At 37.6% G+C, this 72089-nt stretch overlaps 1 protein-coding gene across 1 annotated transcript; it reads right to left on the bottom strand.

The window, feature by feature from the left end:
- Positions 1 to 50223: 50223 nt before the first annotated feature.
- On the bottom strand, positions 50224 to 50679 carry LOC110291397 (large ribosomal subunit protein eL31). Its single transcript, XM_021158528.3, has one exon. The coding sequence runs from the start codon at positions 50647 to 50649 to the stop codon at positions 50272 to 50274; it is 378 nt and encodes a 125-aa protein (XP_021014187.1). The 5' UTR covers positions 50650 to 50679; the 3' UTR covers positions 50224 to 50271.
- Between the last annotated feature and the right edge of the window lie 21410 nt (positions 50680 to 72089).

Raw genomic sequence — 72089 nt, 5'->3', positions numbered from 1 at the left:
CCTTTATTCTGAAAATGCTAAGAAAAGAATGTGAACTTTATAGATGCTATGTTCTGATTTGGCATAGTAAGTCAACATTGTATATAGCACCAACATTTGAGCAGTAAAATTTTATGCATATATTCAACAGAATTTATTTTCAGTACACATCATTGATCATTTATTTTCCTTCAAAATATTATAACTGGTTTCTTTTTTCTTTCATGTGATATTAGAAGAGTTAGAGAGGGACTAAATGTTTGCATATAATATAATTTTCTTTCAATACTACTTAATGACAATAATAGAATACATATGTTAGTAACTTTTTGTTTTAGAAAAGATTTGGAAATATAAAATTCTTGAAATGACTGTAATCCTTTTGCATAATACAAAACCAGAGTCTTGTATTGCCATTGCCCAGGTTCTCATCTTATGGTATGGATGATAATTTAAGCAATGTTAATTAACCAATTTTAATACAGTACTATTAAGTGTCATATTTTATTCACTTCATATTTAATACAGTACTATTAAGTGTCATATTTTATTCACTTCAGACTTTCCCTAATGTACCTTGGTCTTCCAGAATTCCTTTCAGGATACCACATTGCATTTAATATTCATGTCTTTGCACACCAGTGGCAATTTCTCAGACTTTCCTTTTTTTGATGACCTTGACATCAAGCTTGTGGAACTGATTAAATGTTTTTAGGATGTCCCTCAAATTAGAATTATTATGTATTTTTTCATGTTTTTTCCCTGGGGGGTAATATGCTTAGGGGTTAGGTGACCCTGGTAAAATGGCTTTTGTATTATATCATATTGGCACCTACCACCAATATGACTTACCAATATCAGTATCAATGCTGACTACTAGCATGAGCTCATCTCTGTGAGAATTGTCCACTGTAAAGTCTCTGCGTTTCCTTTCCACAGTGTAGTCTTTAGAAGTATCACTAAGGACAGCCCACACTTAGTAATGGAAAGTTTCATGCTTTCCTTTGGGCAAAGTTGTTTTAAAACTATCTTTCTTTTTTTTGTAATTTGAAATTTTTTTTATTAGGTATTTTCTTTTGAATGAGATATTTCTCTTCTCTCCATTAATGTTGGTTATTTCTTTGGAATAGTAAAGCACAAAAATGCCCATTATTTACTTTGTATTGTAATCAAATATGAGTTAAATGTGCTGCATCATTTATTCGATTTTTGCCTGCAGTTATTGATTCCACTTTTGCCTTTAGAGACTTCTTCTTTTTTTTTTTAGATTTTTTTTTAATTTTTAATAATTTTATTACATATTTTCCTCAATTACATTTCCAATGCTATCCCAAAAGTCCCCCATAGCGCCCCCCACTTCCCTACCCACCCATTCCCATTCTTTTGGCCCTGGCATTCCCCTATATTGGGGCATATAAAGTTTGCAAGTCCAATGGGCCTCTCTTTCCAGTGATGGCCGACTAGGCCATCTTTCGATACATATGCAGCTAGAGACAAGAGCTCCAGGGTTCTGGTTAGTACATCATGTTGTTTCAACAATAGGGTTGCAGATCCCTTTAGCTCCTTGGGTACTTTCTCTAGCTTCTCCATTGGGAGCCCTGTGATACATCCAATAGCTGACTGTGAGCATCCACTCCTGTATTTGCTAGGCCCCTGCATAGACTCACAAGAGACAGCTATATTTGTGTCCTTTCAGCAAAATTTTGCTAGTGTATGCAATGGTGTCAGCGTTTAGCAGCTGATTATGGGATGGATCCCTGGATACGGCAGTCTCTAGATGGTCCATACTTTCACCGTAGCTCCAAACTTTGTCTCTGTAACTCCTTCCATGGGTGTTTTGTTCCCAATTCTAAGAAGAGGCACAGTGTCCACTTTTTGGTCTTCATTCTTCTTGAGTTTCATGCGTTTAGCAAATTGTATCTTATATCTTGGGTATCCTAAGTTTTGGGCTAATATCCACTTAACAGTGAATACATATTGTGTGAGTTCCTTTGTGATTGTGTTACCTCACTCAAGATGATGCACTCCAGGTCCATCCATTTGGCTAGGAATTTCATAAATTCATTCTTTTTAATAGCTGAGTAGTACTCCATTGTGTAAATGTACCATAATTTTTGTATCCATTCCTCTGTTGAGGGACATCTGGGTTCTTTCCAGCTTCTGGCTATTATAAATAGGGCTGCTATGAACATATGGAGCATGTGTCCTTCTTACAGGTTGGGACATCTTCTGGATATATGCCCAGGAGAGGTATTGCTGGATCCTCCGGTAGTACTATGTCCAATTTTCTGAGGAACCGCCAGACTGATTTCCAGAGTGGTTGTACAAGCTTGCAATCCCACCAACAATGGAGGAGTGTTCCTCTTTCTCCACATCCTCGCCAGCATCTGCTGTCACCTGAATTTTTGATCTTAGCCATTCTGACTGGTGTGAGGTGGAATCTCAGGGTTGTTTTGATTTGCATTTCCCTGATGATTAAGGATGTTGAACATTTTTTCAGGTGTTTCTCTGCCATTCGGTATTCCTCAGGTGAGAATTCTTTGTTCAGTTCTGAGCCCCATTTTTTAATGGGGTTATTTGACTTTCTGGAGTCCACCTTCTTGAGTTCTTTATATATATTGGATATTAGTCCCTTATCTGATTTAGGATAGGTGAAGATCCTTTCCCAATCTGTTGGTGGTTTTTTTTTGTCTTATTGATGGTGTCTTTAGCCTTGCAGAAGCTTTGTAGTTTGATGAGGTCCCACTTGTCAATTCTCGATCTTACAACACAAGCCATTACTGTTCTATTCAGGAATTTTTCCCCTGTGCCCATATCTTCAAGGCTTTTCCCCACTTTCTCCTCTATAAGTTTCAGTGTCTCTGGTTTTATGTGAAGTTCCTTGATCCACTTAGACTTGACCTTAGTACAAGGAGATAGGAATGGATCAATTCGCATTCTTCTACATGATAACAACCAGTTGTGCCAGCACCATTTGTTGAAAATGCTGTCTTTCTTCCACTGGATGTTTTTAGCTCCCTTGTCGAAGATCAAGTGACCATAGGTGTGTGGGTTCATTTCTGGGTCTTCAATTCTATTCCATTGGTCTATTTGTCTGTCACTATACCAGTACCATGCAGTTTTTATCACAATTGCTCTGTAGTAGAGCTTTAGGTCCGGCATGGTGATTCCACCAGAGGTTCTTTTATCCTTGAGAAGAGTTTTTGCTATCCTAGGTGTTTTATTATTCCAGATGAATTTGCAGATTTCACTTTCTAATTCGTTGAAGAATTGAGTTGGAATTTTGATGGGGATTGCATTGAATCTGTAGATTGCTTTTGGCTAGATAGCCATTTTTACAATGTTGATCCTGCCAATCCATGAGCATGGGAGATCTTTCCATCTTCTGAGATCTTCTAGAATTTCTTTCTTCAGAGACTTGAATTTTTATTATACAGATCTTTCACTTCCTTAGTTAGAGTCACACCAAGATATTTTATATTATTTGTGACTATTGAGAAGGGTGTTGTTTCCCTAATTTATTTCTCGGCCTGTTTATTCTTTGTGTAGAGTAAGGCCATTGATTTGTTTGAGTTAATTTTATATCCAGCTACTTCACCGAAGCTGTTTATCAGGTTTAGAAGTTCTCTGGTGGAATTTTTAGGGTCACTTATACATACTATCATATCATCTGCAAAAAGTGATATTTTGACTTCATCTTTTCCAATTTGTATCCCTTTGATCTCCTTTTGTTGTCGAATTGCTCTGGCTAGGACTTCAAGTACAATGTTGAATAGGTATGGAGAAAGTGGACAGCCTTGTCTAGTCCCTGATATTAGAGGGATTGCTTCAAGCTTCTGACCATTTACTTTGATGTTGGCTACTGGTTTGCTGTAGATTGCTTTTATCATGTTTAGGTATGGGCCTTGAATTCCTGATCTTTCCAAGACTTTTATCATGAATGGGTGTTGGATCTTGTCAAATGCTTTCTCCACATCTAACGAGATGACCATGTGGTTTTTGTCTTTGAGTTTGTTTATATACTGGATTACGTTGATGGATTTCCGTATATTGAACCATCCCTGCATCCCTGGGATGAAACCTACTTGGTCAGGATGGATGATTGTTTTGATGTGTTCTTGGATTCGGTTAGCAAGAACTTTATTGAGGATTTTTGCATCAATATTCATAGGGGATATTGGTCTGAAGTTTTCTATCTTTGTTGGGTCTTTTTGTGGTTTAGGTATCAGAGTAATTGTGACTTCATAGAATGAGTTGGGTAGAGTACCTTCTGTTTCTATTTTGTGGAATAGTTTGTGAAGAACTGGGATTAGATCTTCTTTGAAGGTCTGATAGAACTCTGCACTAAACCCATCTTGTCCTGGGCTTTTTTTTTTTTTGGTTGGGAGACTATTAATGACTGCTTCTATTTCTTTGGGGGATATAGGGCTGTTTAGATCATTAACCTGATCTTGGTTCAACTTTGGTACCTGGTATCTGTCTAGGAACTTCTCCATTTCATCCAGGTTCTCCAGTCTTGTTGAGTATAGCCTTTGGTAGAAGGATCTGATGGTGTTTTGGATGTCTTCAGGATCTTTTGTTAAGTCTCCTTTTTCATTTCTGATTTTGTTAATTAGAATGCTTTCCCTGTGCCCTCTAGTGAGTCTGGCTAAGGGTTTATCTATCTTGTTGATTTTCTCAAAGAACCAGCTACTTGATTGGTTGATTCTTTGAATAGTTCTTATTGTTTCCACTTGGTTGATTTCGCTCCTGAGTTTGATTATTTCCTGCCATCTACTCCTCTTGGGTGAGTTTGCTTCCTTTTGTTCTAGTGCTTTTAGGTGTGTTGTCAAGTTGCTAATGTGTGCTCTCTCTAGTTTCTTTTTGGAGGCACTCAGAGCTATGAGTTTTCCTCTTAGAAATGCTTTCATTGCGTCCCATAAGTTTGGGTATGTTGTGGCTTCATTTTCATTGAACTCTAAAAAGTCCTTAATTTCTTTCTTTATTCCTTCCTTGACCAAGGTATCATTGAGAAGAGTGTTGTTCAGTTTCCACGTGAATGTTGGCTTTCTATTATTTATTTTGTTATTGAAGATCAGCCTTAGTCCATGGTGATCTGATAGGATGCATGGGACAATTTCAATATTATTGTATCTGTTGAGGCCTGTTTTGTGACCAATTATGTGGTCAATTTTGGAGAAGGTACCATGAGGTGCTGAGAAGAAGGTATATCCTTTTGTTTTAGGATAGAATGTTCTGTAGATATCTGCCAGATCCATTTGATTCATAATTTCTCTTAGTTTCTCTGTGTCCCTGTTTAGTTTCTGTTTCCATGATCTGTCCATTGGTGAAAGTGGTGTGTTGAAGTCTCCCACTATTATTGTATGGGGTGCAATGTGTGCTTTGAGATTTACTAAAGTTTCTTTAATGAATGTGGCTGCCTTTGTATTTGGAGCATAGATATTCAGGATTGATAGTTCCTCTTGGAGGATTTTACCTTTGATGAGTATGAAGTGTCCCTCCCTGTCTTTTTTGATGACTTTGGGTTGGAAGTCAATCTTATCAGATATTAGAATGGCTACTCCAGCTTGTTTCTTCAGACCATTTGCTTGGAAAATTGTTTTCCAGCCTTTCATTCTGAGGCAGTGTCTATCTTTTTCTCTGAGATGAGTTTCCTGTAAGCAGAAAAATGTTGGGTCTTGTTTGTGTAGCCAGTTTGTTAGTCTATGTCTTTTTATCGGGGAGTTGAGTCCATTGATATTAAGAGATATTAAGGAAAAGTAATTGTTGTTTCCTGTTATTTTTGTTGTTAAAGTTGGCATTCTGTTCTTGTGGCTGTCTTCTTTTAGGTTTGTTGAGGGATTACCTTCTTGTTGTTTCTAGTGCGTGGTTCCTGTCCTTGTATTGGTTTTTCCTATTATTATCCTTTGAAGGGCTGGATTCGTGGAGAGATAATGTGTGAATTTGGTTTTGTCGTGGAATACTTTGGTTTCTCCATCTATGTTAATTGAGAGTTTGGCTGGGTATAGTAGCCTGGGCTGGAATTTGTGTTCTTTTAGTGTCTGTATAACATCTGTCCAGGATCTTCTGGCTTTCATAGTCTCTGGTGAAAAATCTGGTGTAATTCTGATAGGCTTGCCTTTATATGTTACTTGGCCTTTTTCTCTTACTGCTTTTAGTATTCTATCTTTACTTAGTGCATTTGTTGTTGTGATTATCATGTGTCGGGAGGTATTTCTTTTCTGGTCCAGTCTATTTGGAGTTCTGTAGGCTTCTTGTAGTTCATGGGCATCTCTTTCTTTAGATTTGGGAAGTTTTCTTCTATAATTTTGTTGAAGATGTTTGCTGGTCCTTTGAGTTGAAAATCTTCATTCTCATCCACTCCTATTATCCGTAGGTTTGGTCTTCTCATTGTGTCCTGTATTTCTTGGATGTTTTGAGTTAGGATCTTTTTGCGTTTTACATTTTCCTTGATTGTTGTGCCAATATTCTCTATGGAATCTTCTGCACCTGAGATTCTCTCTTCCATCTCTTGTATTCTGTTGCTGATGCTCGTATCTATGGTTCCAGATTTCTTTCCTAGGGTTTCTATCTCCAGTGTTGCCTCATTTTGGGTTTTCTTTATTGTTTCTACTTCCCTTTTTAAGTCTAGTATGGTTTTGTTCATTTCCATCATCTGTTTGGATGTGTTTTCCTGTTTTTCTTTAAGGACTTCTACCTGTTTGATTGTGTTATCCTGTTTTTCTTTAAGGACTTCTACCTGTTTGATTGTGTTATCCTGTTTTTCTTTAAGGACTGGTAACTCTTTAGCCATGTTCTCCTGTAATTCTTTAAGTGAGTTATTAAAGTTTTTCTTGATGTCCTCTACCATCATCATGAGATATGCTTTTATATCCGTGTCTAGCTTTTCCGGTGTGTTGGGGTGCCCTAGACTGGGCGAAGTGGGAGTTCTGATGATGGTTAGTGGTCTTGGTTTCTGTTAGTAAGATTATTACGTTTACCTTTCGCCATCTGGTAATCTCTGGGGTTAGTTGTTGTCGTTGTCACTGTTTAAAGATTGGAGCAGAAGCTGTGTTCCACTCACCAGAAGTCTCAAAATCCTGTGGCGGGTGTTGTGGGTAGCTTGCAGGTGTCAGCTGACCCTGCGGTCTAGCTACCCTGGTGCTGGTCCGGTAGGAAGAGGCCTGTGGCCCTACTCAGGCCGGTTTTCTGCTTCCCTAACTAATGCAGTCTCAGGTCCTGTGCGCAATTGGATTGGAGCATAAGCTGTGTTCCACTCACCAGAAGTCTTAAGATCCTGTGGCGGGTGTTGCGGGTAGCTGGAGAGTGTCAGCCGACCCTGCGCCCTAGCTACCCCGATGCTGTTCTGACTGGAAGAGGCTTGTGGCCCTACTCAGGCCGGATTTCTGCCTCCTGAACCAAAGCAGTCTCAGGTCCCGCGTGATTGGACTGGAGCAGAAGCTGTGTTCCACTCACCAGAAGTCTCAAAATCCTGTGGCGGGGGTCGTGGGTAGCTGGCGGGTGTCAGCTGACCCTTCGCTCTAGCTACCCTGGTGCTGGTCCGGCCGGAAGAGGCCTGTGGCTCTACTCAGGCCGGTTTTCTGCTTCCCTAACTAATGCAGTCTCAGGTCCCGCGCGCAATTGGATTGGAGCAGAAGCTGTGTTCCACTCACCAAAAGTCTTAATATCCTGTGGCGGGTGTTGTGGGTAGCTGGTGAGTGTCAGCCGACCCTGCGCCCTAGCTACCCCCTAGAGACTTCTTCAATTTTCTGCCATAACTCATTGACATACTTTCCACTCACTATGGTGATATATCTATATCTACATCTACATCTATATCTATATCTACATAGATATATATTACTGCTTGCTGATATGAGATGCTCTTGGTTTATCTTGCATATATTTTTTTTTAATTTCAGAACCATCCACTTCTTAAAGTATCCCAATTTTCTTGCATGGACGATAATTGTATTGAGATATCCTGTGTGGACCCTAGATATGCTCAATATTGGAAGTGTCACTTTTGTTCCTTTAACCCGACACAGCAGGATGATACATATATGTTTACTTACATACCTGTGACTATTATAGAACTTACCCCATATTTATGCTTTAACTTTGTATGGTTTTATTTATTTATAGATATCTATAGTCTAATACTATTAAGTGGAAAGTTACAGAAATAACTCATGTCTGTTTATTCTGAGCAATGTGATAAAATCTGACAGTCTCTCTTAGGACATGAATCATCTCTTTGTCCAGTGTATCCCTATGGCCTACACTCACATCCTACTGCTTACCTGACAATCTCTGTTATTATATTTTACAATTTCTATCTTCTTGTGTCCATTTATATGCTTGTAATTCAAAAAATATAAAAGTAACAATGCTAGCAATTTACTACAGTATATTTGTATAGCTATTCTATTTTATTATTAAACATTATTACACATCTCTTATTGTATCAATAAACTAAACTTTTTGATAGTATCTGTGTAGGAGACAAAATATAATGCATGTAATATTTGGTAATATCTGAGATTTCAGGGATCTACTGAAGATCTTGGATCATAGTCTTGAAAAGAAAAAAAATATATATATCATTCATAGAGATGTCACCAAATTTATTGTATTGCCATATGAGCCTACAATATAAAATTGCTTATCTATATCTTCATAATATCAAAAGAGAGAAATATGACATCTATACATTATTATTCCATCCATTCTGAAGGAAAAATATAATGATTTCAGTGGCTAAATTGTTTATTGGTCCCCCTTCCCAGTTTCCCCTCTATAAGCCCCCATCCCCTCTTCCTGCTTCCTCCCCTGCCCTTATGAGGGTGCTCCCCCACCCATTCACCCACTCCTGCCTCAGTACCCTAGCATTTCTGCCATCTACTCCTTTGGGGTGTATTTGCTTCTTTTTGTTCTAGAGCTTTCAGGTGTGCTGTCAAGCTGATAGTGTAAGCTTTCTCCAGTTTCTTTTTGGAGGCACTCAGAGCTATGTGTTTTCCTCTTACCACTACTTTCACTGTGTCCCATAAGTTTTGGTATGATGTGTCTTCATTTTCATTAAATTCTAAAAAGTCTTTAATTTCTTTCTTTATTTTTTCCTTGACCAACTTACCATTGAGTAGAGCATTTTTTAGCTTCCATGTGTATGTGTGTTTTCTGTTGTTTTTGTTGGAATTTAAGACCAGTCTTAGTTTGACATGATCTGATAGGGTGCATGGGATTATTTCAATCTTCTTGTATCTGTTGAGGCCCATTTTGTGACCAAGTATACAGTCAATTTTGAAGAAGGTACCATGAGGTGCTGAGAAGAAGGTATATTCTTTTGCTTTAGGATGGAATGTTCTATAAATATCTGTTAGATCCATTGGGTTCATAACTTCTGCTAGTTTCACAGTGTTTCTGTTTAGTTTCTGTTTCCATGATCTGTCCATTGCTGAAAGTTCAGTGTTGAAGTCTCCCACTATTATTGTGTGGGGTGTGATGTGTACTTTCAGCTTTAGTAAAGTTTCTTTTATGAATGTGAGTGCCTTTGTATTTGGTGCACAGATGTTCAGAATTGAGAGTTCATCTTGGTAGGTTTTTCCTTTGACCTGTTTGAAGTGCCCTTCCTTATCATTTTTGATAACTTTAGGTTGAAAGTTGATTTTATTCAATATTAGAATGGTTACTACAGCTTGATTCTTGGTACTGTTTGCTTGAAAATTTGTTTTCCAACCTTTTACTCTGAGGTAATATCTGACTTTGTCACTGAGGTGCATTTCTAGTATGCAGCAAAATGCTGGGTCCTGTTTATGTATCCAGTCTGTTAGTCTATGTCTTTTTATTGGGGATCTGAGTCCATTGATGTTAAGAGATATTAAAGAAAAGTGATTGTTACTCCCTGTTATTTTTGTTGTTAGAGGTGGAATTACGTTTGTGTGGCTATCTTCTTTTGGGTTTGTTGAAAAGTTACTTTCTTGCTTTTTCTAGAGTGTAGTTTCCCCCCTTGTGTTGGTGTTTTCCATCTATTATCTTTTGTAGGGCTGGATTTATGGAAAGATATTGTATAAATTTGGTTTTGTCATGGAGTATTTTATTTTCTCTATCTAAGGTAATTGAGAGTTTTGCTGGGGTATAGTAGCCTGGGCTGGCATTTATGTTCTCTTAGGGTCTGTATGACGGCTGCTCAGGATCTTCTAGCTTTCATAGTCTCTGGTGAGAAGCCTGTGTAATTCAGATAGGTCTGCCTTTATATGTTACTTGACCTTTTTCCCTTACTGCTTTTAATATTCTTTGTTTAATGCATTTGATGTTTTGATTATTATTTGACAGGAGTAATTTCTTTTCTGGTCCAGTCTATTTGGAGTTCTGTAGGCTTCTTGTATGATCATGGGCATCTCTTTCTTTAGGCCAGGGAAGTTTTCGTCTATAATTTTGTTGAAGATATTTACTGGCCCTTTAAGTTGGGAATCTTTGATCTCTTCTATACCTATTATCCTTAGGTTTCCTTTTCTCATTATGTCCTGGATTTCCTGGATGTTTTGGGTTAGGAGCTTTTTCCATATTGCATTTTCTTTGACTGTTGTATCAATGTTTTCTATGGTATCTTCTGCACCTGGGATTCTTTATTCTATCTCTTGTATTCTGTTGGTGATGCTTGCATCTATGACTCCTGATCTCTTTCCTAGGTTTTCTAACTCCAGGGTTGTCTCCCTTTGTGATTTCTTTAATGTTTCTTTTTCCATTCTTTAGATCTTGGATGGTTTTGTTTATTTCCTTTGCCTGTTTGTTTGTGTATTCCTGCAATTCTTTAAGTTATTTTTGTGTTTCCTCTTTAAGGGCTTCTAGCTGTTTACCTGTGTTCTCCTGTATTTCTTTAAGGTAGTTAGTTATTTATGTCCTTGTTAAAGTCTTCTATCATTGTCATGAGAAGTGATTTTAAATCTGAATCTTCTTTCCTGGTGTGATGGTGTATCCAGGACTGGCTATGGTGGAAGAATTCGGTTCTTATGATGCCAAGTAACCTTGGTTTCTGTTGCTTATGTTCTTATGCTTGCATCCCACTATCTGATCATCTCTAGTGCTCCTTGCCCTTGCTATATCTGACTGGACCCTGTCCTTCCTGTGATTCTGGTTGTGTCAGAACTCCTCAGAGTCCAGTTGTCTCTGTGGTCCTGTGATTCTTGGGGTCCTGTGGTTCAGAGATCCTGGGTGTATCAGAGTTCCTGGGAGTCAAGCTGACTCTTGGAATCTTAGATTCTGGTGTGACCAAGCACCTGGGGTCCTGGGCATGTTAGAGCACCTGGAAGTGGAGCCTCCTGTGGATGTTGTGAGACTGGTCAGATGGGGTTTTGTGTCCCTGGATTCTGCTGGTCCCAGTTACTCCCAGTGGTGTTGGAACAGATGTTGTGTCCTCCTCACCTCTGATCCTATGATCCTGAGCGTGTTGGAGTGCCTGCGAGTGGAGTGGAGACTCCTCTGTGTGTTGTGGGACTGACTGTGGAGGCTAACTTTTAATCTCAATAGTGAAGTTCTATATGAACCACAACATAGTGCCTGTATATGTATCTTACTCCTTTAAGACAGAATGTATTCATTTGTATATTTACTTCAAAAAATATTTACAGGTACTGTTTAACATCCTTTTATTAGTTTTTCATTCAGTGGTTTAGTTAATATATTTGACTCATAAATAGATATTTCACAACACTGAACTATTTCTAGTTCCGTACATGACTTTAAAATAATTTGCCAACAAAAGCATGCTTTTTCTCTCTGTAAAATTCATTTATTTAGTATGTACTAATGAATGGATTATAATATACTTACAAAGCTGTTTAACCACCATGACTTGTGGATCACAATAAAGCATCAGTAGTAATAAGGGCATAGTTGACTCAGGTCTATGGCTGCATCATACTTCAAGCTATTCTACTATATATCCCTGTTTTGCTTAATGAAACTGATGAAAATATGATTCATATATACAATAGAGTATTATTCTGCTATAAAGAATAATAAACACATGTGACTTCCTGGAAAATGGATACAAACAGAGATCATCATGTCAAGCAAATTAAATCATATTCAAAATTACAAATATTACATATTTTCTCACATGTGAAATCTAGACTTAATAAAATAACATGTAAGAGTAAAAAGAGGATTATTGGGAGGTTAAAAAGTATTATCAGAAGGAGGAGGATGGATAATATAATGGGTAATGGAGGATAAATATACATACGCATGAAAATGTCAAAATTAAAATAATCATTGCATGAATGGCACATACTACCAATAAAAATATTTAAAATGTTTTTTAAAAGTATCGCTTGCTAATTCTAGGTTTTGTTTCATCTGACAAGACAAACTTAAGATTTATAAGTCCAGGCTGGTGAGATGGCTCAGTGGGTAAGAGCACCCGACTGCTCTTCCGAAGGTCCAGAGTTCAAATCCCAGCAACCACATGGTGGCTCACAACCATCTGTAATGAGATCTGGCACCCTCTTCTGGAGTGTCTGAAGACAGCTACAGTGTACTTACATATAATAAATAAATAAATCTTAAAAAAAAAGATTTATAAGTCAAATCATATTTGAATCCATAGTCCATTATTTTCCATGCCCATATCCTGTCAAACTGAAACTATATCTCACATTACAGTTTTGTGGGACTAACACATGACTATCTTTGTTATTCTACCATATTTTATGTTTATGACAGTTTTTCCTGTATGTCCATCTGGGTACCACAGGCCTGCTTTGGGCCTGAGGTCAGAGGAGCACATCAGAACACCTAGAACTGGATGATTCTGAGCTACTGTATGGGTGCTGGGGATGGAATTCAGGTCTACTGCGAAAGCATCAAGTGCTCTTAACCTTGGAGATACCTCTCTATCCCCAACTTATGATTTTCTTATTCTGAATTTATAAAAGCTCCAATCAGCCAGAAACATTTTGAGTACCTCTGACTTTCTCATCCCAAGAATCTGGTGGTTAAATGATTTGCCCTGCTCCTTGAACAACTCACTCAATGTAATGTATAATGCATTCTAAATGTTTAAAAGAAAAAAAGTTTACTTCTTTAATAATGCTCCACTGTATATATACATACACCTATCATTAGAGAAATGCCACATGCTTGAGTTTGGTGATAAGAGCTATGGGAGGTTAAAAGGAATTTGATGAATATGGTAATATTAGTCACAGTAGCAGTGAAGTGTGATTAAATGTGACTTCAGAGACAGTTAAAAGTCACAGGAGGCTGTGCTGAGACAAAGAATACTATATATAAGATTCCAGTAGAAATAAAAATTCTTTTAGATGGATAAGATGATTCTTCTGAGGGAGTTTCAGAGACAAGTACTTTGAGGTGAAGGTCAGTCAGGAGCTAACAGTGTGGGCACATAACTTTAGTTGTGTTTCTTAGGATTATCAGAGGAGAGCTAGCAAAAAGTCGTTCCCAGCATTCACGAGAAGTCATGATTTTTAGAAGATTTTCCATGACATCAAATTAGTTTCCCTACTAAGTGTCTCCTCCATTTTGGAATTGAAATTCCAAATAATATCACATGCTTACTGCTTGAGAATTTTGTTTGCTATTTGTGAACTTTTTTATTTCTAGGTTAATATCTGATAGCTTTACTTCTCCTGAGAAAGGAGCTCCCTGAATCAACTCATGTTTTCTCAGGTCCTGGAAGGGGTTTTTTTTTTTTTTTTTTAATTCTGTTGAAGTTTCTTTTGTAAAACCATATATGGTATGATAGAAATTTGATGATGAAGTTATAAGCACATAATGTATGTTCTAGATGGCTTCAGGCTATATGGAAGCTGGCAAATATTAAACAGAATTTTTCTTTTGGTGTGGGATTCAAAACCATTTTTGCCAGAGCAAAGATAAAGTATAATTACTTCTTTTTCCACCTTGAGGTTATATCCAATTTTTAAAAATCTTCTATCCAAACTGTTACATAGGCGAATGCTATATTAGCATCTCTGTGCGTGTTCAAAGGGCTCTCTGTTTGTCCTCACTGATGGGAATTTCAGGAATGTCCCTTAGGAAATATATATTTTGCAGGTGGGGCTTCTTGATATTTCTCACATCATGCCACTTGCTCAGATGCCCAGTCTTGGACGCCACTGGAATCTGAGATATGTTTTCCTAGTTCTAACTGGAGTTCAGAGTTAAATGGGGGGAAAAGGAAATTTAAATCCCTGAGAATTTGTCTGTTCTTGTACTTACTATGTTTAAATCAGAGCATGATAGATTTTGGGGAAAAAGGTGAAGTCAAGATCCATGATATAATATAAAACAGTGCTACACTTACCATCATAATTAAACATTAATTTTGTACTTCTTTGAATATTTCTCTAGAAAGGCCTGTCAAATTTAGTATTCATAGTATGTTATATTCAAATAAGTGTACATTTTTTTTATAAGTGTAAATTCTGTCTGAAGCACATTCATATATCTTACCTTATTTGAACTCTATATCCTATTGTTTTTTAAAATAAATGTTAATGTGTATAAATAAATAGTCTCATATTAATATGTTACTTTAAACTGAACATAATAATTTACATATATATTTTGTTTACATTGTGTTAGGCTCACAAATTATTACTGAGCATTATTGTTTTTTTTTTTTTGTAGAGGAGTTGGTGCTCTTACCCCCTGAACCATCTCAACAGCCCTATCCTTTTATTTATTTTTTAAATTAATTAATTTTTTTTTGCTTTGAAATTTAGAAACAAGTTTTAAGATCTGAAATACAATTCCTAACATATCAACTTTTCAGAAAACTGTGGCTACACAATAATGCATTGCCTCTATCATGTTAGAACATGCATTAGACTCAAATACAAAAACTAGGAAACTAATCACCATCCTTCAACAATTTGAGCAAAGATAGAATGAATGCCTAAGGAACAACAAAGATGGACTTGCAGAGGATGGGCTGTTTATGGACGTCAAGCACCATTAAAAAAAAAAAAAACACAAATGCATGGGTTTCCAGGTATATACATTAAGTTGAACCTTTGGCACTAGGAACCAGGGCATCTTGTCATGTAGCATTAACACACATTAGCAAACTGTGTAGTGTCAAAGGGATAGAACCACCAGCATTCAAGCAATGTTGTCAACTAGGCAATAAAATGATCTACTGAATTTCTTCTTTGTCTAATTACTGCATACACTGGAGCAACTTTGAAATGAGGAAAGGAGCTGGGCACTCCTTTTATTTTCTGTCTACAACAGAACAGGAAAACAAACTGAAACATAAGCCCTGTTTTACACTGACAGTTTTAAAGAACATCCTGGCAACGGAGAAGGTGGCAGTACCAGTGAAGTACCCCAGCCCCCTCGGAAGAAAAGGGCACGGGCTGACTCCACTGTGGAGAGCGAGGAGGCCTTCAAGAGTAGGATGGAGGTGAAGGTGAAGATCCCTGAAGAATTAAAACAGTGGCTGGTGGAAGACTGGGACTTGGTTACGAGGCAGAAGCAGTTGTTCCAGCTCCCTGCTAAAAAGAATGTCGATGCCATTCTTGAGGAGTATGCCTTTTGTTTTTTAAATTAACGTATAATTGTACAGTTTCTCTCTCCCCTTTCCTTCTTACACCCCTCTCATGCCCCCCTTTGATCCATCTCAAATTTATGGCATCATTTCCTATAAGTGCTTTCTACAGATATAACATATCTATAACTTACTATAACATATATGTATATACTACACATATACACATATATAGATTAAATATATAAATACAACATGTTGAGTCTTTTAGTGTTGCTAGTATGTATATGATTTCAGGGCTGACTACTTGGAATTGAACAACCAATTAGAAGTTCAACTCTTGGGACAATTAATTCTCACTCTCTCAGATGTCTTTGGTTACCTGTAGGCTTTTTTTTTTTTTAGATTTATTTATTTATTTTATGTATGAATGCTCTATATGTGTGTACATTTGCATGCCAGAAGAGGACATCAGAACTCATTATAGATGGTTTTAAGCCACCATGTGGTTGCTGGGAATTGAACTCAGGACCTCTGAAAGAGCAGCTGGTTCTCTAGACCACAGAACCATCTCTCTAGGCCTGCTTGTAGTTCCACATTGTGTTAGACTCACAAATTATTACTGAGCATTAATTTTCTTTATAGGGAAAAATGTGGGGATTTGTAGAGGGCCATTGAGTTGCTGGATACATGTTAGATAAAGTATTAACTCAGAATATCGGGTTCCTGAAGAGTTTGGTTTCTACCAGACTGTTTTCTAGAAGTCTTTATTAATTGCATCCATCCTGATTAGAAAAGAGTTAGTTTTCAATCCTACAAACCTTTGTAATTGTGACCGAATTAATTGCCAGTCATTGTCATACATGTTTATGAGGTACCATTATCACACTTTGGCATTTTCTCATGGGTGTTACTTAGAGAGACTGAGGAAGGACTTCATAAACACTTCCAGAGAATTAAACATAGCTATTGGCTTTCTAATGAGTAAAATCCCATGAGCTAGAATTATGTGAAATAAAACAAGCTGATATGGATAAGTCTATGCTTTTCTCTAAGAATAAAGATTATATTCCCATCTTCCTAATTTTGGTCAACCTGAATATCAAGAAACACCAAAGAAATAGTCAAATGCAGTCAATTCCCGAAAAAAAAAAAAAAGATTTCTAAGCCAAAATTCCTGTTTATTCGCTTGGGATCTGTTTTCAAAGTCAGCCTACTTATCTCATTGTCTTATTATCATGTTTCTTCTCCCTTTCTGTTTCTTTTTCCAAAGAAATCTATGTGATAAGATCAGAGGAAAACAAGCAACTTCTGCTGTCAATGGATATGAAAGAAGGGCATAGATATCCAATATGCTACTCTGTTAGTACAAACCAGAAGTTGTGCCATCCAGGTCTAATTTGGCAGGATTTTCTGTGCCTAGTAGGCCAAGAGATTCCCATTCTGAATACTGCAGAAAGTTCACCTTCATTGGAACCAGAGACGAGTATGATAATTCTTTTGGGGAAGTCCAACTGGAAAATGTAGTCAAGTGTTCATTTGCCCATCAGGTCTAGTTTTGTTATCGACAACTACCTTCAAAGCTTCTGGCTCTACTCAAAGAGGTAAGTGTGTTTAAAAAACAATACCAAAAAATATAATACCTCCTTCTGAACAGCTTTGGGCTGGCAGACACAGTGGAAGAGCCAGCAGTTTGTGTGAACAAGGATGGTAAAACTACAACCTTTTAGTGTCTGATAATGCCCACAGGAGTGTAAACCTTGAAGGCAAGAATAGACTTAAGCATTCCATTCTAGTCAAAGCAGTGAAACTGGTCACTCACATCCCAAGAAATAAGCCAGTATCAGTAAGAACCCTCAGGTAATTTGCATAAAATGTCTTCCTGGCAGATCAGCATTTTGAGTGAAATGTAATGAACTTTTGTTCTTTTATTTTGTTTCATTTCACTTCTTTTTCTCCTAAAATTTTGGACAAATAAATTCCATTATTTTAATAATAACTAGATTATACTTCATCACTAATAAAATATACCTGTGTCAGAGACAGATAATGTTTCATATATTTAATATGTGAAAGCTAGAAACAGTAGCAACTTTATGTAATACTATCCTTGGCATGCATGTTAGAAAACCTATAAATGTATTTTCTCTTTAATGTGAGTACAACTAAATTCCCTCGAATGTGATCCAAGATAAATTGGCTTTCTACTATTTTTTTGCTCAAGGTGACTAAGGATCATAGAATTGGCACTGGATTCAGGCAGAAAATATGTTCCTTTCTTGGCATGGATGCTAACTACCTGTGCAATTTGCATTCCCTAAGTCTTAGTTTCCTCATTTATTTTTAAATGAACAGGAGTGTACAGTCTTTGCCATAGAATCACAGGCTAATGTAAAGATCGAATACGGTAGTTCTTTGCCAAAAAGTAATATCTGAGGAATTAAGGAATTGTTTTCATTTACATCTTTTTAAACCTGCATTTTCATCTTGTTTGAGAAGGTAGGAAATGTCACTTGCTACCTCAACTATATTATGCTCTGGGACAGTGATGTGTATGCTCCTGAAAGGTGCTTTGTGGCCTGTGGTTATACCACAGGGAAAATATAGAATATATTTATGCAATTCCAATATCACATTAATATTTATGCAGAAGTTATTAGCTTTTTTATTAATCCCTTTCTCACACAATATATCCTTATTATAGTTTACTCTCCCTCCATTCCTTTTAGGTCCTCCCCACTCTACTCTCCTCCAGATCTGTTCCCTTTCCAGCTCTCATTAGAAAAGAACAGGCCTCTATGAGATAACAACCAAAATATGGCAAAATATGACAAGATGAAACAAAAAATTTCATATTGAAGTTAGACTTACCAGTCCAACAGGAGGAAAAAGATTCCAGGAGCAAGCAAAAGAATCAGAGACCCTCACAGTCAGAAGTCCCATACAAAATATCAAGCTAATAGCTATAATATATATGCAGAGGACCTGATATAAGCCAAGTGCTTATGACTTCTGTCTCTGAGAGCTCATATGCGACTTGTTTAGTTGATTAAGGGGGTAATATTTTCCCAGTGTTCTCCCTCCTTTCTGACATTTAAAAATCTTTCTGCCTCCCCTTCTGTGGGATTCCTTGAGCTCTGAGAGGAGGGATTTGATTAAAACCTCCCATTTAGACACTCCTTTTATGAGATATCTGGCTTTGTGACTCTGAATGTGATCTCATCTGCTGCTGGAGAAAGCCTCTTGAATGATGACTTAATAAGTCACTAATCTATGAGTCTAGCAGAATATCATTGGGAATCATTTTGTCAGTTTTATCAATGCTTGGAATCAGACCCAGACCTAGTGAATGTTCAGCAATGCTCTACCACTGAACTATGCCCCTATCCTGGCAAAGGCTTGATATTTTCACAAAGTAATAATAATATTCTATATTAATTTTCTTTTTTATTGGATATTTTATTTATTTAAATTTCAAATATTATGTCCTTTTCCAGTTTCCCTTCTGTAAACACCCTATCCCATCCTCCCTCTCTCTGCTTCTATAAGGATGTGCCCCCACCCTACTATTCCAGCCATCCAGCCCTGGCATTCCCTACACTGGGGCATCGAGCCTTCCCAGGTCTAAAGGCTTGCCCATTGATGTCTGACAGGGCTGTTTTCTGCTAATTATGCAGCTGGAGCCATAGGTCCCTCCTGTGTATTCTTTGCTTGGTGGTTTAGTCCCTGGGGGCTCAGGGAGTCTGGTTGGTTGATACTGTTGTTCTTCCTATGTGTTGCAAACTCCTTCAGCTATTTCAGTCCTTTTTCTAAGTCCTCCATTGGGGACCCCTTGCTCAGTATAATAGTTGGCTGTGAGCATCCACCTCTGTATTTATCAGGCTCTGGCAGTGCCTCTTAGGAGACAGTTATATCAGGCTCCTGACAGCAAACACTTCTTGTCATCAGCCATGTTGGGGTTTAGTGTCTGTACATGGGATGGGTCTCCAGACAAGGCAGACTCTGAATGGCCTCTTTCAGTCTCTGCTCCACACTTTGTCTCTATACTTCCTACCTTGAGTATTTTGTCCCCCCTTCTAAGAAGGACTGAAACATCCACACTTTGGTCTTCCTTCTTCTTGAGCTTCATATGGTCTGTGTATTGTATCTTGGGCATTCTGAGCTTTTGGAATAATATCCACTTATGCCTGTGGGATTTTTTCATGACCGGGTTACCTAACTCAGGGGGATATTTTGTAATTCTATCCATTTGCCTAAGGATTCCATGAAGTCATTGTTTTTAATAGCTGAGTAGTACTCCATGGTCTAAATTTTCTGTATCTATTCCTCTGTTGAAGGACATCTGGGTCCTTTCCAGCTTCTGGCTATTATAAATAAAGCTACTATGAACATAGTGGAGCATATGTTCTTGTTATATGTTGGAGCATCTTATGGGTATATGCCCAAAAGTAGTATAGCTGCATCCTCAGGTAATACTATGTCCAGTTTTCTGAGAAACTGCCAAACTGATTTCCAGAGTGGTTATACAAGATTGCAATGTCACCATAAATGAAGGAGTGTTCCTCTTTCCCCACATCCTCACCAGCATCTGCTGTTACCTGAGTTTTTGATCTTAGCCATTCTGATTGGTGTGAGGTGGAATCTCAGGGTTGTTTTGATTTGCATTTCACTTATGACTAAAGATGTTGAACAATTCTTTAGGTGCTTCTCAGCCATTCGATATTCCTCAGCTGAGAATTCTTTGTTTAGCTCTCTACCCCATTATTAATAGGGTTATTTGATTGTCTGGAGTCTAACTTCTTGAGTTCTTTGTATATATTGGATATTAACCCTCTATCAGATGTAGGATTGTAAAGATCTTCTCCCAATCTATTGGTTGCTATTTTGTCTTAGTTGACAATATCCTTTGTCTTATAGAAGCTTTGCAATTTTATGAGGAATTTGTCATTTCTTGATCTTAAGCTGTTGTTGTTCTGTTCAGGAAATTTTCCCCTGTGCCAATGCGCTTGAGGCTCTTCCCCACTTTCTTTTCTATCAGTTTCAGTGCATCTGGTTTTATATGGAGGTCCTTGATCCACCTGGACTTGAGCTTTGTACAAGGAGATAAGAATGAATTGATTTTCATTCTTCTACATGCTGACCTCCAGTTGAACCAGCACCACTTGTTGAAAATGCTGTCTTTTTTTTTTTTTTTCTACTGGATGGTTTTAGCTCCTTTTGTCAAAGATCAAGTGACCATAGGTGTGTGGGTTCATTTCTGGGTCTTCAGTTCTATTCCATTGATCTACCTGCCTACCAATGTACCAATACCATGCAGTGTTTATCGCTATTGCTCTGTAGTACAGTTTGAGGTCAGGGATGGTGATTTCCCCCAGAAGTTCTTTTATTGTTGAGAATTGTTTTTGCTATCTTGGGTTTTTTGTTATTCCAGATGAATTTGGAAATTGCTTTTTCTAATTCTATGAAGAATTCTATTGGAATTTTGATAGGGACTGCATTGAATCTGTAGGTTGCTTTCAGCAAGATGGCAAATTTTACTATATTAATACTACCAATCCATGAGCATAGGAGATCTTTCCATCTTCTGTGATCTTCTTCAATTTATTTCTTCAGAGATTTGAAGTTCTTGTCATACAGATCTTTGACTTGTTTAGTTAGAGTCACACTAAGGTATTTTATATTATTTGTGACTATTGTAAAGGGTGTTGTTTCCTTAATTTCTTTCTCAGTATGTTTATTCTTTGTGTAGAGGAAGGGCACTGATTTGTTTGAATTAATTTTAGATCCAGTTACTTTACTGAAGTTGTTTATCAGGTTTAGGAATTCTCTGGTGGAATTTTTGGAGTCACTTAAGTATATTATCATATCATCTTCAAATAGTGATATTTTGACTTCTTCCTTTCCAATTTTTATCCCTTTGACTTCCTTTTGTTTTCTAATTGTTCTGGCTAGGACTTCGAGTATTATCTTCAACAGGGAGGGAGGGAGAGAGTGGGCATCAGAGTCTAGTCTCTGATTTTAGTGGGATTGCTTCAAGTTTCTCTACATTTAGTTTGATGTTGTCTAATGGTTTTTCTCTATATTGCTTTACTATGTTTAGGTATGGACCTTGAGTTCCTGATCTTTCCAAGACTTTTATCATGAAGGCACGTTGGACTTTTCAAATGCTTTCTAAGTGTCTAATTAAATTATCATGTCTTTTTTTTCTTTGAATTTGTTTATATAGTAGATTATGTTGATGGATTTATGTATATTGACCATTCCTACATCCCTGGGATGAAGTCTACTTTTTAAAAAATATTTTGAAAATATTTTTTATTAGGTATTTTCCTCAATTACATTTCCAGTGCTATCCCAAAAGTCCCCCATACCCTCCCCCCCACTCCCCTACCCACCCACTCCCACTTTTTGGCCCTGGCATTCCCCTGTACTGGGGCATATAAAGTTTGCATGTCCAATGGCCCTCTCTTTCCAGGGATGGCCGATTAGGCCATCTTTTGATATATATGCAGCTCCGGGGTACTGGTTAGTTGTTGCACCTATAGGGTTGCAGGTCCCTTTAGCTCCTTGGGTACTTTCTCTAGCTCCTCCATTGGGGGCCCTGTGATCCATCCAACAGCTGACTGTGAGCATCCACTTATGTGTTTGCTAGGCCCCAGCATAGTCTCACAAGAGACAGCTATATCAGGGTCCTTTCAGCAAACTCTTGCTAGTGAATGCAATGGTGTCATTGTTTGGAGGCTGATTATGGGATGCATCCCTGGATATGGCAGTCTCTAGATGGTCCATCCTTTTGTCTCAGCTCCAAACTTTGTCTCTGTAACTCCTTCCATGGGTGTTTTGTTCCCAATTCTAAGAAGGGGCACAGTGTCCACACTTTGGTCTGGATTCTTCTTGAGTTTCATGTGTTTTGCAAATTGTATCTTATATCTCGGGTATACTAAGTTTCTGGGCTAATATCCACTTATCAGTGAGTACATATCATTTGAGTTCTTTTGTGATTGTGTTACCTCACTCAGGATGATGTCCTCCAGGTCCAACCATTTGCCTAGAAATTTCACAAATTCATTCTTTTTAATAGCTGAGTATACTCCATTGTGTAAATGTACCACATTTTTTTGTATCCATTCCTCTGTTGAGGGGCATCTGGGTTCTTTCCAGCTTCTGGCTATTATAAATAAGGCTGCTATGAACATAGTGGAGCATGTGTCCTTCTTACCAGTTGGAACATCTTCTGGATATATGCCCAGGAGAGGTATTGTGGGATCTTCCGGTAGTACTATGTCCAATTTTCTGAGGAACCGCCAGACTAATTTCCAGTGTGGTTGTACAAGCTTGCAATCCCACCAACAATGGAGGAGTGTTACTCTTTCTCCACATCCTCGCCAGCATCTGCTGTCACCTGAATTTTTGATCTTAGCCATTCTGACTGGTGTGAGATGGAATCTCAGGGTTGTTTTGATTTGCATTTTTCTGATGATTAAGGATGCTGAACCTTTTTTCAGATGGGGATGAAGCCTACTTCATCATGATAGATGATTGTTTTGATGTCTTCTTGGATTTGGTTTGAGAGGGTTTTTTTTTTGTTTTGTTTTGTTTTTTTTTTTTTTAGTATTTTTGCATTGATATTCATAAGGGAAATTGGTCTGAAGTTCTCTTTCTTTGTTGGGTGTTTGGGTGTTTTGAGCATAATTGTGGCTTCATAAAATAAATTAGGTAGTATTCCTTCTGTTTCTTGTTTGTGGAATAGTTTGAAGAACATTGGTATTAGGTCTTCTTTGAAGGTCTGAAATCTGCACTAAACCCATCTGGGCCTGGGCTATATTAATTTTTTAGCATTTATCTTTTCCCAAAAATTTTAGGATAGTATGACATAGCAGGTAGCTTTCAACAGCAGTTTAAGAACATTAAGTAATTTGTATTTATTTTCCTCTGCTATTAGAGATACTCAGACTTACATGAGAAGGTCTAGACAAAGTATTGAAGTTTGGATTTAGCATATGGCCTTCTACAATATTGGAATAATTGCTTATCGAGGAAAGAAAGTTATTTACATTCTGTTGTTTTATTCATGCTTCATGTTCTTGCATCTTGAATTTTAGGTTTTTTCAAAGAAAGCAGTCTGGATGAGGCTCCCTGTTTAGGAATATGGGCCACAGGTGATCAGTGAGTGTAAATGGAATTAGAAGTGTAGTTTTAGGGTCCCTACCAGAAGAGAAAGATTGTTGCTCGGCAGATAGTAAGGCAGGCATAGCACATGTGTTCCTTGGTGCAGGTGAAAGCATCAGTGTTACTGATGAGGATGAATCAGTCCTCCTCAGAGGTTTTGAATGATGCTGAATGATGTGTACTGAGGAGATACTGGTACTCAAAGCCTCATTTGGATTAATGTCTGTGATCTCTAGTTTTTCCAATAAACACATTACAGCTAATTGGGAAGGAAAGAAAAGCAATTTTTCCAAGGAATTTCTTTTTGCTTTGCTTGTTCATCTGTGTATATAACTTAGATTTTATTCAATAAAATAGAATGGGGAATAATGTATTGCTTATAAATGAAAGTTTCTTAACTAAAACTTAAATACTCATCTTTTTTCCCTTCCTTATTTTTTCTTTCCTTCCTCCCTTCCTTTACTCCTTTCTTTCTACTCTTTTTTTGAACTACAACTCCAATTAGACCCCTTTAAGTCACTTGTATTGTATTTATAATAGAGTTTGGAGAAAGAATCCCAAAACAAACAAATAAACAACAACAACAACAACAACAACAAAACATACTGACAAAGCTATGCAGGATATTGTTATTCTTAATTAATCCCCTCCAAAAGAGCATTTCAATGTCCTGCTGCCCATTGCTATAAGTTGTACAAGGGCATTCACAAGAGAAGACTGCACTTCCGATTCATGTCCATTCACAGCATGGGTTAGAAGTAGCTCTGACCAATGTAATGTGACTAAAAGTAATGTATAACAGAGCTGAAGGGAATCCTTTCCAGTATTGCCTGGCTCTGACATGGCTGTCCTCTTTTGCCTTCAGAAAATGTCTGGGGCTTTGATGTTATGTTGAATTTTGAAATGAAGACAATGTTAAAAAAGCTATAGTTATACTGTGAAGCAGCATGAACAGAATTAACCCTCTGTGAGTAAGATGTCCTACATTGACATCAGTCTTGCTTAATACTGAAAATAATTTAACAAAAAATATTAGCAAAACTATTATAATTTTTAAAAATTACAGTATAAAAATTGGCCTCTTGATATACATCCTAACTCTAATAGTTTCCCTTCAGTTTTCTTTCTTGCATTTGTTCTTTTAATGTGTATGTGTGTATTTATGTATATATGCATAGACATTTGTCATCTATATGTTTGTTGAAGTAGGAAGACCAACTTTATTTATTTGTCTATTTATTTATTTATTTATTTATTTATTTTGTATGAGTACACGGTAGCTGTCTTTAGAAACTCTAGAAGATCAGATCCTATTACAGGTGGCTGTGTGTCACCATGTTGTTGCTGGGAAGTCAACTCAGGACCTCTGGTCTTAACCATTGAGCCCTCTTTCCAGCCCCAAACATGTTTTAATAACTTTAGAACTGACATTTATGAATATTGAGAATAATTAAGCTGAAATAGAAACATAAAAAGAAAAATAAAACACTAACTGCAAAATTAACCTCAAACAATGAAAGAAACCCACTAAAAATGTAAATGGAATTAATTAAATCATTGGAATTGCTATAGCAGGCAAAATCTTCTAATTCTTTTGGTTTTCTGTGTTTTCAGTGTTCTATTTCTCTCTCGTATTCAGTGAAATGAGTGAAAATTAGCATAACCACTATACTTAATCCTTCTCAATACCATACTAGTGGTAGGAATAATAGTAATGAATCTAATCAAAGAATGCAAGCTCATGTCTGGGGAAGGAAAGCAGTAATTTTTTTTCTAGAATCTGATTATCTAGTATTTTCTCCATTATTCAAGATGTCACAAATCATATTTATGGCCACTTAAAAGATGGGACTTGCTGCTTACCTAGGTCCAAATGATGACTTCTGTCTTTGGATTAGGAAGGGTGGTTTTGCTTGACATGATGAGAACTCAGGAGTCATTGTGTGATGGCTATTCTTAACTGTAACTTCACTACATCTAGAATTAACTAAATTCCAAGCATCTGTGTACAGCTGTCAGAGAGTATTCTTAATTAAATCATTTGAAGTAGGAAGACTCAAATTTAATTGGGATCTCTTCGATGGAAAGATGTCCTTTTATACTCTGGGCCTCACTTTCTGGTGGCAGCCTACATAAATGGCATGGAAGAAGGAAGCTTTTGCTCTCTCCCTGCTAGCCTTCACTCTCAATTTAAATATCTAACTCTAATGTTCTACTTATTCAGGAAGTTGAACTAAAGATTAGCTAAGACACCCAGCCTCATGAGCTAAACAATTACATTTGTTCTTGGACTTTTCACTGGAAGATGGCTATTGTTGAACGAGCTATATCACAGTCTGTAAGCCATTCAAATGACTCTAATCTTTTTTTTTAAATTATTTTCTTTTACATTATTTTCTATTTGCATTTCAAATGTTATCTCCTTTCCCGGTTTCCCCTCCAAAATCCTCCTATCCCATATCCTCTCTTCCTGCTCACCAACCTACCCACTCCCGCTTCTCTATCCTGGCATTCCCCTACACTGGGGCATCGAGCTTTCACAGGACCAAGGGCCTCTCCTCCTATTGATGACCAAAAACACCATCCTTTGCTACATATGCATCTGGAGCCATGAGTACCTCCATGTGTATTCTTTGGTTGGTGGTTTAGTCTCTGGGAGCTCTGGAGGTACTGGTTGGTTCATATTTTTTCCTCCTATGGGACTGCAAATCCCTTCAGCTCCTTGGGTCCTTTCTCTAGGTCCCCCATTGGGGACCCTGTGCGCAGTCCAAAGGTTGGCTGAGAACATCCACTTCTGTATTTGTTGGGCACTGGCAGAGCCTCTCAGGAGACAGCTATACCAGACTCCTTTCAGCAAGCACTTCTTGCCATTCACAATAGTGTCTGGATTTGGTGACTGCATATGGGATGGATCCCCAGGTGGGGCAGTCTCTGGATGACCTTTCCTTCAGTCTCTGCTGCACAGTTTGTCTCTGTATCTCCCCCCTTGGGTATCTTTCCCCTTCTAAGAAGGACCAAAGTATCCAACTTTGGTCTTCCTTCTTCTTGATATTCACGTGGTCTGTGAATTATTTCTTGGGTATTCTGAGTGTCTGGGCTAATATCCACTTATCATTAAGTGCATACCATGTGTGTTCTTTTGTAGTTGGGTTACCTCACTCAGGATGATATTTTCTAGTTTCATCCATTTGCCTAAGAATTTCATGAATTCATCGTTTTTCATAGCTGGTAGTACTCCATTGTGTAATTGTACCACATTTTCTGTGTCCGTTCCTTTCTTGAGGGACATCTGGGTTTTTTCCAGCTCTGGCTATTATAAATAAGGCTGCAATGAACATAGTGGAGCACGTGTCCTTATTACATGTTAGAACATCTTCTGGATATATGCCCAGGGGTGGTATAGCTGCATCCTCAGGTAATACTATGTCCAATTTTCGGAGAAACTGCCAAACTGATTTCCAGAGTGGTTGTACCAGCAATGAAGGAGTGTTCCTCTTTCTCCACATCTTCACCAGCATCTTCTGTCACTTGAGTTTTTGATCTTAGCCATTCTGATTGGTGTGAGGTGGAATCTCAGGGTGGTTTTGATTTGCATTTCCCTGATGACTAAGGATGTTGAACATTTCTTTAGGTGCTTCTCAGCCATTTGGTATTCCTCAGTTGAGAATTCTTTGTTTAGCTCTGTACCCAAATATTTAGTAGGGTTGTTTCTCTGAAGTCTAACTACACTAATAGCTTGTGCTCTAAGATCAAGAATTGACAAATGGGACCTCATAAAATTGCAAAGTTTTTTTTAAGGCAATGGACACTGTCAATAGGACAAAATGGCATCCTACAGATTGGGAAAAGATCTTTATCAATCCTACATCCATAGAGGGCTAATATATCATCTTTTTTGTGTATATGCTTTCATTTTATCAGTTTTGCTCCTCTAGATAATCCTCACTTGTACTCATTGTCTTGTTGCCTTTCTGTTAGTGTTGTATTTGGCTAAATCTCGACCAAGCTCACTCCTGAAGTTTTTGTTTGTTTAGAAAGCATCCTAACTTGTGGCCCTGGCTGGCTTGGAACTCTAGGTATATAAGTCTGCCTTCAAGCCTACAGAGATCAATTTGCTTCTACCTTCTGAATATGGGGATTAAAGGATGTACTTTCATGACAGGTGTCATTTTTAAAAGTCTTGTAGATAGAGATGAAACTACATTTCAAACATCTGTATATCTTCCAAAACTAAAGAAGCTGTCTTTTAGTGGTAAGGCAAAAGTTTAAAATCTTTTCCTGAAAGAAATATATTGTTCTAAATAATTATTTTCAAACTTGTATTTATTCAATAGAATATTAAGTTTAATTAATTCTCAAACACAATTATTTAATGAAATATAAAATATTTTATATTTATGTTAATAATATAAAATATTTTATGATTATTTTTCTTGAAGAGAAAATACTCTGAATTTTTCCAAGGGATATCTTTTCTGCATTTCCTGGTCAAGTCTCTACTCAAAAGAAGGATATTTATTTATTTATCTATCTATCTATCTATCTATCATTAATTAATTAATTAATTAATTAATTTTGGTGACCCAGGCTATCTTAATTCACAACCTTACAATCTGAAACAGGATTTCTTCAAGCTTCAGAGGGCTGATATTATCAGAGTGTGCCATGAAGTTTGGTTCAAATAAGGCTATGTTAAAGTCTTATAATGAATTTGGCAACAAATTTTCTTCCTTTAATGTCCTTTCTGTCCTTTCTCCCCCCTCCCCCAAATCTAATACTGTTTTTTTGCTGTTCATGTGGGAGGAGGGGGAAGGAAGAAAAAAATATCTCTCGTCATACAGAGTCTACCCACCCCCCAACTCCCTCTCCAAAAAAACTCATTGCATTTTTTAAACAATCTGAGTTCCCATAAATAAGCCATGCATACAAGAGGGGAAAGAGCAAATTTTTAAAGCTGAATTATTCCAGAGTACTAAACAATGAAAGTGAGTACTCACTGGGTCTGGAAAATGTAGCTAGTGCGGGAAGTTGAATTTGCCTGAGACTTACTAAGATGTTGCAATTTTATCTTTCTGTCTAAACCTGTATCCAACTGATATAAATAGCCAACATTGGAAGTGCATCTAAGAATTGCATTGGGCTGTAAGATGAAAGTCAGTGGAGAGAACTGATTTCTGGGTTTGCTTACACTTTGAGAAGTAGTACTTGACAGCAGTGAACACCACTGCTCTCCTGAGACCGAGTGAAGTGAAAGGGCAATAGTAACAAGGAAACAACAATGAGCAGTTCTTCAACCAGATGAAAGAGAATTCCATTTATGTTCTATCATAGAGTCTCACTCAGTAGTGGCTCTACAATGTTTACTGTTTGTAAGTTACATGGGATCTTAGAGGATAGTGTTTCAGATCAATGAACATGAAATTTCACAGGCTTGAATATTATAAAATAGAATTAATACCAGTTGTATGTAAAATAATTTGAAAGTATCTTTAATTGATTTTTAATTGGATATTTTCTTTATTTACATTTCAAATGTTATCCCCTTTCTTGTTTTCCCCTCCAAAAAACACTCTCCCCATATCCCCTCACCACTTCCCCCTGCTCACCAACCCACCCACTCCTGCTTCCTGTGCTACGCCCCGGTCGAGTCAACTGGACAAGCCGAGAGGCTTAAAAGTCACTCATGAGGCAAAAGAGTTTCAAAGAAGCTCTCCTCCTGGAGTCTAGCGTTCCCTACCCATACAGTAATTTTTCATTCCCTCGTTCCATTCCCACGTTAGTCTAGTGTATGGATCCATGTGCTCTCTTCCAGTATTTTCCTATTATAAGTTCTTTTTAAAATAGAATTCTGACATGGCCTAAGCCTTCCACCAGTGTTCCAACAGTCCTAGAAATGTCCTTGAGCAAGATCATGGGCTTAGAATTTAGCAAGATTGTAAAAGCTAAGTCGCTCCCTTACACAGGAATTTACCATCACTAAGGAAGAAGGAAGTTTCAGACCAAAGGAGAAACCAGAATAGATACTATAGCAGAGTTACACCCATACACTCGTATTTACAATGGCCTAAGGGGAAGGTGGACTATACAAGAGACTAAAATAGGAACTATGGCAAGGACTCGAAGCCCTTGACCCTGGCTTCTAAGATTAGTGGAGCTTCTAATCTTAGGTGGAGCCCTTGTTGATCCCAGCTGTTATCAATGAATTTTATCCCAGGTGGTTCCCGTTAGACCTTTTGTGTTTGCATTCCTCTGTTTTATGTAAGATTCCAGTTACCTCAATTGTACCTTGCGAATATGTCACCCAACTTCTTTATTGTCCTCTGCATAAAAACTCTGATGCTTGATTTGCAAAATGACATTCAGATTCTACACACGAACTCTCCTGTGTGTGTGTGTCTGTCACTCGCTCATCCACGCTTTGCCCACCCACTTCGAGAGACCCCGTTCCACGCAGACACAGGGCATTCCTGGACCTGGCATTCCCCACACTGGGGCATAGAGCCTTGATAGGAAAAAGCGCGTCTCCTTCAGTTAATGTCTGACTAGGCCATCCACTGCTACATATGTGGCTGGAGCTGTGCGTCCCACCATGTGTGCTTTTGATTGGTGGTTTAGTCTCTGGGAGTTCTGAGGGTACTGGCTAGAACTCCTGGCAACATGTACTTGTAAGAAAAATGACTTGATATACATAGAATTATGCGTAATTTTGAGACAATGACTGTTGCTATTGTGGAGAATTAATGGCTAACAGGAACTTTCAAAAGTCTTCATAGATTTGGGGAAATGCAGTAGACTGTTAAATTTAGTATGAAAGATAAAATGTGCTTTATGAACTGTAAACAAATATACAGTGATTCAGAAAAATTTTGACAGCAAAATAGATTCTTAACTTTCCAATTGAATTTCTCTCTTGTTTCTAAGATCATCTAGAAATGCAGAGGCTGCAAAGGAACATTTAAGATCTCTGTCTCAGACTTTGACTTTCCAAAATGCTTTAATCCTTTGTACTGAATAGAAGAACACACTTTTGCCAGTGTTTTGAGTGCGTTTCTTGTTCTCCTTAGGGCCTTGTTAATAAATGACATATTAGTATGAAAATTACATGTACTTTTAAAAGTAGAAATGGAGTATAATACAACAAAGTAAAAGTTAAAATTTTATCATATATATTAAGAACCTATACTGTTTTTATAAATGTATTAGTTGCAGAATACAAATCTGTGTAATATATAACAATGTAGCCCATATTCCTAAAATTCAGTTTATATAAGTTTAAGACATCTACCTATTCTATGAAAACTTTCAGCTGCTTTGGATGTGTAAAGGATTTTTAGATGTGGGCTGAAATTTTATGGCAAACCACAGGGAAGTATGCATTGCTGTAAAAAACATGTGATAAAGTTCCACAAGGTAGATCATCCTGCATCATTTAAACATTTGGAAAGAATTCAATACTCAAACAATGGAAGCTATCTGGGGTCACATAACATTAACATTGGTGAAAATTATTAGTCTTGAGCATACTACTACTAGAGTCTCAAAATTGTTCATTGCTCTGGCTGATTGAGAAATTTAGAATAAGCTTCAGTTCAGGTCAGTTTTTTAAATATCACCCAGAGGCCCAACTGAAATGTTTCACCATTGACTCCAAGGCCTTAGTATTGGCCAGAAGAGCCGCAGACCTAGGGAGCATGACTCATGTCCAGTATGGACAGAAACAGGGAGGAGCCGCACTAAATAAACTATGCCATGTGAACCCAGCCTCTTAGAAATGGAGCCACTCCCTACAACTGTTCCCAACTTGAAAAACTCATTAGGGAAGGAAATGAGAGGAAAATACTTATTCACTCCAGGGTGGAGGAATCCCTCCACTCTGGTGGAGGCATGAAAGAGACCCACCTTTATAGTCTGCCAGCTAGAACACTTACAAACCGAAGGCTTGACTGCTGCTTTGCAACCTTCTATGGGCCAATACCCAGTATCTGAGAAACCTCTTCAGTCAGCTATTTGTTATGTTTTTGGCCATAATACAGAATTGAAGACTCCTCTGAGGAGTCTGATCTTGAGGGAAGACAGAAGACACAGTTCACCTACAGAAACAACAAGAGCATTTCTACACCAGTGGCACAAGATTTAAAAGAAACATTCTTTACTAGTATGAAGGTAGGCATTTCATCCAGGTTGTTCATAATACCATGCAAACAGAAATGAAAGCTTCTAGGTTTGAGCCTGTGACAAAGGAAGAGGCATTTAAGGGACAACTTTTAGTTTGTATGACAGTGCGTCTGCTGCAATGATTTATTTAACAATTTACAGATGAGCCTGCATTTATCATGCACTGAAAATAGATTATTTGTATATTTTACATGCCAGTTTTTTTCTTAATCACCATTAGATTTGTTTTAAAAAATCTTCCTTTAAATATAGAACTGGAGCAAGAGCAGTGTATGTAGAACATCCTATAATCCTTGTATTTAGAGTAAGATTAGAAATGGAGGACTGAGAGGTTGAGGTCAGCCTGGGTTGCATAGGGAAACTCATCTCAAAAATCAGAGTATCTCAATTATAGAACAATTAATTAGGATGTGTGAGTTCCTAGGTTAGAAACCCTTACCAAAGAAATTATAGCAAGAATGGTGAAGTATATGCTTATCTTTATACTGACAATATATTAATTTTATGTTCTAATTTTGATGCACTGAATATATGGTAGTGGATGTAGCAATATAAAAATACAATTTTCAGTTTATTTTCATTCATCCAAATTATTCCTCATAAGAATTAGTGAATGTTCCAGACACATGATAGTCTGACTGCCAGATTGTGTAAAGATATAAAGTATACTAACAGAACAATGTCTTTTTTATTTTCAGTGCAACAGTCAAAAAACTACATGACATATTTGTTTATCATTAAAGAGACTTTATACTAGATAATATTTCTGTTAGATAATAATAAATATATTCAAAGCAATATCCAGAGACTAGTGCTCTGCTATGTTTAACAGGTTAAGTGCGTTAGAAAAACTTCTGAATCATGATAGATTTATCATGACATGGACGTCATAGTTCAACAAGGGGTTCTTTACTGATTTCTACATTCATTGACTTCTATAATATAAATATTTGCACACAATTGTTTCATTTATCATGCTTTCTAAGATTTTATTATTAATCTATATTGTTAATTATGATTTTCTCAATTGTATGCATATATTAAAATTATCACTTTATTTCATTTTTGAATATTCAATCTTTCATGGAAACTAATAGAAAGCATGACTTCTGTATTTGTTTGTTGTCATCGAATTGAATTAACTACTCTCTTAAATCCTAGGTGGTGACAAATATCCTACTCCCTTCTTTAAAATGTTTATGCTTGATCAATTGATTGATTTTGTTTTTGCCCGTATGCTTGTCTGTGTACCACATTCATGGGTGGTACTCAGAGTCCAGAAGAAGGCAACAGATACTTTAGAACTGGAGTCACGGATGGTTCTGAGCCTTCATATGAATACTGAATGGCAATCAAACGCTAGTCCTCTGCAAGAGCGTCAAGTGCTCTTAACTGCTGAGCCATCTCTCCAGCCCCCTACACAAAATTTTAATACAAATGTTTGCCAGGTTACATATTTAAATATAGTTTTCTGACTCAAAATTTACAAGTGACTGCTTAATTTTTAGTGCTTTTATTGTGCTGTAAGATTCTTATTTATTCTCAGAATACATAATTTGTAATTAATAGAGCAGTGAGCATTTTTAGTTTTGTCATATCTGGGATAAGTCCTCTTGAGTTTAACTGTTTTTTTATTTTAATATTCACTTATGACTTTTTCACTAATAGTATTGAGAAAATATAGCCTTTTGTATTTTAATGCTGAAGGCTTGTAACATAATTTGGAGACATTTTTCTTTATTACATAGACTAATAAACATGTATAATGTGAAAGTGACTGTGTAACTGGAACTCCTCCTTAGGATAACTTAATTGTGACAAATTGTTCCTTCCAATATTTCATAAAAATACATAGTAAAGATTTTTCTCCATTCTATTAGACAATTAAAATTATTCTTATTTACATGCAAACTTTAAGAACCTAAGGAGCTTGCTGTAAAATTCAACTGTAATATAAACATATATAAATGTAACAATGATTTGTTTGAGATTAATAACTGTTTAGATAATGAATTCTGATCTTCAAAAACTGATGTGGTGATTAAACATGAGTCTCTTTGTATTATACTTAAAGAACTTTTTTTTTTTACTGAAATTGATGAATTCTTTGTAATTTTCATAAACTTAAAAATTTTAATACATTTTAAGATGCTTATATAACAATAAGTAGAAAATAAAACTGCATAAAAAGGGTAAAGAACCATATATAATATGTTTGAATGTATGTTTGTACACTTGTGTGTGATTGTGAACACACAACTCATGTGTGGAGGTCAGAGACAATTTTAAGACAATGTCTCTTTGTTGTTGATTGGTGTGTTCCAAAGGCTCAGAGCGTTTGTGGATTCTCCTATCTTCATTTCCTGTATCGTTAGGTATACTGGAACTACAGATGCTATGCTACATGTCTGGCTTTTTACACGTGTTGTCAGAATTTGAAGCTGGTTCTTCATGCTTACTTATAAACCACTTTACCCATTGAGCTATCTTTTTGACCCATAAAATGGTGTCACTGCAAACACAGTTAAAATATTATTATATTTGTTAGTTTAAGGTCTATTTCATCTGATTTTGGTGTATCCACTCTGGCTTTTGTCTGTTTTATTGATGTTTTATCTGTTACAACCTGTCTTTAAGGGGGACTTTTGGGATAACATTGGAAATGTAATTGAGGAACATATGTAATAAAAATATTAAAAATTAAAAAAAAAGAAACTATCACATTTTAGACATTAAAATCTTTATAATGAACTATCCCGAGTTATAACTATCCCAAGAGGCAATCAAATATTTTTGTTTTCAACTTTTCTCCATAGAGTTAAATCAAGAAAATAATCACAATATAAAGAATGGAGAAGCACACATGAAATTTGGTTACAGGTAAAGTTCTGTCCTAAATCTCTAGCCTGTTTTTATATGTCCATAAGACTAATGCATTTTTCATTTTAAATAAGCTATAATTATGACAAATCAAGCCAATACCAACACAAAGACAAGGTAAATAAAACAAACTAAACCCATAAACAACTGTAATGCCTCCTACTTATATCTAAGATATTTAAAGCAGTTTATCAACCTTTTCAATTCTTTTTTAGTATCTCTTCCATCAGCTTAGCATCTTTTTCTTGAATTTTGCTTCTTTTGAACTTAATTCCTTAATATTTTCATTTCTTAAGTTCTCTGCTATTTTTAATAAAGTATATTCTAACTAAAAAAAAAAAAAGGTAAAGAACCAGAATCAATGATGATGTCATGTTTTTTCACTTGATACCCTTCTTAGCATCGGCCATAATAAAAAACCACCACATTTGAAATACAGCAGAAATATTTCCTTACACTTTTAAAACAATATTTTTCTTTATTTCTCATAATCAAAAAAAATAAATATTTTCTTTGAGAGCAAACTGCTAGAAATCAAGACAGTTTCTATTGATAAATTAGTTTGATTGAGAATATATTGAAGCATTCTTTTAAAAATTATTTTATTTATTTACATTCCAAATGTAGCCCCACTTTTGGTGCCCCCTGACAAAGTTCTTCACCCCAAATCCCTTGCCTTTGCTACTGAGAGGGTGCTTCAGTCCATTGGTTGGGTTTAAGTATCTGTGTCTGTCTTAGTGAGCTGCTTATTGGGCCTCTCAGAAGACAGCCATGTGAGGCAGATACCACATACTAAAGTTAAATCAAGACCAGGTATACAATTTAAACAGGCCCATACCCCCTAAGGAAATAGAAGTCATTAAAAACCTCCCAACCACAAAAAGCCCAGAGACAGATGGTTTTAGTGCAGAACTCTACCAGACCTTCAAAGAAGAGCTAATACCAACACTTCTCAAATTATTCCAAGAAACAGAAACTGAAGGAAAACCACCTAATTCATTCTATGAAGTCAGAGTTACTCTGATACCTAAACTACACCATGACCCAAGAAAGAAAGAGAATCCCAGGACCATTTTCGCTTATAAATATTGATACAAAAATATTCAATAAAATTCTCACAACCTGAATCCAAGAACACATCAAAACCATCATTCACCTCAATCAAGTAGGCTGATTGGGATTCAGGGATGATTTAATATGCGAAAATCTGTCAACATAACCCACTATATAAACAAACAAAGAAAAAAAATCACAGATCATCTCATATATAAACATGCTATTTCTGGTCAGATGTATATAAAAATGTCACACATTTATAAAGGATTTATTACAAAGTTTTATAATAATATTTACTGTTTGATTTTCCTAGAGTGTTATCATTTCTACTAATCTAAACAGTGCACAAAATTTTTCAAGTTAAAAATATTTAAGACATTTTATACAATTTATGTATTAATACATAACATTTTAAAATATCACAGTGATTATAAGAATTTTAATAACTTAAAAATCTGACTTAATGCTACACCAGTATTAAAATGTGAGGGCTAAAGGGCCAATGGAAATATAAAATCTGTACACTTCAGGTAACTGTACCACAAGTCCAAGAGTAAAGTAGAATTTATTGAGAGAATATTGGTGACTAGTGTGAAGAATTTAAGACCCATCAACACCAGACAAGTTCTAGAAACCTCAGCAATAGGGAGACTAATCTTTCTTTTGAAGTCAGAATCCGTTGGAGTCAACTGACCCATTTCAAAATAATTCTCTGTCTTTCAAAGTTCTTTAGTTCCAGGATGGTGAGAATCAGGCTAGAAGCATGATTCTTTTGTCAATATTTTGATACTTAGGGGCTACCTGAGACAATCATGTTGGGCCTGTTCTTAATTATCCTTCATTGATGATTGTGAGAGTAGAGGGCATTTCAGTTGTGTTGATTTTGCATGCTTCAGTAGTATCATTTTAAAACTTAGAGTGGTGTTTTCAATAGTCTTTGATGCGAACACTGCTCTCAATAAGCAATTTTTCTTAAGATTTATATTTAATTATTTTCTTTAGAAACACCTTATCCTGGAGATTCTGTGTTACTTTAGAAGAACAAGTAATATATCACTGGCCCTAAAAGTGGTTAGTTCTCTACATAATTAATCATTATATATATTCAAATAAGTTTTTAAGACTGAATTTAAAATTAATTTGGAAAGTTATTTTTTTTTCAAGCAATGCACAGAAGTTTAGTCTGTGCTATTTCATCCTGAAGCTGCAACATTACCAGGAAATACGATTGTGATGGGCCATGCAGGGGGAACAACAGATGACTGACTTTAGAACTCATGGAATCTAGCTCACTGGTCAGCACAACCATCTAGCTGGGTCTGATTAGGAGAGGCAGAGCCCTAGGGACTGAATACCCTGAGGACTATGTATCCTGAGGACTTCGTACTGTTGTGGGTTTTACTTTGCTTGTTGCCTTCACATCCCTTTTAATCTAAGAATTGTATGAAAACTCACAATAGTAGCACTCAGTCTTTCTCAAGCATTGCTGCTCCAGAAGATTGATGATATAATCACGGCCCTTGGAAAGAACTTAGAAATGTAGATTGTTAGCAATGGCCACCACCCCTAGAACGCATTTGGAAGAATAGATTCTTAGTGAGATTAGGTTAAGATGTTTTTGTTAGTGGCTCTGATGTACAAAATCTAAAGGAATGATTTGAAGCTAGGAAAGGCACACTCTTAATACTTGAACTAGGGATTTTTTTTTTTAAGGTCAAGGATCAAGAACAGTAGCAGCCCAAATAAGCACTGGCTGACGGGACTCTTGCTGAAGCTAGTGCTGTACATGACAAATTTCTTGTACCCAGTTTTACCCTCGGATTCATGATGTGACTTAATAAAATATTGTTAATGAGTAGATGTTCACCCTGAGGATTTAAAGTAGAAATGACTGAATGTTTCTAATAGAAAAGTTTAGATTTGAGATTCTTTTAAGATATTTTATAACATTGATTTTAAAAATTGTTTCATTTGTTTACATTCCAAATGTTGCTCTCCCTTCCAGGTCCCCCCTCCCAGAATTCTTCACCCCATTTGCCCTCCCCTTTGCTTCTGAGAGGGTGTTCCCCCTAAAGCCCCACTTGTCCACTCTGTTTACCTACCTACCCTTAGCTTGCCCCCACACATCCCAATTTTCTGGGGGCATCAATTCTCTACAGGATTAGGGACATCTTCTTCCATTGAGTCCAGACAAGTCAGTCCTCTGCTATGTATGTGCCAGGGGCCACAGGCAAGTCTGTGTATGTTCTTTGGTCGGTGGCTTAGTCTGTAGGAACTTCCAGGGGTCCTGATTAGTTGATACTGTTGTTCTTCCTATGGGGTTGCCATCCCCTTCAGCTTCTTCAATCCTTCTCATAACTCTTCCATAGGAGCCTCTGGTCTCAGTCCAGTGGTTGGCTGTAAGTATTTGCATCTGTCTCAATCAGTGGCTGGTTAAGATCAATAATAAAACAATCAATCCATTATTTGTAACATCAAATTGCTGCCTGCCAGTAAAAGAAACTGGCTGAGAAAACCACCTTGCTTGCTCATGCTCTGTTAATATCTGACACGGTGCTTAGTTTCCAGTGTATGTGGGTTCTTGGGAATACTTTGTTGTCTTTACCTGTGCTATGTTTTCTTTTTTTTTCTTTTTTCTTCATGTGACAGTATCAGGGAACACACTCTTTTGTCATAGTCATTCACTAGAAGAAAAATAGAATGTAGTCAAGTTTTAATTCTATATCACTTGAAAGATTTTGCTGGAATATATAAACTATGGGAGAAAAAATAAAGTTGAAGGCTGCTCATTGGACTTTGTTCCATCCAAAAATATGGGTGCATGCGTATATATGTAAAGTGTGTGGAGCTTTGCTACATGTACTGAATGTGTCTGTCTGACTGTCTGGCTGGTTGTTGGAGTTTGTCTTGCTTCATTTATTCTCTCTCTCTCTCTCTCTCTCTCTCTGTGTGTGTGTGTCTTTCCCATTTCTTTTTTCTCTTTTTCTTTTTACTGCCCTCTAAAGAGTTCAGAGTCACAGGGAGTGCCAGCTCCAATGAATCCAACTTTATTTCCTCAGAAAAGAGTCTGCTGAATGATTAATAGCCCACTTTACACCCTCACCTCTGTTTCCCCTGACCTGTCGAAACTGGCCTTTGACATAAGATGTTCATTTCTGGGAAATGGAAAGTGTATACTTCATTTCACCAACCTGTGATTATTCAAGAGAAATAAAAAGTTTATGACTGTTACACTTGTGTTATCTGACATATCTTCTATGTATATCAACAGGTATATGTGCCTTTGGAAGGGCAAGCGAGACATGATCTTGCTCCTTGAACTCACATTTTTAACTTGAGTTTCTATTTAGCATAGCTGATGTCCCATAACAGGAATAATTTGTCACTACAATATCAAGATTTAAAACTTTTTTTTTCTAATTTTTTTATTATGTATTTTCCTCAATTACATTTCCAATGCTATCCCAAAAGTCCCCCATACCCTCCCCCCCACTTCCCTACCCACCCATTCCCATTTTTTGGCCCTGGCGTTCCCCTGCACTGGGGCATATAAAGTTTGCATGTACAATGGGCATCTCTTTCCAGTGATGGCCGATTAGGCCATCGTTTGATACATATGCAGCTAGAGTCAAGAGCTCTGGGGTACTGGTTAGTTCATATTGTTGTTCCACCTATAGGGTTGCAGATCCCTTTAGCTCCTTGGGTCCTTTCTCTAGCTCCTCCATTGGGGGCCCTGTGATCCATCCAATAGCTGACAGTGAGCATCCACTTATGTGTTTGCTAGGCCCCGGTCTAGTCTCACAAGAGACAGCTATATCAGGGTCCTTTCAGCAAACTCTTGCTAGAGTATGCAATGGTGTCATCGTTTGGAGGCTAAGTATGGGATGGGTCCCTGGATATGGCAGTCTCTAGATGGTCCATCCTTTTGTCTCCCACCCCATCTCATAAGATTTAAAATTTTATCTTGTGTGTAATAATAAATTTCTAATAAAATTGGGTTAGTATAAGTTATTTTTTTCTCCTAGAAATCCATTCCGTGATGATGACATTTAACTTGGGAACACTGGCTCTTGTTTAGTGTTGATTTTAACACTCAATGACTCAAAAGTTGAAAAAAAATGTTTTGAGTATTCTGTGTTATAGATAAAATTGTTATAAATGGTGGTTACAGCCAAAGTACAAATGACTGGAATATTTTCTGGAAAATAATAGTGTTTCCTTGAGAGAAGATTTTCTTGACTCAAGCATGTTCAGGATATGCATTGACTTATTTTTTTTGTTGTTGTTGTGGTTTGAGGATTCTCTTTAAAATCTTTCTTTCTTTCTTTCTTTCTTTCTTTCTTTCTTCCCTTCTTTCTTTCTTTTTTTCACTCCAGATTTTATTCTACCCTGCCCCTGTCCACCCTCCGACTGGTCCACACCCCATACCTCCTCCCCAATTCTGTGTCTACATGAGGATGCCCCCACCCCTCATTCTCCACCCCACCTGACCTCTAAACTCCTTGAGGCCTCCAGTCTCTTTAGGGTTAGGTGCATCTTCTGTGATTAAACTCAGACCCAACAGTCCTCTGCTGTATATGTATTAGGGACCTCATATCAGATGGTGTATGCTGCCTGTTTGGTGGTCCAGTGTTTGAGAGATCTTAGAGATCCAGCTTAATTGAAACTGCTTAGATGCTGTTGAAATGATAGAAGGGAAATGACAGAATGTCTCCTTCCACAGGAAGGGAGAAAGGCATTAGCTCCTGTTTCTAGGTTCCTGACTTGTTCCTTCCTATCATCACTTCATTTGGTGATGAACAGCAATGTGAAAGTGTGAGCTGAATAAGCCCTTTCCTCCCCAGCTTGCTTTTTCGTCATGGTATGTTCTTGAAGCAGTAGAAACCATTTCAAGACAGTGACTCAGATTCATATAGTAGTAATTTATGTCCATTCTAGATTTATATTTATATATTATTGAATATTATTATATTATGTACTTATAATTTAAATGACTCCATAGGCCTTTAGTATTTTACTGATTTCTCTAACAGACCTGGAATCTCTTTTTGAACAAGAAAAATGGTTTCTGTGTTTTAAAACACAAACACAGCAAGGTACTTTTATTCTAGTTGAATACTGTTGAGTATAAAGCTGAAATGAATAATTTTCTAATTTAACAGATGCTTAATATTTAGAAATCAGATCCAATCTTTGTAAATCTAAATATTTGTAGATCCTTGTATATTTAATTTGGATAATAAAATTGTTACTTTCTTATGTTTCATTATTGTATGTTATAAAGTCTGAGGATTTGAAAGTGAATTATTAATTGTTCCAAGACTATAAACGTATAGAATTCACAGATAATTTCCATCAGTCATTTATTTGTTTATAATTGAGTTATTCAGATTATTACAGCATGAACTTCAAGACCTCGGTATTCAAACTATTTTATTCATACTTGGCTTCACCACAAGATGTGAACAAAAGATTGCTAGGCATGTATTCCTCCTGAGTATTTGAATAATATCTGACTTCTACGTAATCCTAAGTTGAATACACTTTAGTTTATGAATAATTTCTTCAGTTAATGTATTTTGTGTCTTGTTTTCATTTTAGTGCTTTCAATAATCTATTTTTTACATAATTTACTGAAGAGATATAAGACGTTCATAATCATTAATTCATAGTCATATTAAGTGGCAGTAATGGATATAAATTTAGATGCTTAGTTTTTATTTGAATGGTGTATTGCTTTCTTAAAATATTTTTCTGATATTATGAATATTTTGCAGTTAAAAATTGAATGGCATGTTTATAAATGGAAATCAGAATCTTTGGAGGAAAGCTGTTGGCAGAGCAATTATTTTACACAAACAAGTGAATCTGTGGGAGGGGACCACACGAAGCTTGCATCCCCTTTTGAACCTTCAGGAGCATCCTCCAGGGAATGTCTGTGACTGCAGATTGTTTGAATGGCAGCAGTGGGGTGCACAGTAACACTGCCCCTCCAAGGAAGCACCACCTCATCTGACCTCGTCTGGGAGTTAATCAGGCGCCTGGTCCAGCCAGTCCACAGTGCAGTCTCCAACCATTTCCATTTTTTAGCATTTGGGGGCCGTGTGAGGACATCTTTTGTTTATTTAGTAGATCTTCACAGAAAACACTTTGTTGAAAACTTAAGTTAGACCTGATCTCACTGTGGGCTTTAGCTTATGAAAAGATGTAACTCTAAGAATTCTTGTGCTCTATGATATGTCAACTCTTGAGACATGTACCAGCTACTTTATGATGTTATCTAACAGCAGGCTATCATCTTCTGAGACATTTGGTAGGGTAAAGGGTATTACTCTTGGCTTTAAAGTGAGTACTTAAAGGATTATCTTTTCCATTCAATCATCTGTGGGATGTTAAATTTATGCATAGTTTTCTCTTTTAGTTTCTTACTTTCCATGACCACGAAATAATGCTTCTGAAAACGGAATTATATATAGCTTAAAACCTGAGCAGTTATTATTTTATGAGAAATGATGAACACTTTCAGTGAAGTATCCCAAATGTAAAGCTCTCTTAGGCACTATGGATGAGTCTGTGCTGTACCGCATGTTTAGCTGTGACCCTGCCCATAATTTCTCTGAAGGTTTAGTGGTTAAGCAAATGCTGGCAGCTGCCAGAGTCAACACACATATTCAAGAGCTTCAAGTGTTACTATTCATAGGGGCAGCATTAACTACAGCCTGCTTGTCTTGACTAAGAACTCAGCTTAGTGTATGTACCATTCAGACTTCCAATTCAGAAGGCTGAGCTTTTAGGTGTATCATGGTATTTATGAAGGTTTTGCTCATTTACTTAGCATTGCAGAGAAATAGGTATCTATTTCATAAGGTAAGCTGAGGTTTTGTAATATTAATTACCAAGACAATACCATTAAGATTTAACCATTTGAGTATATTTCTTCATGTTATCTTACTCATATAACTATATATAAATTGATCAAATATTCACTTCTCACCTTTCATTATATTTTTACTCAGAACATTTGTTTGTATGGATAGGAACTTCCTAGTCAATAAATAAAACTTAGGAATGAAATCTTAAATCCCAGACAGATTTATAAAGGTGTCCGTACAATGTCATATTTAGACTATAGAAAGAAATACTATAGAAATGGATTAATAATGTAAAAAACAAAATTAATTAGAAACACTTGCATGTTTGGAGGCTGAAATGTTATTTTTTCTTATTTTACTTTGTAATCATGAATTTTAAAAGGGTAATGATTATGGGAAAATAGTGCATAGTCACAATATTCCGTTGCAGCTACCAGAGAAGTCTGAGGGATACAAAATATCCTTCACTTGTTGCAATAAGTGACAAGTTAAGGCATTTTAAAAAATGGTTTTTGCTTTAATTCATTTTTAATGAAAGGCGTTTTATTTTGGCCCACATTTTCACAATTTTTAGTATATGGCAGGTTGGTTCCATGTTTCTGTGCCTGTGGAGAGTCAGAGAGTCATGACAGAGTGATAAGTTGAAGCAGAACCCTTATCCTTATAGCAGTCAAGAAATAGGATGAAGGCAAAAGAACCAGGGCAAGGTACGCCCTACAGAGATCTGCCTCCAATACACATGTTCTCCTTCCTGTGCAAGGCCCCCCTTTCTATACTTTCACCAGCTTCTAGCAGATCTCTTCTATCCTTTTACCAGTCTACTTTAATTAAAGAATTAAACCATTCAGTAAGTTAAAGACCCATGACCAAATCCTCTAGAATTACCACCCCATGTACAAGCCTTCTAATACAAGATTAACATAATTAACTTATAATACAAGATTAACTTTGTTAATCCAGGAACCTCTGAATCCAATCAAAATCACCATCTATATTAAGCATTTCAGTCCCAGCTCTTGTCAATTTTACACCAAAGCACACTTCTTAAGCCAAATCCAGTCTTCACATAAAGGCTACCAAGGACAGCATCAGGTTGAGAGAGGGTCCTGGAGGAAGGGGTGAATGAGAGCAGTGGAAGAATGACTCACAGTCAGTGATGGATGCAAGCTGACAGCTCTGTGATCTGCTCTAGATAGCTCTCTCCTGCAGACTAAAGCTATTTTTTATTTGTGAGCTACTTCCTCAGAAATTACATATCAGTTTAATCATTTATCCCTGGCTCCATTTTGATCATTCCACCATTCCACATTTTCTGACCAATCTATCATACTTCTGTATAGTTAGTATAGTTCTTAGAGTTTAACTATAAGAAACTTGCAGGGTAGAAAGGGAACAAAGGACACTTCTATTAAAATGCCCCAGTGTTCAGAGAGACGAAGGTCAATAACCTAAGTCCTTGTCCTCTTGTAGTGAGTCAGAGTATCTCTGATAACATGGAACTGTTCTCTCAACATTGTCTCAGGGTTGACCTCCAGGCTCAGGCTGTGGTCATTCACAAATAGTAGTAATCTGAGAGGATGAGGTTGCCTCTGACATCTCAATGAATACCTCTGTTTAGACTATATAGACAGACATATGTGCATTGCTACTTGTGTTTTTCTCAGAAGTTCAGGTTTATGTGACCATGTCAGTGCTTCAGGAAGAGCATATACTAACTGTTTATTAGATGTGCAGTTTCCTTGTTCCAGTTTTCATTTTCCTAGATTTTCTTACTTTATTTTTTCTTTGACAAGGTCTTATGTCAAGCTGCCCTTGAACTCAGTAGCAGGCGATGGTGCTGAGCTTCTGATCCTGCAGCAGCAACCTTACAGTTCTAAGGACTACACATATTCACTGCTCCAGCTCGTTTATCTTATGCTGGGAACTGAGCTCCAGTCTCCATGTTTTAGACACACTCCAGAAACTGAGTTACATCCTCAGCCCATTTCTGTATTTTTTTTAAACCTGATACTGTAATACTTATAAAGGCTTCACTTTACAGTTGACATAAAAAGGAGTGTTAAGGAAAAAAGCTTTTTCAACTAACAAAATAAACCCAGAAAATACACATTTAAAGCATAAGTTGACATAGTAAGGTAGATATCAAAAACAAAGTTCAAGCCACAAAGTGTTAAAACACACACACACACACACACACACACACACACACACACACACACACACACACCCTGTATGGTAAAGGCATCTGTTTACATTGGAAATTCATATTCATGAATAACATATAACAACACTTACTGATAGTGCTCTACTGACATTTAGAGATACATTTTTTTTTCTTTTTTACTGGTGATGCCTCCAGTATTTTCCATTAAAGCGTAATGTTAAATTTTAAAGAGCTATGTGTAGTTTTCATTTATAGAACATTCCTTTAAGAACAATTTCATGTGATTAGCAAAAACAAATACTTGTTAGATTCTATCAAATGCCTCAGTAACATCTATGAGGTGGCCAACTGGATTTTTGTCCTTTGAGTTATCACCATGATTATTATTTATCTGTTCATGTATTCCTGTAATTAAACCCACTGGGTCATATAATCTTATAATGGTTGTCATTTTATTATCAAATACTCATCGACATTCATAAATTTAGTTTGTCTGTATTGTTCTTGGAATTTCAATTAAGTACTGAACTCAATTTTACATTTCATTCCTATGGAATAGAAGTCTCTAGAAACAAAAATAAATTGTATTAAGTAGTCTTTAAAATTAAATATTGACATAAGCTTGTGTTTTGGAAAGATAAAGGAAAATTTCCATTTATAAAAACAAGTCATTTAATACTCTATTTTTATTGTAAGTGATTTAGCTATTTTTTATTTTCCAAGAAAATGACCAATTTCATCTATAATTTCAAAGATGTACTGGAACTGTAAAAACAACATTGGAGTAATTAAATTGACTCATCTGTAGCTCGGGTATGTCATTGTGTACTGAAGAGGCACAGATATCAAATAAGTGTGATTTTTCTATAGCAATTTCTATTCACAAAGTAGAAGTTTAGAGAAAGGTGATTAAATGGATATAAGATTTCCAAGTTTTGTTGTTTGAATATTTTGAGTTTTGAAGACAAGATCTTGCTAACTCTGAACTCTATCTTCTCCTAGCCTTGTCTTCAGACGCTAGGACTGCATGTAGGTCACATGGCCCTGGGCTAAGATTTCAATTTTTTAACTGAGGTTGTGCACATAGAAATTAAGGAATATTATATGATTTTGAATACTTCTTTACAATTTCAAAGTGCAATAGGAGTGACAGAAGACAAATTACTGTTATTCTCCTTAAGACATTTTCCCTCATTGCAAGCTTCTGTAGAAATCCATATCCTCAAAGGAAATATTAAACATTAAAGAGATTAATTCATTCTATAACCTATAAAAGATTTGAGAGGCCATTTAGAGAGTATTTAGGACTAGGATATGCAAACAGTTAGATGGAAGACAAACATTACAAACCCTACATGAAATACAGGATTAAAATTTACAGGACTCTTAGTTTAGGGACAGGACAAAGAATATATATTTTGAGATGTAATAAACATATCATATAAACACTTCACTACTTACATGTACATGCTATTATGTAGGAAGGGAAGGAAAGACTGAGAGAGTAAGAATGAGGTGAGATGGTCCAAATGTCAAACATCATAAATAGATCTAATTGCCTTTTGAATATCCCAGGTGGGATTTTTTTTTTTTTTTTACTATAGAGAGTACAATCTGTGTGGATGCAATGAGGTTTTGTTGAGAATGCTGAGAAAGTGTGCAGTAAAGAGAAACAAATAAAAAGCAGTGTTTTGCTGCACTTGTTAAGATGGGAGAAAAGAAACACATCTATGCATTGTAAGGAAGGAATAATGTAAGAGAAAGACTTAATAACACAGTATGTCCTGCTCAAGACCAGAGGGAAGAAGTTCAACTTCCCACAGGAACATTGAGGCACACTTTGAGCATGAGTTTAGACTAGTGTACATTGCTCAGTCGTCTTCAGAGACAAGCATCTTGATAGAGCATCTAATCCCACTGGTTATCCCTAAGCATATGTGCATGAGGGCAGCACTGACAGGTGAATGAGGGCAGCTCTAGCAGGTTCATAGACGACAGGCAGGTGCATTATTTTATTTTCAGCACTGGAAGTTTAAGGTAAGTCACCAAGGTCTCCTCAGGGACTCACAGACAAATAATGGCTACATAATGATACTCTGTTTCAAAACAGAACTACAAAACAAAAATTGGCTATGTGAGTTGTATGTGTATATATGTGTATCAATAATAATCATAGAAGATGTCAAACTCTTAACTAAGCATAGGAGGGCACCGGAAGAGTTGAAGAGGGAGGCGTGGAAATTATATATATATGGTATTCATGTATGAAATTCTCAAACTTATGCAATTAAAACTGGCAAAGGACTATAGAAAAGTGTGAACTTTTCTTTGTTATTTGTTTTGTTTTGTTTTAATTTTTCATTTCATTTCTTTTTCTTTTTATCATTTCATTTCCTTCCTTCTTTCTTTTAACAAAATGAGAATTCTGGATGCAGCAAAGGGGTAAGAGAGTTCCTTCTACAGTGAGTTTGGAAATAAAAATATTTGTCCTGGATTACAATGAAGTTGGATGTGAGTATATTGCTTTAGTTCTAGCTCAAGTTGAAAAACTTAAATGCTGTGCATAGCATAATATTCAATGTTTTATTTTATTCTACTTTATTTATTTATTTATTTATTTATTTTACTGCTTTGGGTTTTTATTTATTTGATAGTATCTTCATATACTCAGGTGGAATGTAGAAAGGAATTAGATAATTTTATGAGGACATAGAAGAGGATTAAAGTTTGAAGTAATCAATTCCACTATCTGTATTAAAAACAAAAACAAAACTGGATGTGATAAATTAGAATGAAATCAATGGTTGGAAAAAATGTTTCAAAGAAATTGGAGAGGATTTTGTCTATAAAATTTAATTTACTAAAAGGTTTAAAGAAAATAAAAGACATAGAAAAAGGATGTGGGAAGGTATGAACTGTTAAAGATTGCAGAACTTGTGTCTTTAGAAGGCAAAGGTTTGTAAACATGAAGGTAACTTAGATAGGCAAACAAACTGAATATAAAGGTCACATTACAGGAGAAACAAGCACAGGTAGTGACATCTGTCTCTTAAGCTGCATGGTTGGGAATATTATTTGAATCCTGTAACTTTCAACAACATTATTAGTGACAGTAAAAGATTGAGATAAGCATTGGCTGATAAGCAAATGGGTATTGGAAAGTGTGGGTGAAAAATGGAATCTCATGTCCAGTCCAGGGATTGGGCTGCTGGGGTGCGGGAGAGAACCCCCACGCCACCGGGTAGGCATTGGACTGTGAGAAGCCGCGGGATCCTGCTCTGGGTGTTGAGAAGTCGCAGTCTGAGGTTCCCGTGGAACTTGCTGGAATTGGCTTAGAGTCACTAGGCCTGCAAGGAGTGTGATTCTGGCCTGGGGCTGAAGAGACAAGGCCAGGGAGGAGAGTCTTTGGCTTGCTCAGCAGCTTGGGTTGTCTGGTGGCCTTGTCTGGAGCGCAAAGGGGCCTCTGGAGACACGTGGCTCTTTAGAGGAAGTCCTGCTCCATTGCTCCAGCATGGTGGATCCTAATGAGAAGAGGCAGCCTATTGTTTTAAGGTGTTTATTGTAGAAAGGCAGAGAGAGGGAGAAGAGTAGAGAAGTAGGGGCCGGCCATGACCACGTGGAGAGAGGGGGGAACAGAAGACAGGGAGAACAGAAGCAAGAGGGCAAGACAGTAAGAGCAAGAGGGTAAGAGAGGGAGGAGGGGGCAAACAGCCCCTTTTATAGTGGGCTGGGGCTACCTGGCTGTTGCCAGGTAACTGTGGGGCAGAGCATACCTGACTGTTGCCAGGTACCTGTGGGGGTGAAGTCCAGACAGAATACCTGGAGTTTGGGGCACTGCCTATATGACTGATGGTCACACACCTCATTGCGAGGGGCTGTGGGGGGTTGGCTGTAGCTGCAAAAGGAGCCAGGGGCCCAGGAGGTGTGGCTGAATACCTGCTGTCCCTTAGGATCACTGGAGTTCAAGGCCTGTGCTCCACTGGGGACCAGGCTGTATGTGCATAGCTCACTGCCCCACAGGAAAGCTTGTGACAGTTATTTCTATCATTTCTGTTGATTAGACCCTACACATTGAGGGTGTTTTGTCAAGTGTACCATAGTCACCTGTAAAATTGTTAGTGGATGTGAGTTAAGAGCCAGAAATATGTCAGGAAATAATAGCAATGATTTCTAGAGACGATTAAGTTAGATAATCTTGTAGCAAAATGAATTTTGTTTTTATGTCCCAAGTGTACTAAAAATAAGTCTAATTATTAATTCGTGGTTAAATAGAGCTTCATTTCAACTGATATACATTTGTTCCTGGAAAAGAGTAAGGTAGAACTGAATGTAAAATCTTTAGCATAGAAATTCCAGGTTAGAAAAAAAGAAGAAAGAGGAAAAGGAGGGAGAGGAGGAGAAAGAGGAGGAGGAGGAGGACATTCCAGTGTCCCTGTATAGAAGAGGCTCCCAAGAATTAATGAGATGATCTTAGCTAAGATTCACAACACTGGGGCTATGGAACCTAAAGAAGCCACCTTCTGTAGCCAGGTAGGAGCTCCAATGTAGTGATAGGAACATCAATATGCCCACAAAACTTTCAACACCAAATTTAAATTGTCTACAAGAAATGAAGGAACAAAGGATGGAGCAGAGACTGAGGGAGTTACCAAGCAATAACTTTCCCAACTAGAAACCTATCCCATGGGCAAGCGCCAGTCCTTAACAGTATTAATGATACTCTGTTATGTTTGCAGACAGGAGTCTAGCGTGACTGTCCTCTGAGAGGCTCTACACAGCAGCTGACTTAGACAGATGCAGAGACCCATAGCCAAACATTGGATGGAGCTTAGGGACTCTTATAAAAGAGTTGGAAGAGGAATTGAGGGCCCCCAAAGGGAATAGGAACTCCACAGGAAGCCTATCAGAGTTAACTAACCTGGACCCTTGCGGATCTCAGAGACTGAACCACCAAACAAAGTGCATATATAGGCTGGACCTAGGCTCCCTTGGAAATATGAAGCAAATATCCACCTTGGTCTTCATGTGGGTGCCCCCACAACTAGAGCTAAAGCTGTGGAATACCTTCTCCTAACTGGGCTGCCTTGATTGGCCTCAATGGGAGAGGATATGTCTCGCCCTGCAGAGACTTGATATGCTAGGGTAGAGGGATCTTTAGTGGGAAGTTCTTTATCCTCTCAGAGGAGAAGGGGCTAGGGGAATGGGGAGAGGGATTGTGGTTGTTGGAACCAAGAAAAAGGACATCAGTTGGGAGGTAATGTGAATAAATATATGTAAAAACCAACCAACCAACCAACCAAACAAACAAACAAACAAACTAAAATCAAATATTCCTCTAAACTGTAAAGACATATTTGCCCAAGGAGAGAGAACTTCCTGGAATACTGGGAGCTGTTCATCTAAGGTAACAAGCCACATGTTTTTGTTTCTTTTTTTTTTTTTTTTTTTTTTGCAGTTGTGCAACTTTATTTGACATGAGCAGGTTAGTTCTCATCCACATTGACCGTCTGTAGATTTTTGAATGTGGTAACAGGCACGTAAGTCACCAGCGTATAGAGCTTGTTTGGGGAATCTTCATCCTCATTACGTTTTCTGGACAAGCGCACTCGGATGCGATATGGAACGTTCCTTATTCCCTTGGCCCAGACGGCCTTATTGAGCCTGGTGTCAATGCGCACATCTGGTGTCCCCATTTCCTTCATGGCAAACTTCCGAATTTCTTTGAGTGCCCGAGGAGCACGCTTCTTGAAGCCCACTCCATGGATGCGCTTGTGAATGTTGATGGTGTATTCTCGGGTCACCACCTCGTTGATGGCAGAACGGCCCTTCTTCTTCTCGCCACCCTTCTTTGCGGGAGCCATTCTGCAGGGCCCAAGTAGGAAAGGAAGGGCGCGAGGGTTTGTGGGAAGGAAAGTCGCGTAGCCGTACAACTTCCGGGTCACGGGGAGGCCATGTTTTTGTTTCTGTAAAAAAGAAGCTTGGTGGCCGCAACTGCACTTATACACCTATATGTGCTTGATCACATGTAGGTGTATAAGCAGAAAGTACTTCAGCATGTATTTTTGTACCTGATTTGACAAAGGTGGGAAGTACAGAGCCTTTTCATTTTGCCTTTTTGGGGGGTGGTGGTTGAAGAGGATTAGAGACAGGGTTTCTCTGTGTAGCCATGGCTGTCTTGGAACTCACTCTGTAGACCAGTCTGGAAATCCTGGGTGTAGCCTTGGCCACAGTCCAGCATCCTGGTTAATATTTAATAATGCTTGCTTCTAATTTTCCTCAAAAATTGTGGTAGTGGCTTACTCTCTTCAGGTGGGATTAATATTTAAGACAATAGTGTATGGAATCAGTTGCTTGATAGCCAATGATCATTAAAGTAATAACTGCCATGCATATTGGTGCTGTTAAATGCAAGAAAGAAAAGATATGTTCCAAATGTAAATAGGAACGGTTTGAAGTGCACTGTTTGAACCTAGCTATCCCACAGTACCATAGAACCAAATTAATATCACTAATTCAGGCTAATATAACTAAAATTTAAAATTGAAGTTAATAAAATCTATAATATAAAAAGAAAGGAAATAGGAGGTAACATTTAAATATGACATAAAATAAAATAACCTTAACTAAATCTGTTGAAAATTTAAGTGTGAATGACTCAAACTATAGTCTTATTCCATTTCAATAATATTGTAAAACAATCACTAACATGTTCAAAAGTTTCATTTTTATTTTTTTATTATTTTTAAAAATTATTCATTTATTTTATGTATGGGAGTACACTGTAGCTGTCTTCCAACATACCAGAGGAAGGCATCGGATCCCATTACAGATGGTTGTGAGCCACCATGTGGCTGCTGGGAATTGAACTCAGGACTTCTGGAAGAGCAGTCAGTGCTCTTAACCTCTGAGCCATCTCTCCAGCCCCAAGTTTCATTTTTAAAGGAGCAAATTATTTCCCGAGGTTATATATTAACGAACTAAAATTCCTCATAAAATGTATTTATTGATCATTTACTGGTATTTATCTCAGACAGGTAAATTTTCATTTTAGTAGTAGAATACTGTTTATATGAGACTAGACACAATATATTACTTAGATACATGAATTTTAGCTCGTTATGTCTATTAAAACTGTGATTAGAAACCTAATCCAGGGCAGACATCTCATTTGTTGGCCTTGGGCAGCATGTGGGTAGCAGGCTGATGGGAATCACAAGCCCACTGTGGGAGTCATGATTAGCAGCTCCTCGGGCAGCTGACAGGAACAATTGCCCATCATCTGGATATGATAGTCGCTTATTCAAATCTTAGCCGTCTGAATTCCTCTTAAAATGCCAACTCTGAGATATTCTGCAATAATTGGAACAACATTTTTAAGCTTCTAAAAAAACACAAAATAAACCTTAATCATTGTTTAGTAAATTGCTCATTTAGAAATTGTTTTGTAATTAAGGGGTTAGTGGTATAAGCCAAACCAGATGATAGTATTATTCACAATGCGTATTATACCATATGTTTAGTGCATTCAGTGAAAAAATTTAAAAGATGACTGTGTTTTGTTCTAAGTCATCCAGCAGGGAGTTGATATGGGTTTCACAGATGATGACATTTTATAGAAGCTGCCTTGTCTTGAAGACACTGCTGGGTTTTTGTTTGTTTGTTGTTTTTGTTTTTGTTTTGTTTTGTTTTTTATGGATGCATTGGGGAATCAAGAGGGCGGGAGGGAAGCAGACAGAGAATTGATCTCTGGCTCAAAAGTAGCAACTCCCAAACACTTACAAAATTTTCCTTAGGCCTTTTCAGAAGTTGTGAGACTATTTGGTCAGTAGAATGCACTTTTAGCCAACAAGGGATCATTTTCTCCATTTTATAGAGGCCCTATAACTTTTTCCAAGTAGCCAACCTCATAAAAGCACACAAATAGTGCTGGATATCTTGTTAGATACAGATGAGTACATTAAAAAAAGAAAGAAGGAAAGAAAGAAAGAAAGAAAGAAAGAAAGAAAGAAAGAAAGAAAGAAAGAAAGAAAGAAAGAGAGAGAGATTAAAAAAATAAAGAGGAAAAGACCAAAAAGAGTATTGTTAGAAAACCTCATTTAGTTCTTAAACTAAATTTCAAAACCTTATTTTGTTCTTTTTTTTTTTGTACATGTTTTTCTTCATGGCTCATGGAAAAACTTTCCAAACCTCTATAAACATTTAATTAAGGAAGAAGGTTGCTGCTTGTTTGTCATTCAGCCCTTTTGTGGCCAAACCATTAATATGCAAACTCATATACCTACAGCAATAACATTAAAATTTGCACATGCCAGAATCATGTGTGTCTCTGTTAGGGTGCCCCTTTTATTTCATTTGCCTCATGTTGCTTCAAAAACAAATATAGGGCGGGCTTTAACTTTCCACAGTTCCCAGGACTATTAACACATTAACAGAAAGTACTTCCAAATGCTAATTTGCCAGGACTGTAGGGCACCATCATCTGCTAGATCACTACAAGAGCTTTCCATTTATATGTCTGAACTCTTTCTTTCTTTACTGGAACTTCATGAAAGCCAGAGTACATCTTTTACAACTGTCAGATCATATCAAAAAAATTCTCAGAAGGGTTCACATCTAATTCATAAAAATATATGGACCCTTGAACCTTCTCTAAGGCTCTGCATAGTTCCTGCACCCATCTCCTTCCTCTTCTTCCTCTTTTCCCATTTCCAGTCCACTGACAAGGATATCATTTGAGGCCTCTGCTGTGCTCTCCATCAGCTGTGTGTCAAACACAGAGGTGCCCATGTCCGCATTAATGCTTGTCTCAAATCTTTAATATGAAAGTACTTTTATAATGCATTAGGGCTTGTGTTTGATTTGTTTTATTTAAATTGCAACTTAGCCTGAAACTCTTCTTGGATTTTCTTCATAGCCAGTGCCATTTCTATCAGACTTATACTAATCTAGTTTATTTATCTTTCCCCATTGCCATGGAATATCCACCAGGAAGTATCCTACTACTACTGTCTGTTCCCTGATGTCCTTCAACATGTAGACTGTTTCCTGGCTGATAATTGTAAAAACTTTCTGGGACTTAGAAGTCTATTTTCAAAATTATAAGTGAGCATGTTTTATGTCAGAAAAAGGCAGGGGATATATTGGGCATTTACTTCTTATTTACATTTCCTTGCTGTCCACAAAACAAAAAACTGTTTTTTCAATAGGAATCATGAGAAACATGTGTTTTAATCACAAAATAGAATCAAATAATTTCAATTATCAAAAAGTAAACATGTCTATTTCATTTAAAAATTTCATAAAACAAAGCTTCTCTTAAAATCTTTACTCATGTTGTTTTCTTTCATCATATCTTTAAGTAATGAATTCTTTTGAATTCAATGTTTTGCATTTTCATAGGTTTTCAAATGATGTTTTCATGAATTTTGTATATTAATTTACTTATTTATTTAATTCTTTGACAATTTCAAGCCTTTTTAGATGACCAAGGAGTCTCATAATAAACTATAGCCTCAAGCAGAGTTGATATTTCCTTTTCTACTTTATATGTAAGCTAAAAAAAAGTTATTAAATTATTAGGCCACATTGCCTCTTTTGCATTTGAAGACCATTGTACCTATCCTTTTTTCCAAAGTTTTCCTTTTTGTTTCTATTTTACATAGATCTTTTAAAGTATAATTTGTATTATTCTTTAAGAGTTTCAAACCATTTTGATCATATGTATCCCAATCTCTCCCTTACATTCACCTTCCATTGGGATCCTTGTTTGTGGGTGTTGCTGTTGCTGTATAGGTGGAGTAGAAGTGGTATAACTAATAATACACTCAATATGGCCACCAAATTACTCATTAAATATTATAATTCACAGTGGCCTACAAAAATACATCAAGGGAAAAAAGACAATATTATATTTTCACTCACAAGAGCTTAGTTATTATGGAATATTCAAGCTAAATTAGCTTCCATGTTGCCTTACTTTTTAATTCCCAAGACAAAGTACCATGGCCAGGGCAACTTATAGAAGAATGTATTTAATAATGGTTTACAGTTTCAAAAGGTTAGAGTTCATGGCCATCATGGAATATGGCAGGAAGACAGGCATGTTGTTGAAAGAGTAGCTGAGAGTTTACATCTGATCTACCCGAAGGAGGCAGAGAACGAGAGTGAGAGTGAGAGTGAGAGAGAGAGAGAGAGAGAGAGAGAGAGAGAGAGAGAGAGAGAGAGAAGGAGAGAGAGAGAATTTGGACTGGCATAGACTTTTTAAAACCTTAAAGCCCAATCCCAAAGATATACCCTTACAATAACGTCATACTTTCAAACCCTTCCTAAACAGGTCCACCAACTGGAGAAGAAACATTCAAATATATAAATCTGCTTGGTCCATTATTATTCACATCACTCTAAATGTGAAGAGATTCATGGATACCTTTTAAAACTATTCCATTATTCTGATAATGATCTATGTTTAAATTTCCCCACCTTTCTTTCTGCAGTCTCCAGATAAAAGTCAGACAGAAGAATTAAGACAGACTTATTAGTAAATAATTTAAAAATATATTTTGTACTTCTTTTCTTGGATGAGGCCTCATGAGCTGGGCTCTATAAATCCTCAAAGCATGTTGCATATTTGTGTAAAATAAAACTGAAGTGTATATTGATTTGTTGGAAAAAATTTGGCCATTTCGTAGGAACATTCCAAATTTCCCACAAGATTTTGCTCTTAGGAAATCAAGCCACTGTGACCATGAGCCATGCTATTGTTGTTTTAACTGACCCAGTTTTTCTGTGGAGGCATGGCTTCATCACATAATAAAAACAGATAACTCTCTTTGTCATTTAAACACACATTTAAAAATAAAATTGTAATATGCAATGGATTAATGCATAGTCAGAACTTAAATGGTAGGATGTGAGACATGTTTTAAATAAAAGTACTTATTGAGACAAGATGATTGTGAAAATCTGGTATAAATTCTACAAGTCTTCAATTAATACAAAATTGTAGTTATAGTTTGAGTTTTCTTTATTGTTGCTCTCTTTCTTTTTATTTTCAGGGTAGTTTGGTTTGCTTGTTTGGTTTTTGTTGTTGTGTGTTTTTTGGCTTGGTAAGCAAGCATTGTATTTCTGAGCTATCCTTAGTCTTACTTTGGAGCGAGGAGCTTGCAATGCCAGGTTCCAGTTAAGCTTGAAGTCACAGTCCACTTCTTTGTACAATGAGTGCTGGAATTAAAGACATATACCACCCATCCCATTAAAGGCACAATTTTCCACTGTCTTCCTTGGTTAGTTACTTTTATACTGTGCATGAATAACTGGCAGGAGGCAAATAAAGGTAGGGATAGTTTATTTTTGGTTACAGTTTGAGGGCCCAGGAAGCTGTTATGAAAATCAGATTTAATATTTTGTTATCTTTCTGATGCTTCTTTCTATTAGTACTTTGTATTTATTCTTTTACTCTTGCTTCACATATACTTAATATATTTCTTCAATCAAAACCCAAAGTATATTTATCATTGTCCACACAGTGCAAGGTGTTTTGTTTCAATGCTATAGTGACAGCTAAATTTCCTTGCAATCGGTGATAATACACTCTACCATGGATGAGCATTTAAAGGCATAGTGTGTTCTAATGGGAAACCCCAGGTTGATATTTTCCTTTATGTATATATGGTGTCATCTTTCTTTGGTGAGAGGAGTCCACTACATGTGTATAGAGTTGTCTCCTCACTGTAGTTGGCTACACCACTTTGGCTCCTAGCAGGTCACAGATGAGCACCCATCCAGGAGCAATCTAGATTTGCAAATGAAACACACACACACACACACACACACACACACACACACAAGATAATTTCAGACATGCTGTGACTAGCTCAAAGACTGTATGCTCCTAATCCTTCCCATTATCCAAGGCCCAATCAAGGAAGTGGACAGTGACTACTTACCCAAATTCTTACATAGTTTCTTGGCCTTTTCTCTTGCAGCTCTTACATCTCATCCTTCTCCCCCTAGTCACAGTGATTATCCATATTCCTTTCTCCTAGTTCCTAGCCTGTGCAAATCTAAAGGTCCTGCCCAAGTCTATCTGACCAGCCAATGGCTTTTGGTTCTTTATTGATTGATCAAAACCCAGTTGAGGACAAGAACCTTCAGCTTGGACATGCAGATTCTTAATTTTGGAAGTCAGATTAATTCAGAACATTGGAACCAATTCCAACAACTGTGGAATAGAAAATATATTAAATACCTGACAGTAAGCAGTCTGTTATGGCAGATGTATAGTCCTTGCTACAGCTATGCTATGGGTAATGAGACTTATATCTGAAGCTCAGCTATTTTCCTGAAAAGAACTCCTCATAGAAAGGACAAATTACAATAAGAAAAAGACATACAGACGATGTCTTCTGCATGTGACTCTGACTAGACAGGAAAGGGGAAGAAAAGAGGAGCCTGAGCTGTTGGTTTGTTTTTTCTTACAGTTGGAACAACACAGAGGAAACAGAGAATACAAGTTAGATTTGTGTTAAAGAACAAACTCTTGGAACCAGTGGGAAATATCAAACAGGGAGGAAGGCATAAACAATGTAGAAATGATAAAACATACTTCTTATTTCTGACCTTTAATACACAGAAAGGAAAGTCCTGTGGCTCAGCATTGCAGACAGACAAGGCCTTAAGCACTGCACAGTAAGGAAAACTATGGTAATTAAGGAATATTGTCTTTCAAACAGCTTGAATTAGAGATTTTAAAACACAGAGTACAAGAACCCCTCAAATCCTGGCTCATGGGGATGTTGGGCAAAGGGGCAAATGAGATCAATTTGCTTGTCAGTAAAGGAAAGAAGCAAATGTAACTCTGCAGTGAAGTCTCCATCATCTAAGAAGACATGAGGAAACCAGTCCCTGTTGAACATATGAGAGCCATGAATGACATTTAGTAACCATAAGTTGACACCCCCATAGATGTTAGAGCCAAGAAGACAACAAAGGAAGTCTTGCGGATACTTAGAGAATTGCATATCTGAGAGGTAGGATTTTGATATGTGGGTCACTGGCTCAGTAAAACTGTGTTTGCAAGAGAGTTAAGAAAGAACGTATTTCTTAAAGTTAAGAAAGTTGATTCAGCAGAGCACTTAGGACTAGTATTGGGCTGTAATGGCTTTGCTAAATTTCATGATGGGAAAACCACTTCTCTCTTCTCTCTCTCTCTCTCTCTCTCTCTCTCTCTCTCTCTCTCTCTCTCTCTCTCTCTCACACACACACACACACACACACAGTTAAAATTAAATCAAGATCAGTAAAGAAATTTAAACAAACCTATAACCCCTAATGAAATAGAGGCAGGAATTAAGATTCTCACAACAAGAAAAATGGCTTTAGCACAAAATTCTACCAATCTTTCAAAGAAGGGTTAACACCAATACTCTTCAAAATGTTTCACAAAGTAGAAATATAAGAAACATTGCCCAATTTATTTATGAGGCCATTATTACCCTGATACCCAAACTACATAAAGACCCAACAATCTTGGAGGATTACAGACCAATTTCCTTTATGAATATAGGTTTAAAAAATATCAATAAAATACTTGTAAACTGAAACTAAGAACACATCAAAGAGATCATCCACCATGATAAAGTAGGCTTCATCTCAGAGAAGCAGGGATGGTTCATATATATAAACCAATAAATGTAACCCGCCACACAGATTAAAGATAAAATGCACATGTTCATCTCATTAGTTCCAGGAAGATCCTGTGAGAAAACCCAATACTTCTTCATAATAAAAGTCCCTGGAGATACAAGGGACATACCTTAGCATAATAAAGTTAACACTTTATGACTTACAGTAAACACATAGCCAATATAAACCTAAGTGGAGAGAAACCCAAAATATTTCGACTAAAATTAGGAACAAGGCAAGGTTGTCCACTCTCTCCATTTCTATTCAATATAGAAGTTGAAGTGTTAGCTAGATCAATATTACAACTGAAGGAGATCAACGTGATAGAAATAGAAAAACGAACTCAAATTATCATTATTTGTAAAAGATATGATCTTATACATCAAAGACTGTAAAAACTTTGCCTTGCAACTTTTACAGCTGAAAAACACCATTACTAAGATAGCAGGATACAAAATAAACACACAAAAATCAGTTACCTTCCTATGTAAAAATAACAAATGGTCTGAGAAAGAAATCAGGGAAACAATACTACTCAGAATATCCTCAAAAATTCTGGGGTATCTCTAACCAATCAAGTAAGGTATGCTCAAGTAAATTAGCTTTAAACCCTCTATACATATGCTGCTATCTGTCTGACAACTGCGGTTATGAATAGAGTAAGGGACTAGTGGGGAGAGAAGGTTTTCATTAGGAAGTAGAAATAGATTAGATGAAAGGGAGGATTAAATGGAGAGGGGAAAAGATGAACACTCAGTGAACACTGAAAGGAACAGCTAAATATAAGGGCCATCTGAGAGGACATAGAATAACCTAAGTTGAAACATCATGATAATTATCTATCTATCTATCTATCTATCTATCTATCTATCTATCTATGAATGAAATCAACAAATAATGGACAGACAAGGCCCCAATTAGACATCTTTTGCCACAAACAAAACCTCCGGTGCCAGGAATGAGATACCAATTGAGTTATTGGCCACAGAGACCTAATGTAAAACGCCAAGCAACTCAGTCTATTGTCAAAGTCATTGGATGCCTTCCACAAAATGAGAGCAAGGCCCTATTGCTGAAAGTAATATAATACACAGATATATCATTGAATCTGAAGAGGTTGAGCTGGTACCTACCTAGAGCCTGCACCCCCTACTTCCTTGTGCTCATGATAGTGGAAGCTATCCTTCATTCTACCAGAGGAGAAATGCAAACAAGCAAATCCTTTGACCCACAAGTTTGAGTTGCCTACAGGATATGCTGCTACAATAGTGACATAAAATTTGTGGACTTCCCCAGCCGGAGGACAGTGAACTGCCCTGCAGGGAGCACCATCTTGGCTCCGGGACTCCGCCGAACTTAGTCTGTACAGGTTAGAGTGAGGACCACAGAGGCAGACAGCTTCTGGGATCCGGGACTCCGCCGAACTTAGTCTGTACAGGTTAGAGTGAGGACCACAGAGGCAGACAGCTTCTGGGACAGGCGGGAGCCACAGAGCCGCTGAGGCAGCACCCTTTTGGGGCCGCAGACATCCAGCACCCTCCCAGCTGGAAGACAGTGATCTGCCCTGCACAGGAGCCCTCTGCCTCAGGAGCAGGGAGCACACCTTGGATCCAGGACTCCACTGAACTTAGGAAGTTAGTCTGCACAGCTGAGAGTGTGCACCACAGAAGCCTACAGCTTCTGTGACCTGCCAAAGCAACACAGCATCTGGGAAAGGTCCTGTTTTCTGCCTTCTTCTTCGGCCAGGAGGAGGTCCAAACGCCAGATATCTGTACACCTTCCCTTTAAGAGGAAAGCTTGTCAGCAGGGAGTGCTCTAACCACTGAAACTCAGAGGAGAGAGCCTGTCTCCCAGGTCTGCTGACAGACGATACTCAGAATCACCAGAAGAACAACCTCTGAACAGAGACAACTATAACAACTCCAGAGATTACCAGATGGCGAGAGGTAAACGTAAGAATCCTACTAACAGAAACCAAGACCACTCACCATCATCAGGACCCAGCACTCCCACTTCCCCCAGTCCAGGGCACCCCAACACACCTGAAAAGCTAGACCTGGATTTAAAAGCATATCTCATGATGATGGTAGAGGACATCAAGAAGGACTTTAAAGAACTACAGGAGAAAATGGCTAAAGAGTTACAAGTCCTTAAAGAAAAACAGGAAAACACAACCAAACAGGTAGAAGTCCTTAAAGAGAAACAGGAAAACACATCCAATCAGATGATGGAAATGAACAAAACCATACTAGACTTAAAAAGGGAAGTAGACACAATAAAGAAAACCCAAAATGAGGCAACACTGGAGATAGAAACCCTAGGAAAGAAATCTGGAACCATAGATGCAAGCATCAGCAACAGAATACAAGAGATGGAAGAGAGAATCTCAGGTGCAGAAGATTCCATAGAGAACATGGGCACAACAATCAAGGAAAATGTAAAATGCAAAAAGATCCTAACTCAAAACATCCAGGAAATACAGGACACAATGAGAAGACCAAACCTACGGATAATAGGAGTGGATGAGAATGAAGATTTTCAACTCAAAGGACCAGCAAACATCTTCAACAAAATTATAGAAGAAAACTTCCCAAATCTAAAGAAAGAGATGCCCATGAACATACAAGAAGCCTACAGAACTCCAAGTAGGCTGGACCAGAAAAGAAATACCTCCCGACACATAATAATCAGAACAACAAATGCACTAAATAAAGATAGAATACTAAAAGCAGTAAGAGAAAAAGGCCAAGTAACATATAAAGGCAAGCCTATCAGAATTACACCAGATTTTTCACCAGAGACTATGAAAGCCAGAAGATCCTGGACAGATGTTATACAGACACTAAAAGAACACAAATTCCAGCCCAGGCTACTATACCCAGCCAAACTCTCAATTAACATAGATGGAGAAACCAAAGTATTCCACGACAAAACCAAATTCACACATTATCTCTCCACGAATCCAGCCCTTCAAAGGATAATAACAGAAAAAAACCAATACAAGGACGGGAACCACGCCCTAGAAACAACAAGAAGGTAATCCCTCAACAAACCTAAAAGAAGACAGCCACAAGAACAGAATGCCAACTTTAACAACAAAAATAACAGGAAACAACAATTACTTTTCCTTAATATCTCTTAATATCAATGGACTCAACTCCCCGATAAAAAGACATAGACTAACTAACTGGCTACACAAACAAGACCCAACATTTTGCTGCTTGCAGGAAACTCATCTCAGAGAAAAAGATAGACACTACCTCAGAATGAAAGGCTGGAAAACAATTTTCCAAGCAAATGGTATGAAGAAACAAGCTGGAGTAGCCATTCTAATATCTGATAAGATTGACTTCCAACCGGAAGTCATCAAAAAAGACAGGGAGGGGCACTTCATACTCATCAAAGGTAAAATCCTCCAAGAGGAACTATCAATCCTGAATATCTATGCTCCAAATACAAAGGCAGCCTCATTCATTAAAGAAACTTTAGTAAATCTCAAAGCACACATTGCACCTCATACAATAATAGTGGGAGACTTCAACACACCACTTTCACCAATGGACAGATCATGGAAACAGAAACTAAACAGGGACACAGTGAAACTAACAGAAGTTATGGATCAAATGGATCTGGCAGATATCTACAGAACATTTTACCCTAAAACAAAAGGATACACCTTCTTCTCAGCACCTCATGGTACCTTCTCCAAAATTGACCACGTAATTGGACACAAAACAGGACTCAACAGATATAAAAATATTGAAATTGTCCCATGCATCCTATCAGATCACCATGGACTAAGGCTGATCTTCAATAACAAAATAAATAATAGAAAGCCAACATTCACATGGAAACTGAACAACACTCTTCTCAATGATACCTTGGTCAAGGAAGGAATAAAGAAAGAAATCAAGGACTTTTTAGAGTTCAATGAAAATGAAGCCACAACATACCCAAACTTATGGGACGCAATGAAAGCATTTCTAAGAGGAAAACTCATAGCTCTGAGTGCCTCCAAAAAGAAACTAGAAAGAGCACACATTAGCAGCTTGACAACACACCTAAAAGCACTAGAACAAAAGGAAGCAAATTCACCCAAGAGGAGTAGACGGCAGGAAATAATCAAACTCAGGAGCGAAATCAACCAAGTGGAAACAATAAGAACTATTCAAAGAATCAACCAATCAAGTAGCTGGTTCTTTGAGAAAATCAACAAGATAGATAAACCCTTAGCCAGACTCACTAGAGGGCACAGGGAAAGCATTCTAATTAACAAAATCAGAAATGAAAAAGGAGACATAACAACAGATCCTGAAGACATCCAAAACACCATCAGATCCTTCTACCAAAGGCTATACTCAACAAAACTGGAGAACCTGGATGAAATGGAGAAGTTCCTAGACAGATACCAGGTACCAAAGTTGAACCAAGATCAGGTTAATGATCTAAACAGCCCTATATCCCCCAAAGAAATAGAAGCAGTCATTAATAGTCTCCCAACCAAAAAAAGCCCAGGACCAGATGGGTTTAGTGCAGAGTTCTATCAGACCTTCAAAGAAGATCTAATCCCAGTTCTTCACAAACTATTCCACAAAATAGAAACAGAAGGTACTCTACCCAACTCATTCTATGAAGCCACAATTACTCTGATACCTAAACCACAAAAAGACCCAACAAAGATAGAAAACATCAGACCGATATCCCTTATGAATATTGATGCAAAAATACTCAATAAAGTTCTTGCTAACCGAATCCAAGAACACATCAAAACAATCATCCATCCTGACCAAGTAGGTTTCATCCCAGGGATGCAGGGATGGTTCAATATACGGAAATCCATCAATGTAATCCAGTATATAAACAAACTCAAAGACAAAAACCACATGGTCATCTCGTTAGATGCGGAAAAAGCATTTGACAAGATCCAACACCCATTCATGATAAAAGCCTTGGAAAGATCAGGAATTCAAGGCCCATACCTAAACATGATAAAAGCAATCTACAGCAAACCGGTAGCCAACATCAAAGTAAATGGTGAGAAACTTGAAGCAATCCCTCTAAAATCAGGGACTAGACAAGGCTGTCCACTTTCTCCATACCTATTCAACATAGTACTTGAAGTCCTAGCCAGAGCAATTCGACAACAAAAGGAGATCAAAGGGATACAAATTGGAAAAGATGAAGTCAAAATATCACTTTTTGCAGATGATATGATAGTATATATAAGTGACCCTAAAAATTCCACCAGAGGACTCCTAAGCCTGATAAACAGTTTCGGTGAAGTAGCTGGATATAAAATTAACTCAAACAAATCAATGGCCTTTCTCTACACAAAGAATAAACAGGCTGAGAAAGAAATTAGGGAAACAACACCCTTCTCAATAGTCACAAATAATATAAAATATCTTGGCGTGAGTCTAAGGAAGTGAAAGATCTGTATAATAAGAATTTCAAGTCTCTGAAGAAAGAAATTCTAGAAGATCTCAGAAGATGGAAAGATCTTCCATGCTCATGGATTGGCAGGATCAACATTTTAAAAATGGCTATCTTGCCAAAAGCAATCTACAGAATCAATGCAATCCCCATCAAAATTCCAACTCAATTCTTCAACGAATTAGAAAGTGCAATCTGCAAATTCATCTGGAATAACAAAAAACCTAGGAGAGCAAAAACTCTTCTCAAGGATAAAAGAACCTCTGGTGGAATCACCATGCCATACCTAAAGCTTTACTACAGAGCAATTGTGATAAAAACTGCGTGGTACTGGTATAGTGACAGACAAATAGACCAATGGAATAGAATTGAAGACCCAGAAATGAACCCACACACCTATGGTCACTTGATCTTCGACAAGGGAGCTAAAACCATCCAGTGGAAGAAAGACAGCATTTTCAACAAATGGTGCTGGCACAACTGGTTGTTATCATGTAGAAGAATGCGAATCGATCCATTCCTATCTCCCTGTACTAAGGTCAAGTCTAAGTGGATCAAGGAACTTCACATAAAATCAGAGACACTGAAACTTATAGAGGAGAAAGTGGGGAAAAGCCTTGAAGACATGGGCACAGGGGAAAAATTCTTGAATAGAACAGCAATGGCTTGTGCTGTAAGATCGAGAATTGACAAGTGGGACCTCATGAAACTGCAAAGCTTCTGTAAGGCAAAAGACACCATCAATAAGACAAAAAAACCACCAACAGATTGGGAAAGGATCTTTACCTATCCTGAATCAGATAAGGGTCTAATATCCAATATATATAAGGAACTCAAGAAGGTGGACTCCAGAAAGTCAAATAACCCCATTAAAAAATGGGACTCAGAATTGAACAAAGAATTCTCACCTGAAGAATACCAAATGGCAGAGAAGCACCTGAAAAAATGTTCAACATCCTTAATCATCAGGGAAATGCAAATCAAAACAACCCTGAGATTCCACCTCACACCAGTCAGAATGGCTAAGTTCAAAAATTCAGGTGACAGCAGATGCTGGTGGGGATGTGGAGAAAGAGGAACACTCCTCCATTGTTGGTGGGATTGCAAGCTTGTACAACCACTCTGGAAATCATTCTGGCGGTTCCTCAGAAAATTGGACATAGTACTACCGGAGGATCCAGCAATACCTCTTCTGGGCATATATCCAGAAGATGTCCCAACCGGTAAGAAGGACACATGCTCCACTATGTTCATAGCAGCCCTATTTATAATAGCCAGAAGCTGGAAAGAACCCAGATGTCCCTCAACAGAGGAATGGATACAGAAATTATGGTACATTTACACAATGGAGTACTACTCAGCTATTAAAAAGAATGAATTTATGAAATTCCTAGCCAAATGGATGGACCTGGAGGGCATCATCTTGAGTGAGGTAACACAATCACAAAGGAACTCATACAATATGTATTCACTGATAAGTGGATATTAGCCCAAAACTTAGGATACCCAAGATATAAGATACAATTTGCTAAACGCATGAAACTCAAGAAGAATGAAGACCAAAATGTGGACACTGTGCCCCTTCTTAGAATTGGGAACAAAACACCCATGGAAGGAGTTACAGAGACAAAGTTTGGAGCTGTGATGAAAGGATGGACCATCTAGAGACTGCCGTATCCAGGGATCCATCCCATAATCAGCTTCTAAACGCTGATACCATTGCATACACTAGCAAGATTTTACTGAAAGGACCCAAAGATAGCTCTCTCTTGTGAGACTATGCAGGGGCCTAGCAAACACAGGAGTGGATGCTCAGTCAGCTATTGGATGGATCACAGGGCCCCCAATGGAGGAGCTAGAGAAAGTACCCAAGGAGCTAAAGGAATCTGCAACCCTATAGTTGGAACAACATGATGAACTAACCAGTACCCCGGAGTTCTTGTCTCTAGCTGCATATGTATCAAAAGATGGCCTAGTCGGCCATCACTGGAAAGAGAGGCCCATTGGACTTGCAAACTTTATATGCCCCAATATAGGGGAATGCCAGGGCCAAAAGAATGGGAATGGGAGGGTAGGGAAGTGGGGGGCGGTATGGTGGACTTTTGGGATATCATTGGAAATGTAATTGAGGAAAATATGTAATAAAAAAAAATTTGTGGACTTAACTATCTTAGTTACTGTTCTATTGCTGGGAAGAGGCACCATTTTCCAGGAAACTCTTATGAATGAAATAATTTATTTGGGAACTTGCTTACAGTTTTTGAGGGTTAGTCCATTATCATAATGTTTGGAAGCCATCAGGCATGGTGTTGGAGCAGTAATTGAGAACGTTAAATCTTGTTCCACAAGTAAATGGCAGAAAAAGATACTAAACATAGCATGGAATTTTGAATTTCTGAAAACCTTCTATTGGTTCTTCAATTGTCAAAGCAGAAAACTGCAAGACTTTACATGTTTTTCAAAGCTCTGTGAATGCTGCCTACTCATGTGTGCAAGTCCCTGTCACTGTGCCAGTCCCTGTCACTGTGCAAGTCCCTGTCACTGTGCAAGTCCCTGTCACTGTGCAAGTCCCTGTCACTGTGCCAGTCCCTCTCACTGTTCTTGCTAGTTCATTGATCTCCTGGCTGCCACCTCATTTTTCATGAAGTTTGGCAAGCTTCCTCTCATCTCAAGATGTTTGAAAGTCCCAGAATCCATTTTTCTGAGACTATTAAAACTTTAATTTCTTTATTTCACTCAAATCCCTAATCCCTAGCCATGATGATTTGTATATGGTAAGTCCCAAGGAGTGACACTATTAAAAGATGTGGCCCTGTTGGAGTAGGTGTGTTACTGTGGGTGTGGGCTTTAAGTTCCTCATCCTAGCTGCTTGGAAGCCAGTATTCTGCTAGCAGCCCTCAGATGAAGATGTAGAACTCTTAGCTTCCCCTGCACCATGCTTCCCTCCATGCTCGAATGCTCCCACCTTGATGGTAATGGACTGAACCTCTGAACCTGTTATATAGCCCAACTAATGCTGTCTTTATAGAGTAACTGTGGTCATGGTGTCTGTTCACCTCAGTAAAACCCTAACTTAAACACTAGCTGTCTTACAAATCTGTCATTATCTGTTATTTTCCAGACTATTGATTGTTATGTTGTACTCTTGGTGGCTCATAGCAATCTCATCTTATGAGTCTCCATCAGGGCAGGGTACAGGAGAATTTGCTGGCCCTATGAGAATTAGCTTTTGTGAACTTAGCACAAGCTAGAGACACCATGGAAGAGAGAAAAACAAATAATGATTTTCTTCTATCAGATTGGCTGAGATCTCTTTTCTTTTCCTGGTCTTGGGACTTCTCCCTCCCAACAACCAAAATCATGGGCCTAAAAGTTTCAAAGGTACACGTAAGAAAAAAAAAATCCCTGAAATTCCTTAACTTAATCTTCTCTCCCTAATTGATATCTGTTTCAGCACATTTCCAATCAATTAGAGACTGTAAACTGCCCCAACTGCTGTCTACATGTCCCTAGCCTCAGATGGTCCAGCAGAGCCTAGACAGCAAGGGAAACAGCCTGCTCTTCCTGGACTTGTCCAACATGCCAGCTTTTGAGTACTTAATAATGACACTCCAATGTCAGCAGAAAGTGAGGGGATGTAGATGGATACCTTGCCCCTCATCATTCATTTGTTATCATTACAAAGGCTGAAGTGTTAAAGTTTCAAATCCAGAACAAATGGCTGAAGTGCCTCTTTAACATATCAAAGTGGATCTGGCCTCCATAGTCCTCAGCATCCTCCAGTCCCTATCTGCTACAAGGTATGGATGGCATACACCACCTTCTACCCTGAACTCTCTAGCCCAAGGCCTGGACTGCCCTTCCACCAGAAGCTCATCCCTATGTAATCCATACATTTTGTTTACCCACCACTTTTTTGTACCTTTGGCTTTCTGGCTGCTACAACTTGTTCTCTTTCCCCTTTCTCTTCTACTTTCCCCTTCCAGTCTCCCCACATGGTTCAAGGTCATGAGCACTCTGGACTGTCTCAGCTGTATCTGCCTCTGACTATGCTCTCCCACATATCTACATAAACTTTTTCCTCCACCATACTGAGGAACAGTCATATTCTTCCTTTCCTTGCCTCCCCTCCCCTTCCCTTCCTCTCTCCTCTCCTCTCCTCTCCTCTCCTCTCCTCTCCTCTCCTCTCCTCTCCTCTCCTCTCCTCTCCTCTCCTCTCCTCTCCTCTCCTCTCCTCTCCTCTCCTCTCCTCCCTTTCCCTTTCCCCCTTTCCCTTTTCCCCCTTTTCCCTTTTCCCCTTCCCCCTTCCCTTTCCCTTCCCCTCTTTCCCTTTTCTCCCTTCTCCCTTCCCCCTTCTCCCTTCCCCCTTCTCCCTTCCCCCTTCCTTCCCCTTCTTCCCCCTTCTTCCCCCTTCTTCCCCCTTCTTCCCCCTTCTTCCCCCTTCTTCCCCCTTCTTCCCCCTTCTTCCCCCTTTCCTTTCCTTTCCTTTCCTTTCCTTTCCTTTCCTTTCCTTTCCTTTCCTTTCCTTTCCTTTCCTTTCCTTTCCTTTCCTTTCCTTTCCTTTCCTTTCCTTTCCTTTCCTTTCCTTTCCTTTCCTTTCCTTTTTTTTCCTTTCCTTTCCTTTCCTTTCCCTTCATCCCTGAGCAAGGGTTTTATATAAGAGACCAGGCTGAACAAGCATTGGAAAACAAGCCTATAAGCACCATATGTCTATAATCCTTGCTTCAATTCCTGCTTTAAGTTCCTATCCTTGCATCTCTCAGTGATGGGTAACTTGCTTTTGTCACAGAAACAGAAATCTACCCAGACACTCCCTTTGACTTACATTGCTGAATCTGCACACAGTAGGTACTCAGCAAATTTGTCGAAAGCTGTTCTGTTTAGATTTGTATTAAACTATATTAATCTCATGTCTTTAATCTCAGTGATCACCAGTCCTTTTATTTTGAATTATGTATTTATTACCTGAATTATATTACTGACTTTTTTCCCCAAGAAGGTTTGGCTACAATATTTTCCAAACCTTTATAACTTAAGAATGCCTCCTGCCACTTTCATATTGGAACAATAAATTGGTTGATGTGGAATTTTCAGGTCACAAACTTTTTCCAGTAAAGCACTGTGAATATCCATTCTTTGTTGTCTTCTGGCATCCACTTATTCAGAAAGAGAAAGCTGCAAGACAGTCCAAATTCTGACCTTTCATAAGCAATTTTGTCTCCCGACTTGGGTATTAATATTTCATTAAATAACTTTCATTTTCTTTTGGATTCATGAAGTTAGTCCTTTTTATTCACAGACTTGAATAATATTTCAGTTGAGATAGTTTTTCTATATAATATATGATTGTTGCTTTTTCTATTAGTTAGATGTCTTGATAAGCAGGATTATATTTCCCAAACTTAGTGAATCTCATTTTCCCTCTATAATATCTTTTATAATTTTCTTCTTGTGTGAAGACAACAGATGGCTTAGTTGTCTTCTCTTTGCAATGCTAGAGATTGGACATAAAGCCTGGGGTACAGTAGCCTAGTATCTTGCCACTCATCTATTTGTTCAGCTCTCTTTTTATAGTTTACTTTTGAAACAATATCTCAGTAAGTTACCCAGGCTGCCCTTGAACTCAGTCAGTCAGTCAGTCAGTAGTCAGTCAGTCAGTCAGTAGTTCTTGCCATTTCCTCATTCCTAAAGCTCACCACCAAGCTCCAGCTATGAAAATTTCTTATTTGGCTGCTCTGACCAACATGTCTATCTGGACTAAATGTCTCAGACTTTCCATTTTTCACCTTAAAAACCAAACATTCCTGTGAGCTGCCAGCTGCAAGCTACCAGCTACTGTTTCTGCCCTATTCAGATTCCGCACCCTCTTTGTCTACCTTTATAAAGGATATTGTTCTGCTGAAAATTGCTATTTGGGTGTGCTTTGTACCTAATTTGGGGTCTGGAAGGGAAGACCCCATGATGCATGGGTACTACATTTTTAATACTTTCCATTAGCCTTACTAGAATCACTGGATTGAATATACTTGGCCCAGGGAGTGGCACTTTTAGGAGGTATGGCCTTGGTTGGAGGAATTGTGTCACTGTGGGGATAGGCTTTAAGACCTCCTCCTAGCTGCCTGGAAGTCAGTAGCCTTTTATTTGCCTTCCAATCAAAATGTAGAACTCTCCCTTCCTCCAGCTTCATGCCTGCCTAGATGCTGGACTTGGTAATTTATAATAATTATCCAGGTGATTCTGGTTTTGAAGGTATGGAGAGCAGCACAGGATTGACACTGTGAGAGGCCAGAGAAGGCAATTGGTGAAGGGGTGACCTCAGTTGCAGTTTATGGCCCAGGACTGAAGGGGTCATGCAGAGAAGCTGAGAATAGGCATCATGAAAGTAACCTACGAGAAGTGAAGCATTGCAGTGGAAGACTCCAGCAAATTGGAGATGCCAGTACTGTGGTGGGATGATTATCAAGAGCAGTAGAAGCAGTGGAATGGTGTCTTCCAGAGCCTAGAGTGATACAGAGGGCAGAGCTGGAAAAGTGATACCAGCCCTTTGGAGGAGCTCAGAATATCAGGTGTGAATCCCAGACATTAGAACAAAAAGATATAAAGTCAAAGTTGCCTTGGATACCCCAAGATGTTAGAGATGTCAGAGTCATGGGATACCTGCCAAGGAAAGTTGCTAACAGTTAATGGAACCAGCCCAAAAGAACAAAGTTTGCTACTGTTGAATGCTAGGTTTGCCAAAATCAGTCAACAAGGATGAAAGGAGTTGGAGATCTGAATAGCACTTTGATATCAGACATGGAGATGCAGAGATTGGAGTTTGCCCAGCTGAATGTTGGTTTTGCTTTGGTCCAGTATTCCTCACTATGATGTTCTGGAATAGTAATTCTGTGATGTTGGAGGCAGGTGATTTGTTTTTTTGCTTTTGATTTTATATGCGATTATAGTTAAGTGATTGGATGAATCTCAGAAGAGACTTTGAACATTGGACTTTTAACATTGTTGAGACTGTTATAGACTATGGGACTTTCTTTTTTACATTTAAAACTTGTACATTTCTATGTTTATTTTCAAAGAGAAATTGAACTTTTAAAGTTGAACTAAATGTATTCTGTATAATTCTATGGCAAGGTATGGCCCACATAGATATGTATTTGAACAAGCTTATTGGGAACAGGGAGTAGAATGTGGTGGTTTGAATATGCTTGTCCCAGTGATTGGCCTTATTCAGATGTGGAGCCTTGATGGAGCAGGCATGGCCTTGTTGAAGAAAGTATGTCACTGTGGGAGTGGGTTTTGAGATTCTCATCCTAACTGCCTGGATGACAGTAGTCTCCTGTGTGTGTTCAGAATCAGGTGTAGAAATCTCTAACATCGTGTCTTCTTGGATGCTGTCATATTTACTGCCTTAATGATAATAGATTGAACCTCTGAACCTGTAAGCCAGCCCCAATTAAATGTTGTCTTATATTGGAGTTACCTTGGTCATGATGTCTCTTTACAATGGAAACCCTAACTAAGACACCAGGGATTTTCTTTATAATGTGTATTTCTTACATGATACTATAAAATTTGGAAGCAAATCTTTATTTAGACACTGAGACATTCTATAAAAACTTTTACAAGATCTCATTTATTTTATAATTTGGATGTGGCTAAAGAAAAATATGTACTATGTATAGACAGATAGGTTTAATACTTTTTCAATCTAAGCCTAACCTTAGATGCCCTCACCAAGTCCTTTCCTAGAAGGCTTTCCTTTTTGTATCTTTTTATCTCTCTCTCTCTCTCTCTGTCTCTCATCTATCTATCTATCTATCTATCTATCTATCTATCTATCTATCTATCTATCATCTATCTATCTATCTATCTATCTTCACACACATATGTGTGTGCTTGTGTATGTGTGTGTGTGTGCTTGCATACATATGAGCCACAATTAAATGTGGTCAGAAGTCAATTTATGGGGAATCCTTTCTTTTCTTCCAATATATGGATTTTAATGGATCCAATTCAAGTCCTGAGGCTTGCCCTCAAGCTGTTACTTATTTTGTTATTATATTAGTATTTTCTTTTATTAAATCTGCTTTTTATCTCTCTTTCTTTTGAGAGACAAAAGGAGCAAAAAGTTGCATGGGTTGGGAGGTAGAAAAGATCTCAGAGCTGTTGAGGGAGGGAAAAACATGAT

Source organism: Mus caroli, unplaced genomic scaffold (assembly GCF_978045245.1).
Source record: "Mus caroli unplaced genomic scaffold, Mus_caroli_1 scaffold_3, whole genome shotgun sequence".
Classification (NCBI taxonomy): Eukaryota; Metazoa; Chordata; class Mammalia; order Rodentia; family Muridae; genus Mus; species Mus caroli.
The sequence above is the reverse complement of the archived record's forward strand: the minus strand, read 5'-3'. Positions and strand labels throughout refer to the sequence as shown.

Excerpts from the sequence above, each read along its gene's own strand:
- LOC110291397 (XM_021158528.3), bottom strand. The coding sequence starts at position 50,649 with ATGGCTCCCGCAAAGAAGGGTGGCGAGAAGAAGAAGGGCCGTTCTGCC.